Source organism: Peromyscus californicus, unplaced genomic scaffold (assembly GCF_007827085.1).
Source record: "Peromyscus californicus insignis strain IS unplaced genomic scaffold, ASM782708v3 Scaffold_9__1_contigs__length_137607984, whole genome shotgun sequence".
Classification (NCBI taxonomy): domain Eukaryota; kingdom Metazoa; phylum Chordata; class Mammalia; order Rodentia; family Cricetidae; genus Peromyscus; species Peromyscus californicus.
In genome coordinates, this window is record NW_026294617.1 from 49,352,238 (window position 1) to 49,424,326 (window position 72,089).

The following is a 72,089-nucleotide window of genomic DNA, read 5'->3' on the forward strand; positions in this document are numbered from 1 at the left end:
TTGAAGACCTAGTTCTTAGTTGGTGAAACTTATTAGGTATTGTGGCATTTTTGGAAGCATTAGGTAGTTGTGGTCATGTTGGAGGTGTCACTGGTCACCAGCTTTGAGACCCACTCCAAGCCCAGTCTCTTTCTCTTTCTTCCTCCTACTTAGAGATCAGGTGTGAGCTCTAACTTACTATTCTAGAGCCATGGATATCTGCCTGTCTGTCACCAAGCTCCATGCAATGATAATCATGGACTACCCCTCTGAAACTTTAAGCATGCTGATTAAATGTTTCCTTTTAATAAGCTACCTTAACCATCATGTCTCTTCACAGCAATGGAACAGAAACTAAGACACAGATCAAAAGTAAAAAATACACCTAATTGATTGAACAACTATATGCATAATGAGAATATAGGAAGTTATAATGAGTTATTTAAGAAAGGAAACAGAGCGTTGAACTATAGACAGACAGAAATAGTAATTCATATTGATTAGGGAGAATAATTAGGAAATACAAAGAAGCATTGTTGTATAAAATAACATCCCCTAAGGATCTTTAAAAATACCGTGCTAAAGTAAGGGTAGAGAAAACAACCAGTGTATGTGGGGCTGCAGTGGTATAGCTGCATTCTTCTGGGCGATGTTCACTAATTGATCCAGGAAAATTATAGAGAAACAAAACAAAAACAAACAAGAACTTAGAAATCATCTCTAAAATGAGACACTTAGCCAATGTTAACATAAAATAAAAGTAATCAATCAGATATACTATGCTAAGTAAAAGCATCATGCAAAAAATTCAAAATGGCACTAGATGTTCCTATTTCTAGAGAAGTCGATTTTATGGTAACCTTATATCTTTATCTATTACTCTGCATCCTGATTTTATAACATAATACCAGAGACTAAAAATATACAAACCAAAAAGGTTTTACTCTGTTAATGGATTTGGGGGGCTACAAGTACAATAACTAAGATCCATGCATTCTTAACTTAGGATAGGGCCATTGTCTGCCCCATGGATATAGTGGGTAGCCATTCCAGCTTTGATCTGGAAGTTCCAACCCCCATTGAGGCTTCGGTAACTGTCAAGCCTACAAGGCGGGGCTGAGAGAGGACCCCAAAGACCCGAGATCCAGATGTGCCAGCTCTCTTAGTTCCTGAATCCTGGATGCTGGAGGTAGACCCAGCAGAGTTCTCCAGAGAACACCGCTGGACTATGCTACACCTTTCCGAGACCCTGTTACCTATCCCTTCACTTGTGAGTTACCCCACAAAATAAACCTCCTCTAGAGGAAGTCTTTTCTTTTTGCATTTAGCCGTCTGATGTAATGAATCACACTTGAACAGAACAAAACAAAAGTGGTACCTCCCCCCTGCATGCATATAGTCCTGGACAGCATCCTGCCAATGTAGCCATGAATTGTCAGTACTGTGTTCAGCATTCCTCTAAACTTGGGGAGCAGATTTGAATCACTTTTCTTGTTTTTAACTTAAAAAGTGGATTTTGATTTGGAATTTTAACTTAAGGTATACTAAGATCTATACAATATCAACAATGTTCATTCATTTGGATTCATATTATAGTTTCTTCAGTGTGCTTGAATGAAGGAATGTTCATTTGTAGCATTGTATATTATTTCATTGTATTATAGTACAGGCTTTCATTAATCTGTATATGGGTTAATTTCAGGGTATTATTATTATTATAAACCATGTATTTGGGGGCTTGATATATCTGTGCTGCTCCCTTTGGAGGAGGGGGCAGTATCAGACTCTAGGAGGATGTTGAAACAACAAGCTCAGTTTATTCAGGAAGAGGCAAGCCTTATATACCCTCCACCCAATGTAGCATGAATCTTAAAAAGTCTTGTTAATAAAAACAAACCTGGTGCAGGTATTGGGGTGAATGTTGGAAGATCAGAGAAGCGGAACAAGCCACAGCTACTCACCTCACCAGTTCCTCAGCTGATCCTGTTTCCTCAGACTGGAAGCTTCTGTGTCCTCATCTGAATGGGTCTCAGCTGAATGGTGCTGCTCCAAAGCCTGAAAGCTTAACCAGCCAAATGCTTCTAGTTTCTGGTCCTCACGCCTTATATATCTTTCTGCTTTCTGTCATCACTCCCTGGGATTAAAAGCTCACTTTCTGGGATTAAAGGCATGAGTCACCATGTCTGACTGTTTCCAACATGGCCTTGAACTCACAGAAATCCAGAGGGATTTCTGCCTCTGAAATGCTAGGATTAAAGGTGTGTGCTACCACTGCCTATCCTTTATGTTTAATATTGTGGCTATTCTCTTCTCTGACCCAAGGCAAGTTTATTAGCGTGCACAATAGTTTGGGGAACACAATACCACCACATTTCCCCTTTTTTGTCTAAAATTTAAAAAAAGCTTATAACTAATAGAAGAAAAATTATATCCAGTAAGTATATACAATATACACAGTCAAGATTACATTAAGGATGTCTAGTCCATTAACATTTGACAAATTCAGACAAAAAACTTCATTAATATATAACAATGTCCAGTCCAGTAACATTTAATGAACTCAGACAAAAACAATTTCATTACTTATCCTATTTAAAGCAAGTAGTTCCTTTTAAAAAGTAGATTCCATAATCTCCCTTTTTATCTTATCATATCCAACCCAACCCTAGGAGAAGAGGGGAGGTCTGATGAATATGCATCTGCTGGTGTGACATGGCTGCCTTTTATTAGTCCAGGTCATCTCAGGTCATGTCTCAGCTGCTAAAGCCCTTAAGCAGACCCAGGTTGGCTCTCAGGAAGTATGTTATTACTGGTTTGGGCTAGCTGGGACTCAGGCCTGTTAGGGCTGAGTCAACCCACATTGTCCATTATTCTGTTTCTGATTTTATAACATAAAATACAAATCACAAAAGACTTACTTAACTCATTTTTCCAGAATCTAGAAGTCCAATACATAAAGTCATATAAATATTGAGTATTTTGTACTTTCCTCTGTGTGTGCAAGTCCTGATTAATACTCATCCAATTGCTTTTCTTATGGTGCAGTGGCTATGTTTTGGTTTCTTTTTATTTTAAATTTGGAGTATTTGAAGAGGAATATATGTATGTGTGTGTCATGAACACGTGAATGTATGTGTGGGTGTATGCATCTTTCACATGTGCACGAGTGCCTATTTGTGAATTTGCCTGAAGTTAACATCAGGTATTTTTCTTTATCATATTTGAACTTGTGTACTGAATCAGGGTCTTTGTTGAACTCAGAGTTGAATCTTTAGGACAGTCTGGTTGGCCTGCTTTCCTCAAGGGTTCTCTGTCTCTGCCCGAGTTATGCTGGAGTTATAGGAGGGTTGTCCTTCTCAGTTGACTTCCACGGAGGTCCTGGGGTTCTAAACTCCAAACTCTTGCTTGTATAATAAGCATTTCATGTGCTGAGATATCTCATCTGATCTTTCTTTGTCATGGAATCTTACATAACTCCAGTTTCCTTTCAATTTGTTGTGTATTGGACAACAGCCTAGAACTCCTCATCTGTTGCCTCTGTCACCTAAGCATTGGGTTTGCAGGCATGGACCACCATGCCTGGCACTTGCTATGCTTTAAAACATTTAAAAGTTTTACATAATAACTCTGAATGTTTTTATAAGACAGACAATTTACACTTCTATAAACTATACCCAAGAAGCTGATTTTCACGCCAACAATTTTTAGAAAGTGTTTCCATTTGAGAAGTCTCCTGAGAATAGCCAAGTGAGTCATCTGAGGATTATTTAGTGCTCTAGTAAATGTTTATGTGACCTGATTTGCATTCAGACTCACAGAGAAGGGATCTCACAGAACTGCTTCAATGCAAAATATCTACCCCCATTTCTGTCAAACATTATCACCCTGACCACATGAAATAAATATGCTTTCGATAAATAACTGTTTGTAATTTCATGTGATGCAATCCAAGGACTGTGTAGAACTTCAGTGACTCTTTTTCTTCCAACATTCATAAATGATTGCATCAATCATAACCAAACATTCAGCCATTATGAATTTCAATAGGAACACATTACTATTTTTTGTTTGTGTGAAGCTATGATGAATACACTTTCCCCAAATGGTGAGAAAATGTGCTTGATTCTATAATTTGCAACCCATTTTTATTGTATGCTTTTCTATTCCTGAATGTTATACAACCAAGTCTTGTTCAGTCAAGCTATCCTGTGTGAAAATTTGTAAACCAACAGCATATCCTTGCACAGGTGTCAGAAGCAAAGTTTTTATTTTATTGAAATACTGAGTTGTGAATGCACCCATCTAATTTTACCCACAATGTATCCCTTGTAGGTGTAAATCACCCTAGTTTCTTGCACTGACATGTCAGGTAAGAAAGTCTTTCTTGTGCATTTGTCACTGGGTCCTGATCTTAAAGGAATGAAGAGTAGAAAAGTTACTGATTCCGAATGCAAGTGGTGTCTTCATGAAATAGAAAATCATGCTGACTGATAGATATACAACAAGGTTGCATTTTTAATCATGAAATGAGATCCTGAAGTAAGACAGCAAACTTGACAGACACTAAATTGTGCCTATAAGTGTAATAAAATTCAGAATATGCTGAAAAATTTGCTCAGAGGATTAACCGTATGCATCACTTTTTAGTCCACCCTTCCATTTAGCACACCTCAGGCAAGATACACTGCTTATCAAACATTTCCCAGTTTTAAAGCTCCAAGAGCTCAGACTAGACCTTGAGGGATATAAACAACGGTGGTGAAATACCATTGGCAGTCAGACTGACGTCTGTTTAGGAGGAGTGGCTTGTGATGCTTCCTTACACTTTAAATAGTTCAGAAAATTAACTCCATTTTTCTTACTTTGAAAAATCACCTTTTGTGTGTTGTTTTGGGGGTTGTTTATTTTGAGACAGAACTACTTCGTTATATAACATAGACTGGCCTTGAATTCACTGCTGAGCCCAGGCTTGAATTCCCTTCAGAGAATGAGAAGAGTGGATACCTGATCAGAAGTCATATTATAAGAAAAGATAATGATTGAAATTTCTCCTCCCAAATTAAAGAAATAATTTATGTAATAGACTGTAATATCTGAGCAAACACAACTTAGTTGAACAAAAAGACATCTATAGAGAAAAGTTAAAACAAACTTGTAGAAACAGTAAGTATTCAAGTACACCAGGAGAAACAAAAATCCCTTCAAACATATCAGATATTCTGACAGACAGCTTTGTTGTGTGATATTTTCTTTGTGCTCTAACAAATGAAACTTGTCTGGAGACCAGAGGGTGGAGCTAGCCACTAGTTAACCATAGACGCCAGTCAGTGGTGGCACACACATTTCATCTCATGATTTGGGAGGAGGAAGAAGGAAGATCAGGAGTTCAAGGCCACCCTGGGCTACAGGATATAGAACCAATCTAAAAGAGAAACAGCTGGGTGCTGGGCAGTGGTGGTTCCTAACTTTAATCCCAGCACTAGGGAGATGGAAACAGGAATAAAGGTGGATGGAGACAGGTTCTTGGCCCCCATTTGGTCTGAGGATTTGTAGAGGTAAGAAGTTTCTAGTAACTGCTGCTCTGCTTCTCTGATTCAGCTTTCACCCTCCAGATCTGACTCCAAAGTTTTATTGTTAAGAATAATTAGGATCTTGCCTCACAGCTTGTTAACAGATATGAAAATCACATAACAGTGTTAGATTCTTCAAGAGCCTGAAAGGAAACATGTGCAACATGACTCTGAAAATAGTAATTCACACACACACACACACACACACACACACACACACACACACACACACAAAGGTGCTTTCAAAGAAAAGTGAAATGGATCTATTTGTTAGGGTAGACCTTAGAAGTAAGAAGGCTTACTTGTGCACATCTTCTAGAAAGCACTATGAAAAGAAACACAAAATAGCTTACTGTGACAGGAAAAGAAAATAGGAAGATATGAGAATGATTTCACAGCAAAAAACCTGGGAATGACATAATCGTTGGAAAATATGGAGGATTATTCATGATATAAAAGAGTATTCTTTAAGATTTTATGTAGTTCAAAAACTACACAGTAATAGCCGGGCGGTGGTGGCGCACGCCTTTAATCCCAGCACTCGGGAGGCAGAGCCAGGCGGATCTCTGTGAGTTCGAGGCCAGCCTGGGCTACCAAGTGAGTTCCAGGACAGGCGCAAAGCTACACAGAGAAACCCTGTCTCGAAAAACCAAAAAAAAAAAAAAAAAAAAAAAAAACTACACAGTAAAATTCTTGATATTAGCTTTCCATGCAGGGAGGAAACAAAAAGAGTAGCCATCACACACTTTTAAGATGAAAGATGGATTTGTTAATCCAGAATAATTATAAGAAAATAAAAGATATTATTTTAAAAAATCAACCTTAAAACAGTTGGAAAATGAACAATAATAGAATCAATATGTCATAAAAGTTTAAAATAATTGTAATCAGGGATAAACCAGGTAAAACAAGTAAAATGTGATATGTAATGATAGTATCCACCCCAAACCTGCAAATTAGCACAAAATTTAAGTAGATCACATGATGCAATATTTATAAATCATATGTTCTCAGATTCATTTATAAATGTCTTAATAAAAGTAATATCTAAGTGTAGAGGGATACAAATCTAAAATAATATTGACAGATATACATTCAAGAAACATACGATGATATTAAAAATTTTAGATCCCATAACACCATTAAAGAAAAACAAAGGAATTTTTTCTGTGATAAAACTTTTCCTGGGAAGAAACAACACACACATCTATTCACCCCAGATTGAAGGACCTCCTCAGACAAAAAGTATGGATAGCACCAAAGTCCAATTTTGTGAGCCGATTTGTTTTAGTGGGGTTACTTGCAGGAATATGGGTTGGGGTTACTTACAGGATAAGAAATGATTCAAGCACATCTGCATCATCACCAAAGTCCACCCAGGCATGGAGGATAGCTCACAAAAGCTGGAAACCTGGAGCACGCTGCCCAGGCTGCAGGCAGCTCAACAGGTTGCAGAGACTCCCTTATAAATTAAGTTAGTCAGTTGGACTAATCCTCTTCCAGGCCACTGGGCTAGTGTCTCCTTTTCCCTGTCAGCTTGTCAGATCTCAGAGTCTTCCTGGCAGCTTGTCTTGTCCCAGAGTGACTCTCAGGAACTTTGTTGTTTACTTTGGGAGGGTGGGAGGTGGGGATGAGCTGGAGTGGGGCTAGTGAAGCTGACCACTTCAGGGACAACCTGAAGCTATTTTGAGGAGCTTACCTTTCTGTTTATGGATTTTTCCCTTGCAGGATAGAATTATTCAGTCTCAGAGGTAACTGTTAACACACCAGAACTACATAGAAAATTGTTTAAAGACAGAAGATACAAATAGAAATATATATATATATATATATATATATATAGTACATTATATATTATATATATATATTAAATATGTATATATATATATATATATATAGTACTAACTTCAAAACTGAAAGTCTTATAGTAGAATCAGAATAATTCAGAATCATCAAATGAGTGTTTAAAACAAATCTTTTACAATTAGGCAGAGTGGCTCCTGCCTGTAATCCCAGAACTGAGGATTTTAAGACAAGATGGTTACAATGAATACAAAAACACTTTTTGCTTTACAATGATTTCCAGGACACCCTGGGCTGTTGAATGAGACTGCATCAAATATACAGCCTATTCACTGTATGTGCCATTGTGTGTGTGTGTGTGTGTGTGTGTGTGTGTGTGTGTGTGTGTGTGTGCGCGTGTGTCTGTCTGTCCCACTGCTTCTGAGGTAATTGAAAGAAAATACTGGCTGGGCCATGGTGGCGCATGCCTTTAATCCCAGCACCCGGGAGGCAGAGGCAGGCGGATCTCTGTGAGTTCGAGACCAACCTGGGCTAGCGAGTGAGTTCCAGGACAGGCTCCAAAGTTACACAGAGAAACCCTGTCTCGAGAAACCAAAAAAAAAAAAAAAAAACAAAAGAAAAGAAAAAAAAGAAAGAAAGAAAATACTGATAAGTTTGTACCCTGAAGGTCTCTCCCCCAAAGCAACAAACCGAATCAGACCCTGCGGTAGAGAAGTCTAGGGTACGGGGTAGGATATGCCAGCCAAGTCCTGTAACAAGTAGAGACTGATGGATGCTGGGAGAACCTGGAGGCTAGTGAAGGCTTTGATATGTTAAATTGGTACCTCAGTCATTTGTCTGAGAGTTTGAGACTTAACATCCTTGGCTCTGATTGTTAGTGGAATATAAGTTGATAACGACTTACAAAATAAAACCTATGTGTTGAGAAGTAGATTTATTTGTTATGGACATGGTGATGTCACAACAATCATATTACTAAATGGTCTTGGGTCTTAGGAGTTTATCAGGCATTGAAGAACATGCTGTGGAAGCATGAGAACCTAAGTTTGGTTCCCTAGCCTATATGTAGAATAACCTGGTAAAGCATCGTAGGCCTTTAATCCCATTTCCAGAGAGGTAGTAAGAGGGTCTCTTGATAGTTGGCCAGTCTAGCTATGTCAGAGAACTCTGGATTCAGTAAAGGACCCTATCACAAAATAAATGAATGTATCAGCAGACAAATCCATAGATGCAGTAAAGGAACTCTGTGGTAGACATCCTGTGTTGACCTCTGACCTCCATGCTTGCAAATAAATAGGAAAACACATACATAAACACATACACCCTCACAAAATAAATTTTTACTGCTAGTGCTTCTTATATGACCTTGATTAATCCACCTTTCCAAAGAATATAATTAAAAAACAAAAGCATTTACTATTCATCTTTTCAGGTCATCTCATTAAATTCCAAATATTTCACTTAAAAACCTGTCAAGCACAATATTTCTTTGATTCTTAGAAATTCTACTCATTTTCAGTTTTAGCCAGTAGAATGAAAGCAGCCCTAATTTGAAAGAAAAATACCAATTCATCTATAATATTTATTCCCTAAGGTCTATGTAGAAACTGCCTTCTGAATCTAACATCCAAGTGAAGGTTTAGACTACAATTCCCAGGAATGTTCATACATTTTCTTAAGTGTCACCTATAGATTTTTCTGTAAAATCAAACAAAGCCTTCCATTATAGTGAAATTTATAGCTAATAAAATAGGGTATTCCACTGCTGTGTAAATAAGGTACTAAATCTTACCACGTCTCTGTCTTGTATCACTGTAACATTTTATGACTCGCAACTCAAACTATATTTGAGAGCACTAAATAATATTGTAGCAACCAAGAAAGGGATGTGTTCCATTCTTTCCTTATTATAGACTTCCTCAAAAATGCTATTCTTTTTTGTTAGAGGTTTAATCTATTTTCATTTAGGATTCTAACAGAAAGTCAAATTGAATTGAAATTAATTGATAAAACTCTGTGCCTATTAAGTTCTTGGCATAATTGCTCACACTTTAGTTTGATCTTATTTAAGCCTGTATTTATTATTAACTTTAGATTATATGTTAATTAGGTTACCAGTAATGAAGGCTAGATGAGTTAAGATACTCTCTCACTGCAGGTTTTCTACCTAAGTCCCACTGTGTGAGACTCAATTTATTATTCTCTTTGATTAAAAGGAACATATCAAGCTACTGACCCATAGATTCTTTAAACTAAAGTCTTAGCTGCAAACAAGCCTCCTGATGTTTAAAATAAATATTTTATTAGATGTTATATTAACTGGCATAATTTATTAACTGGTGACAAATGTTTAGAAAGACTTTGCATACTTATGAATTCACCAGAATATCATCCTGCTGGGAGGGTGGAAACCCTGAAGACTTGTAATGAGCTACATATACACATCTCCATTCCCAAAGAGAAGCCATTACCCCATGGTGGTTGTAAGGCCATTTGTGTATATGTGAGGCTGTGAAGAAACAAATAATTTGCTTCAGTCAAAATGCATTTTCGAAATAACCTTTACTTGCACTGAAGTTTTTAAAAAGCATTAAGTCTGAAGTTTCAACATTAAGAATGAAATTTCTAGTCCAAATCGATTTGTTCTATTTGAGTTCAAAGTGTATTTTATCCAATTCCCCCTTTCCCTCAGTACTATGATACAATTTTCTCAATAATAGCATTCTAAGTAATTAAATCCTAGTGAGAGATGGGGGAGGGGAGGCAGAGAGGTGGAGAAAGGGGATACTATGTTTTCTGTCAAACGTATAGTTAGTGGGTTTTCGTTTCTATTTGAAAGCTCCTTATATTTAATGTGGGAAATTCAATTTACACGTTATTTTTTATCCCTATAAAATGTGTGTGTGTGTATATATATATATATATATATATATATATATATATATATGTATATATATATTCAAATGACATACTGGAATAGTGATGGATTTTGAATAAGTAGATGTGGTATTTAATATTCAATCTGAATTTGGTAACTTTAAGACAAAAAGCAAATTGGGCAGTGGTGGTTCACGCCTGTAATCCCAGCACTCAGGCAGAGGCAGAGGCAGAGGCAGAGACAGAGGCAGAGGCAGAGGCAGAGGCAGAGGCAGAGGCAGAGGCAGAGGCAGAGGCAGAGGCAGAGGCAGAGGCAGAGGCAGAGGCAGAGGCAGAGGCAAGCAGATCTCTGTGAGTTTGAAGCCACAGCATGGTCTGCAGAGCTAGTTCCAGAACAGACAGGAGTACACAGAGAAACCTTTTCTTTAAAAAAAAACCAAACCAAACCAAACCAAATCAAACAAAATAAAAACAAAAAGATAAAACCAGATCAGGTACCACACTGAGCTGGGAAAAAATATGCCTAAGAGATATCTTGCTTTGAAAACTGGGTACCAAGTTACTGGAAATGGAAGTTAACAACAAAGCAATGTAGCATTTGTAAGATGTTTCCTATTTCTTTCGTTACTACATATTTATCAAAATACTTGAGAAAATAATCCTTATTTCATAAGTGAGTTTACTTATTAAAGATCATTTTTCTTTATTTCTATAAATATGTTCTAAAATATCACTAGATTGAGGACACACTAAAAATAAATTCTGCAGAGTGATTGCAGCTGTACTGTGGTAGCTACATTTTAGATAGCTGACTTGACTATCATGTCCAGTTATTTTGACAAATTGTTTACTGTAGTAAATGACCATTATAGCTGAATAGCCTTTGTATAACTTGTTAGCAAGCCATAACTGATTATACAAGGACTAGTTAACAATCGATACTGAAATTATATGAGCCATATGTTTATTGAATTTAAAGACATTTGGCAAAGTGCACCATATTAATTGTAAGTTTGAGAACATAAGCTATACATTTGTTTGGAAATTTCCTAAGTAAAATACATTTAAATTTTGTAAATTCCAGGAACAATACTTTATGAAATAATTGAAATCCAACATAGAAAAATAATAGAATCTGGTTCATTTTTTATGTTTTAGTATTATTATCCTGTAGTTTGCACACATGAATAAATTAATTAGTTTCCTGATGGTCCCAAAGCTCCTTCTTGGCAGACTTCTAGCTAGATAATTGAAACATCAACCTTTGCTCTATAATTCATAGTTTTAACTATAATCCTATCACTTTCCTTCTGATAATAATGATTTTTAAATAGTACTTATCCAGCTCAATTGGAACTCAATGTATAATCTGTACAACATAGAAATAAAGGAAGTACAGCATTAAAAGAGTCAGATAGAATCTACTATACTGGGTTTCTTAATAGAAATTTTTCCTAACCAGAAGGTCAGTTTGGGCTTTGTGTCTCAGTTTAAAAATAATCTCAGTTTAAAAATAATGTGACAAGTTGAGTGGAACTGCCTATAACTGGAGTTACACACACACACACACACACACACACACACACACACACACACACACACACAAACACACACACACACATTTATAATACACACACATATCCGGATTGATACTGTTTTATAATTACTTCTTTCAGATGGAAGCATTGTTTCCTGGAGCAGCAGATAGGCTCTTAAGAAACAGTTGCCAGAGGAAATGAAAAGACCCAACAAGCTCAGAACTCTTGCAAGGCACCAGCAGCTCAGAAGGTTACAAGATGCACAAGATCTATCCTCAAGCTCCCACTGGCAGTAAACAATTGCTGGGGAGAACAACGTTCTTTCGTTCTTTCGTGGAGCAGGCTGCATACAGGGAGCTCCAGGGACAGAGGTTTGTGAGTCATCCCAGTCACAGAGAGAAGACTGACAAAAATGCACCTTGATAAAAGTCACTCAGTATCTCTCCTCTCTCTCATCAGTTGGATTCCCGGAGCTCAGCCTGGTGCCTGGCCATGAATCTCTGTATCTGCCTCCATCAGTCACTGGACAAAGGCTCTATGATGACAGCTAGGTTATTTGCTAGGCTGGTCACTAGAGTAGACCAGTTCCAGGCACCCTCTGGACCACTGCCAGCAGACCAAGGTGGGGTCAACCTTGTGGATTCCTGAGAACCTCCCCAGCACCCTGCCTCTTCCTATTCCCATGATGTCCTCATCTATCATGGTATCTTCCTCCCTGCCCTCTCACTCTGTCCCTGTTCCAGCTTGACCCTCCCATTTCCCTATGTTCTCATCCCCCACTCCTTGCCCTCTTCCACCCCTCTACACCCAGTCTGTTCATGTAGATCTCATCCACTTCTCCTTTGCAGGGTCATCCATGTGTCCCTCCTAGGGTTTCCCTGTTAGCTAGCCTCTCTGGAGTTGTGGGTTGCAGTTTGGCCATCCCTTCCCACACATTTAGTATTCACTTATGAGTGAGTACATAATATGTTTGTCCTTCTGAGTCCAAGTTACCTCACTCAAGATGATATTTTCTAGTTCCATCCATTTGCCTGCAAATTTCATGATATCATTGTTTTTTTACTGCTGAGAAGTACTCCATTGTGTATATGTGCCATATTTTCTTTATCTATTCTTCAGCTGAGGGACATCTAGGTTGTTTCTAGGTTCTTGCTATTAAAAACAGTGCTGCTATGAACATAGTTGAACATGTGTCCTTGTGGTAAGATTGAGCATCCCTTGGGTATATGCGGGACGTGCAGAGATGACTGGCCACACTAGTGGAAGCCCATGAACTGTGGTCTGGTGGCTGTGGAGCCCCCATGGGACTGAACTAGGCCCTCTGGATATGGAAAATGGTTGTTTGGCTCAAACTGTTTGGGGGGCACCCAGGCAGGGGGATCGGGATCTGTCCCTGGTCTATGGGCAGGCTTCTGGAACCCGGTGCCTGTGATGTGACACCTTGCACAGCCTTGGTACAGTGGGAAGGGGTTTGGACCTGCCTAGGCTCAGTGTGCTGGGCTCTGCTGACTCCCCATGGGAGACCTCGATTTGGGGGATATGGGGATGCAGGGTGGCTTGGGAAAGAGGGCTGGGGGTGGAAGGAGGGAGAAGGGGGATCTGTGGATAGTATGTGGAGTGAGTAGAAAATTTCTTAATAAAGAAAAATGAAAGAAAAAAAATAAAGTTAGTAACAATATAAAAAAAAGTCACTCAGACTCCTATAAATAACCTCTCCCCCAAGTTCCTGTGGAAGTCTTTACCTGATTATTCCTCACTAAAATACTAGTATTTTTTCTCACCACTTCCATCAATTTTGGCTGACACAATTGTCTTTGATATGTAGTTATTTTCATTTCTTCTTTTCGTTTCCAGAGCATTTAGAGTTAGTATTATTTTTTAATCTCAGCAAAACATTCTTAGAAATCATTAATCTTCCCCCAAGTTCTTCTGATTTCCTTTCAGGTACATTCCTGTTCTAAATCAAGTTTGAACATACCTCTTCAATCTTGGAAATCATTCCACACTTTCAGATGACATTGCCAACATGGAGTGAATTTTAGAAAGTCAGAACTCAAAATTTCTGGTATTTTATATTTTGATATAGGACCACTAATCCCGTGTTAAGTGTTATGTGACAGACAGAGATTCTTTATATCTCATCTGACATTGCTTTTTTTGTTGTTTCTGTTTTGATTATCAAATCACATTCAATAAAATGGCTTTTATATCATGTAATTTAGAGCAAATTCAAATATAAAGCTTTTTTCTTTTTAAATTTTATTTTACTTCATTCTCTAAATAGAATCTATCTAAAAGTGCCCTAAAATTAGAATGTATCAATAAACTGTTTTATAAAATATCACAATTTTATTCGTATCACTTATGTATAAGTTTCCTAAACTTCCCTAATGAATTAAGAAAAGTTTCAAACTTCTACCTTTACAATACAACAGTTTCTTTTGAATCAGGCAATGCATTTGTCACTATAGTAGCTATCCTTAACACTTTGAATAGCTTAGATTCATGAATTTTATCTAAGTACTTGTTTTCTCTACTATTGGAATGTTATATTCATCCCTGCACTCTCCCCTAACCATCACTGTGTGACTTTGCACTCTCCCCTAACCATCACAGTGTGACTTTGCACTCTCCCCTAACCATCACTGTGTGACTTTGCACTCTCCCCTAACCATCACAGTGTGACTTTGCACTCTCCCCTAACCATCACTGTGTGACTTTGCACTCTCCCCTAACCATCACTGTGTGACTTTGCACTCTCCTCTAACCATCACTGTGTGACTTTGCACTCTACGCTATCCAACATATCACTATGTGACTTTTCCTGAAGAAACCTGTACTGCATTGTTCATCTTAGAGCACTAACAGCAGAACAAACGATTATTTTCTACCCTAGTTTAACTTGGTGAATCAGTGAGTTTACTGTAGTTACATATAGGAGCATTTATGAGATATTATTTAAAGGAACAAGGATGACTTAAAATGTGAGATAAAAAGAGACAAGTAGTTAGACCAACACCCAGCAGGCACACAGATGAGGGGGGTACTGATAGATAATAAAGGTGGCAAATCTCCAAGATGAACCACATCTTTCTCAAACTTCTGATGAGAAAAAATCCTGGTATCTTTTATCTCCTGCAAGCAAGCGCCTTGCTGATAGATCTGCACAAGGAGTTCAAGGCTGAATGAGGACATGCCACACCACAGCTCTGGACTAATCAACCATCCTGTCTTCAAACTGACCAACTCCAGAGTAGGATGAAAACTCATCAGAGACTTCAAACTCTCCACCCCTCTAGAGGATAACGGAGTTTGGGCTTTCTGAGTCTGCTTCTCAGAGGGTCTTTTTCTTTGTGTGCCTGCTGCATGGGTATGTATCATTTCTCCCAATAAATGCCTTTCTTAACTACTGATTCTATCTGTGGTACATGAGATTTCTCTGCTGATAGTTGTGCTTAAGTTTTTTCTTATATTTTACTTCTTTAATTGACAGAGAAAAAAAAAACCTGATCAAGACTCCTAGACTGTACCATTTTAAGATTCCCCCTAGGCTATACAATTTCATGACCCCTTAGACTGTACAATTTCAAGAACCCTTAGAGTGTACAATTTCAAGACCCTTAGACTATACCATTTCAACATCCCTAGATTGTATCATTCAAGATCCCTAGACTGTATCAAAAGGAACCTGCATCGCCTTAAAGCCCATCATAATGAATCACAAAAGCTGATTTCTTGGAGCTTTCTGCCCAGCCTGCAGGCAGTCTCTCTGAAGAATCCCCCTCTCCTCCAAAAATTGTTTACACCTCTTTTATAATCTTGTGTATGGTGCTTTGGGGTCTTGTAACTTTCGGAGCTTCCTAATCCTAGTAAGAGTTATGTTTCCTGAGTCTATTATGTATTATTGACTTCTTGATTCTGTGTGGTTCTTGAACATTTAAAAAATATGTTTTTAATTGAGATATAATTACATCACATTCCCATGTTCCTTTCTTCTCTCAAATCCTCCTATGTTATCCATCCCCTCAAGTTGAAAGTCTCTTTTTATCTTTGGTAATTGTTTTTAAATATATATATATATATATGTTAAATATATATAAAATATATAACATATAAATATATATGTCTGTGTGTGTGTGTGTGTGTGTGTGTGTGTGTGTGTGTGTGTGTGTGTGTATTATCATTTGAGTAGACTTTCTCTGCATTGGGCAACCATTAAAAGATCATCCCTAGAGGAGGCAAAGTGATTCTTAATCCTTCCTGGAACTTTGAAACCCACTGAAACTTTCAAATAATCAAGCATTTACATCATATCCTAGAATTTTTAGGCATGAGATACAAACTCTAAGACTTTAAATGTGTCATGAAGAGTATGCTGCTAAAATTACTTAGAGAATTTTTCTGTCATTTGTGCACTTAGTATTTCTTTGCAATTATCACAATTACTACAATTCAAGCATCTTATTCTTATTATGTACAAATAAGTTTTCACTTTAATTTGTTTGCTCTAATATGAACTTCATTTTAATACAATGGCACCCATAGTTCATTGCATAAAGTTGGAGTTAGACATTGATTCTTAATGAATTTTTATTTTAATTTAAGAACCTTAGGATGAGATAATTTTGTTATACACCATGTGTTAGATTGTATTTTATCTTTCTTACTCTACAAGATGCAAAAAATCCTTTCTAGGATTTTAGGCTTTCTTTTTTTGCCCCTTCTATTTCGTGACCAGGAGAATATATGACAGACTACAGATGAATGAAATGCTAGTTAAATAATCAAGTATAGAAAATAGAAATATTTTAGTTTTTAAAAAAGTATACATTTCTTTTAGATTTTCCAATTTTGTGGAGTACAGGTTTTTGAAGTATGATCTAATGAATCTCTGGATTTACTTGTCTGTTGTGATGTCTCCCTTTTCATTTCTGATTTTGTTAATTTGGATGCTGTCTCTCTCTCTCTGCCTTTTGGTTAGTTTGGATAAGTGCTTGTCTAGCTTATTGATTTTCTCAAAGAACCAACTCTTTGTTTCATTGATTCTTTGTATTGTTCTCGTTGTTTCTATTTTACTGATTTCAGCCCTAAGTTTGATTATTTCCTGGTGTCTATTTCTCCTGAGTGAGTTTGCTTCTTTTTGTTCTAGGGCTTTAAGGTGTGCTGTTAATTTGCTCTTGTTGATTTCTCCAACTTCTTTAAGTGGACGCTTAATGCTATGAATTTTCCTCTTAGTAATGCTTTCATAGTGTCCTATAAGTTTAAGCATGTAGTACATTCATTTTCATTGAATTCTAAGAAGTCTTTAATTTCTTTATTTATTTCTTCCTTGACCCATTGGCAATTCAGCTGAACATTATTCAGTTTCTATAAAATTATAGGCTTTCTGTATTTTTTGTTGTTGTTGAAATCTAACTTTAAGTCATGGTGGTCCCATAAAATACAGGAGATTATTCCAATTTTTTTTGTATCTGTTGAGATTTACTTTGTGACCAAATATGTGGTCTATTTTAGAGAAGGTTCAATGGGGTGCTGGGAAGAAGGTATGTTCTTTTTTGTTAAGGTGGAATGCTCTGTAGGTATCTATTAAGTCCATTTGAGTCATAACATCTGTTTCCTTCTTTCTCTGTTAAGTTTCAGTCTAGCAGATCTGTCCATTGGTGAGAGCAGGTTGTTGAAGTCTCCCACTATTAAAGTGTGGGGTTTGATGTGTGATTTAAGCTTTAGTAATGTTTCTTTTACATATGTGGTTGCCCTTGTTTTGGGGGCATAAATGTTCAGAATTGAGGCTTCATCTTGACGGATCTTTCCTGTGATGTATATGTAATGTCCTTCCCAATCTCTTTTGATTCATTTTAATTTGAAGTCTATTTATTAGATATTAGGATAGCTACACCAGCTTGATTCTTAAGTCCATTTGATTGGAAAGGCTTTTCCAAGCCCTTTATTATGAGGTAGTAAGTGTCTTTGAAGTTGAGGTGTGTTTCTTGTATGCAGAAGAAGGATGGATCCTGATTTCATATATATTCTGTTAGCCTGTGTCTTTTTATAGGTGAATTGAGTCCATTGATATTAAGGAATATTAATGATCAGTGATTGTTAATTCATGTCATACTTTGGTGGTAGTTTGTGTGCATTTCCCTTCTTTGGGATTTACTACCTTGGGGTTATCTATTGCCTATGTTTTCGTGGGTGCATCTGATTTCCCTAGGTTGGAGTTTTCCTTCTAGTACTTTCTGTAGGGCTGAATTTGTGGATAGATATTGTTTAAAACTGGTTTTATCTTGGAAAGTCTTGTTCACTCTGTCTATGGTTATTGAATGTTTTGCTGGGTATATTAGTCTAGGCTGGCATCCATAATGTCTTTGTGTCTGCATTACATCTGTCCAGGACCTTCTTGCTTTCAGAATCTCCATTGAGAAGTCAGGTGCTATTCTGATGGGTCTGCCTTTATAAGTCACTTGGACATTTTCCTTTGCTGCTCTTAATATTCTTCCTTAATTCTGTACATTTAGTGGTATAATTATTATGTGGCAAGGGGACATTTGGGGGGGGTTAGTCAATTTGGTGTTCTCTAAGTTTCTTGTGTCTTCATAGGTATATAATCACTTATAAGTGGTTAGTAGCTGGAAAGTAAAGGACAACCAGACTACAACCCACAGCTCCAAAGAAGCTAGTTAACAAGGAGGACCCAACAAGGGACCCATAAATTGCCCTGGGAAGTGGAAATAGATGAGATCTCCATGAGTAAACTGGGGATGAGGAGTGGGCAATAGAAAGTAGGGGATGGGGGATGAGAACATAAGGGAATGGGATGGTTGAGCTGGACCAGGGACAGAGTGAGAGAGCAGTGAAAGAGATACCATGATAGAAGGAGATATCATTGGGATAGGGAAAAACTAGGTCCTAGGGAAGTTCCTAGGAATTCCCAAGAATGACCCCTGCTTAGACTACTAGCAATAGTGGAGAAGGTGCCTGAACTGGCTTACTCCAGTAATCAGAATGGTGAATATCCTAATTGTCATCATAGAGCCTTTCTCCAGTAACTGATGGAAGCAGATGCAAAGATCCACAGCTAAACACCAGGCAGAGCTCCAGGAGTCCAGTCAAAGAGAGAGAAGAAGGATTCTATGAGCAAGGGGCATCAAGATCATAGTGTGGAAACCTACAAAGACAACCAACCCAAACTAGTGTGAATACATGAAATTTAAATCAACAGCTGTGGAGTCTACATGAGACTGGACTAGGCCCTCTGCATAAGTCAGACAGTTGTGTAACATGATCTGCTTAAGGTGCCCTCCTGGCAGTAGGATCAGAATTCATCCCTGGTGCATGAGCAGGCTTTTTGGAATCCACTACCTATGATGGGACAATTTGCACAGCCTTTAGGCAGGGGGAGGGGCTTAGACCTGCCTCTACTAAATATACCTCCCGATGGGAGACTTTGCCTTCTTGTAGGAGGGAATGGGGGTGGGTTGGGAGTGAGAGGCTGGAGGGGCAGGAGAAGGGAAGAAGGGGATCTTTGATTGTTACGTAAAATTAATAAAAAATTTTCTTAATAAAATAAATATATTAAATTTATCACAGTATTAAATGTTTAATGCTCAACTTCTATATGAAGTGGAAGAATTTGGTTATTAGATAACAAATAAGAATGTACCTTTCATGATTCTCTTTTTTTGCACTCCTGATTTTGATGACATTAGATATTTAAAAAATCTTAGTTTAACACATAACTTACAAGTACAGAAAAAATATCTGTCAATCAATAATGCTTGATATGTGAAACAGGTATTTTTAGTTTGGATAAGTATTTAATTAAAAATAAGTAATTTATTTTTCATAAATGTTGAGCTATCCATTTCCATATTACGATTTTAGTATACATTTTGACATAATCTCATTTATTATTTACTGCATACTTAAAGATATAAAATCGTGATATGAAATTATATAATGGAACATCCAAATGATCTGATGGGGTATTAAATACCAGTAAATGAATATTTACAATGCATTTTACTTGGAAATTTACAGTTGTGAATTAGATACTTAATTTGTTAAATTAAATTGGATGCTACCTTCTGCTTATGTCCAAAGTCTCTCCAATGAATAAGCCAATGTGCAAAAAATCGATAGTAGCAATAAAGACAAAACCTTCTCTCTCTCAATGTCATTGGCCACTACTGGCCATCACTCATTTGTCAATAACCTCAATATACACTGTGAAGCACTGACTTTATTTTGATAGTAACAAATATAAAGCAATTCTAATAAAAATCTAGAACATTCATTATACTCAAAGATCTTTCAGAAAAAATCAGTATCTGTGTATAGGTTTTGAAATTAATTATTTGTGAAATAAAGCATCACAGAAAGAAAATTTAAGAATATCCCAAATGTGCAATATGTGGACTATTGGCTTGTATCACTTCTTGAACGTCTATGTTAATATACTTCTATTTTTAAAAAAAATATACATAACTGTGAATCTTATTAAGGTTGGAATACTATTCCTTGTATTTTTAATTTTAGGAAAATTGTTTTCAAAGTCTCAGAGATAACTATACACATAAGTTACATAACTTTATACTGCTTTTTAAAACCAGATGTTGCTAAATTAATTAAGGAGGTTGCTAAACTATCCAAATGTTATGAACTTTTAAAAGAACCATACTTGAGAGCACTCTGACATAAACATGAATTGGCATTTTCCTTTTGATTTGTTGATAATTTTATGCTTTCTCAATTTTCTACCTATTTAATGAGAGGATGTTGCAATACAGCACTAAACTGTTGTTTTGTTGAAATGTGATTATCCTTAACAATAGTTACATAACTTTTATTACAAGAATGGATGGCAGTGTATTGATGAATCTTTAAAGTAGAGTGGAAAAGTATCAGCCATATAAATCCATTTTAACCACTGATGGAAAACATTATATATTAGCAAATTCACAGAGAAAACTAAAAAAAACTTTTATTTAGAATGTTGCATATTTTGAAAAAATTTATCAATTATCATTCTTTGTAGGATTCACAAACTAATGGATTTTTATTCATCTTCAGGAAAAAATTATATATATATATATATATATATATATATATATATATATATATCATTGAACAGCAAGACTTGCCCTTATCTTCCCTAATAAAATCTTTTATCACCTGCTTCCCTCAGGTAAGATATATAATGCTGAACTTTTGAGAATATTTATAGCCACTTCACACTGCTCTCCAAAGTTAAGGCTTAGGGGTAGATTTGCAAAGTCAAATGCCTATGGCGGGAGACAAGAAATGTGCATGTTTGAAATATGCCACGGTGAAAAATAATCTTCACTTAGAGGAAGCAGTAGGACTTCTTATCTCTTCTTGAAATATGTAGCCCTCTGGATCATTTTTTTTCCTCTCCATTTGGAATATATCAGAGTAGGAGTTTGCTTTCCTCTTAACACTAAGATGAGGAAAGAGGTGAATGTGGCAGCCCTGCCTCTTGTCCTGAGCACTGTTATGACACGGGGAGCTGTGGAAAACAGCAACCGGCCTCTCAATTTCTTGACAAGACACAGCCACCTGGGTTTTGGAAACTGGGACAAACTGTCAGGACCAAGTTTTCTGACATGTCAAGCAAGAATGCCTACCTCAGCTAACTTTAAGAGAAAAAGACGAATTTCTACACTAGTAGCAATGACAATTTTGTTTCTAAGTCCCAGCATGAAGAATACTGTACAAGTTAGCACAATGGCTGTCAAGATCTAGTCTTCCCAAACAGAAATATTGTACTCTTTCCTCGAGATATTGGAATTTTATAAATAAAATCAGCCTCTTAAAAAGAAAAGTGATTTGGCATTTTAGACCTCCTGGAGATAAATAATCTGTTTAACGTGGGAAATAACTCCAGAGCTATTAATCACTTTTTCTCTTTGGTGACATTTTAAAACATAATGTGTATATGACTAATATAGTCTTAAAAAGTGAAATTGATAATCATTTTTGTCAGGTGTAGGGAACTTATCACAAAAAAAGTCTCAGGACTGAAACAGATATAATACTATACAGACATAAAGAAAGATTCTGGGTATTGAGTTTTCATTTTATGTTTCATAAATGTAAGCTAATTCTAAAGGAAATTCTGTTTAACACAGTTTCTAGGAAAAAAAAAAGACGAACCAAACAAGAAAAAACTCCCAGTAGCATTTTTAGAAAATAAAAATTATTTTCACAATTCTATAGTTGTTGAAAATTATTCCAATCTAGCCAGACTTCACTCTTCATTTCATATCAAAGCAGGTTAGCTGATCCAGGTGTTGAAATTGCGTTTTTTTAAACAAAAGCATCCATGAGACATTTCATTTATGACTCAGAGATAGTTTCCAGCGCCTCTCCCTCTCCAGTTCCCACTGTAGGAGTCTCACAAGAATACCAACTACACAACCATAACATATAAGAAGATGATGTAGGTCAGACACACATAGGCTTCCTGGTTGTTGCTGCAGTCACTGTGAGGCCCCATGAACCCTAATTAGTTGTTCTTGTGGTGTCCTTGACCCCTCTGGCTCCTACAATCCTTCCTCCCCCTCTTCCAAAGGGTTCCCGGAGCTCATCTAATGTTTGATTTTGGCTATGTTCTCGCATCTGCTCTTATCAGTTTCTGGATGAAGCCTCTCTGATGACAATTACCCTAGGCTCTGCTCTACAAGAACAGAAGAATATCATTAGAAATCCTCTCTCTCTCTCTCTCTCTCTCTCTCTCTCTCTCTCACCTTTCTTTGTAGATGTAACCAACGGTCTTATAAAATAAGAAACACAGAGCCAATTCAGAGAAGAAAGCCAAGAGGTCAGAGCTAAGAGCCTCACCCTTCCTGATTCAGGGATCCTCTCCAGCCAAGAGAGCTCTCCGAAAAGGACCTACTTCCTGTGTGTCTGTCTTTAAAGTCTTCCTGTTCTGCCTTCTCATTGGTTGTAAACCCAAACATGTGACTGCCTCGTCACTGCCTGAATGTACCGCCCTCCAGGTCCTTAAAGGCGTGCGCCACCGCCGCCACGCACTTGCTATGACTCTAATAGCTCTGACCCCCAGACAACTTTATTTATTAACATACAATTAAAATCACATTTCAGTATAAGTAAAATACCACCACATTTCCCCTTTTCTATTTTAATAAAAAGAAAAAAAAAGAAAAAGGTTATAACTAACAAAAGAAAAACTATATACAAAAGTACAATGACTATATACAATATATACAAGTAATAAATGTCTAAACAATGTCTAGTCCATTTGTATTTGACAAATTCAGAGAAAATAATTTCATTATCTATCCTATTTTGTTAAGTCCAAAATGTATCTAATTCACTTTCTATCCTAATTAATCTTCAACTATAACTAACTAACCTTCAACTATAACTACCTAATCTTCAACTCCCTCAGAGACCCAAGAAGGAAATAATATTAGCTAACAAAAATAAAAACAGAAAGTGCATGCAAGCAACTTCCAAAAAATTTGTGAGTTGACAGAAACAGCCAGCTGCCTGGACAGTCACCCGAGGTTTCTCCACAGTGTTGGGGCATCATCTTCAGCCTATAGGCTTAGCATATCTGACAGACTCATTTGTGAAGTAGGATGTACACAAGGTCAACAGTTCAACCTCACATTGGGTGAGAGCAGTCCATGTACCAGAAACACCTGAATTCCACTAGTGTCATGTCATGATTCAGGATTTTAAATTCTGGAAATTGTTGTTGATTTTTTAATTCAGCTGTCCATTCTTCTTGGCTGTGTATATATGGCTTCATCTTAGCATCCTGTTCTTCGCCACATCCCTCTGTCAAATGCCAGTTTACTATTGCGAGGCGTGAGCTTAGTTACTCTTCAAGAATAACTGTTTCAGCTGCTGTTCCATTGCACATCAGAAGCCATCGGCCCACTGCCTATTCAGCTGCCTTCGAAGAAAAGGGCACTGTACCTTTTCCGAATTGCGAAGGCCACTTCAGGGATGGTGCCATATTGTCCTGGCCTCAGAAGATGCCTTTTGATAAAGCCATAACCACACTTGTTTTGGCAAGAATCAGTAGTCCTTTGTTTCATGTCCTGTCTGTCCATTTTGTCAGCAGTTGATTCAAGGATACTTGGTTGTCCAGTGGCTAACTTTTGCCACAATGAAAGTTAACTCCATACACAGTTTCTTCAATGCCCATATTTTCCCTGAAGTAGATGGTACTGCCAGGAGCCGACATGTCTCATAATCATAACAAAAAAGAAAAATTTTCTAAGTTATTAAAACATTTTAAATGCCATATTCTGTAGATCTCTGAAGGGTTTGAAGATGACCTGTCTAAAATATATCTGCTCAATTTTTAAAACATATCTAATATGACTACAAGTTCTATTGTAATGTCTAACTACTAACTTTCATTTCTTTATATCCTAATAATTGGTAATAATAACATTCAAGGATCAGAAAATTGCATTGTTAAATGAACGGTATAAGTACAATTAGAAATATACATATAGCATTTTCTAACAATATCAATTTCAATATATATAATTTGTATACAATATAAAACAATCCAATCCAATGTAAAGTATTTAAAACTAGTAATTGTCCTTTTCTTCTTCTTTCTTTCTCTTTTTTTTTAAACAAGAACCTTAAATCTAATCTCTTTTGCTTAGCCTTTTTCCTAACCCTTGACAACAACTTGTAACCAACTCCCTTAAACAATGAAATTTATCCCAGACCCAAAACCCATTAAAAAGACCAAAAAACCACCCGCCCCACACCACCTCTTTGGGAATGTGGGCGTCGTATTCTTAAAATTGCGTCCTGCTGGGTATGGGCGAAGTTATCTTTATCCTGAAAGAAAAATTTTAGGTTAATTGTCAAATTCTAGGAAAGGTAACCATATCCTTCATTATGCAGTCTGTGTATAATGTCAAAGTTCAGGGTTTATCTCAAGTCTTTATTCAAGTAGTCTTTGAGACTGGATCATCTCAGCTAGTCATCTCAAAATTGCTATGAGCACCTTGTAGTTCAAAGCTGATCTGTAGATGATGTTTGTCAGCTTAATGATGTTATTATTGTCCACGTGGAATTGTTGTTGTTGTGGGGCCCCAACTTCTTCCTGGAGACTTCAGTTGATGTTAGGCCTGGCCGTGATTTCCTGCAGAAAACTGATAAGAGACTCGAACACAACGACATATATATGCAGCTAATTGAAGCCTTTTTTCTAGAATTAATTAATACTCTATATGACCATTCATATCTTAACAAAGGTTAAAATGTATATATATCTATATATCTCTATATATTAATCTTGTAAATTTTGATATAAAATTTATACTTTAAGAAAAGTTTTAAAGAATCAGAATAGAATCAAAGAGTTGAGATTAGTAATAGAATAGTCCCTTAGTTAATTTGGCTTTTCTCCTGTCCCATAGCAGAAGATGGCTCTTTTATTCTGGCATGATACAGGGGGTTTGCATTTTCCTTTTAACAACATGCTTGAGTTTAAAGAAGGAGAGAGCCATTCTCCAACTCTAAAGTCAGCTTTAAATTTTAATTGAACTGGGACTATTAGAAGACCAATAGTGTTAAATTTTTAGAGAAAAGCAGAAACAAACATTTAGGAAGACATAAAATTTTTTAGATAATATATACCCATATACCGTTTCACTCTGTTTCCTGGGATAGATGATTTGTCCCTTTTTTTCAGTTGTCTCATTTGTCCAGTGTTCTTCAGATTCCTTAACCTTCATTCTCCTAAAAGACAAAAACAAAAACCTTTCCCCAAGACTAATTTTGGGGATGTTCCTTTTTGGCAAGTTATTATCTGATTAAATGAAAAGACATGTGTTACTGGTATAAGTTAGTTTAAATTGGATGTTCATGCTGGTTGAAGAACTATCACCTCCTCTAATTAAGAGGTTTCTCTGTTCAAATCGAACCTTTATCAAATTTGATGGTACCCACAACTTATCTTCTCCTGTAGAAACAAAAGCAAAACCTCGTCCAACGTAACACATACCCTGGTTTCCATTCTGAGGTCAGCACATCCTTAAAGTATATAGGCTGATTTAATTCTGTAGTTTTTTCTATTATCCAATGTCTCTCTGCAGCTGTTGTTCCTTTCTCATTGGCATTAAGAAAATTCAAAGTTAATAGAGCATTATGCAGTCTGTTTCTGGTGGGTTTTGTTACCCCTTTTTGTTTATTTAGCATATCCTTTAGAGTTCTGTTTGATCTTTCTACAATTGCTTGACCTGTAGGATTATGTGGTATGCCTGTAATATGTTTTATATTGTAATAAGCAAAAACTGTTTCATTTTAACAGAGACATATGATGGAGCATTATCAGTTTTGATTTGTGCAGGTATACCCATGATGGCCATAACTTCGAGCAAATGAGTGATTACAGAATCAGCTTTTTCAGAACTCAAAGCAGTTGCCCACTGAAATCCTGAATAAGTATCGATAGTGTGGTGTACATATTTCAGTTTTCCAAATTCTGCAAAGTGAAACACGTCCATCTGCCAGATTTCATTCCTTTGAGTACCTTTTGGGTTACATCCAGCTGGTAATGGCGTTTGATTGTAGAAGGAACAAGTAGGACATTTCTTTACTATTTCTTTGGCTTGTTGCCAGGTTATGGAAAAATCCTTTTTTAAACCTTTACTATTGACATGATGTTTTTTATGAAATTCTGAGGCCTCCAGCACATTTCCTATCAATAATTTATCAATCTCATCATTGCCTTGTGCTAGAGGGCCTGGCAGTATGGGATCAAATGTGAGTTATATATAAAGGATGACTCCTTTTCCTGATTGTATCTTGTAATTGAATAAATAGTGAAGTTAATTCTGAAGCATCAGGGATAAATTCTGCAGTTTCAATATGTAATACTACTCTTTCAGCATACTGAGAGTCGGTTACTATGTTGAGAGGTTCTGAAAAATCCATTAATACCAACAGAATAGCATACAATTCTGATTTTTGAACTGAATTATAAGGACTTTGAACCACTTTACTTAAATTTTCTGATTTGTAACCTGCCTTTCCTTGTTTGTTGGCATCTGTATAAAATGTACAAACTCCAGATATGGGTTTTTCCCCTACAATTCGAGGCAAGATCCAATCAGCTCTCTTTATAAGATCAATTCTATCACTTTTGGGATATTTGCTGTTAATTTCTCCCAAAAAATTACTGCAAGCTCTTTGCCAAGGTTCACTTTCTGTCCATAATTTTTCAATATCCTCCTTAGTTAAAGGTACGACAATTTCTGCTGGGTCTATTCCTGCTAATTGACGAAGTCTCAATTTTCCTTTCCAAATCAAGTCAGAGATTTTTTCCACATAAGTTTTTAATTTTTTATTTGGTTTATTTGGTAAAAATATCCATTCTAATATAATATCTTCCCTCTGCATTAATATTCCTGTAGGAGAATGTCTAGAAGGTAAAATAACCAAAATGCAATCCAGCTTTGGATCAATACGATCCACGTGCCCTTCATGTACTTTCTTTTCTACCAAGGCCAATTCTTTCTCATCTTCAGGTGATAATTCTCTTGGACTATTTAAGTCCTTGTCACCTTCTAAGGTTTTGAACAAATTATGCAATTCATCACTTTTTACCCCAACAATAGTTCTTAGATGAGAAATATCTCCAAATAATCTTTGAAAGTCATTAAGAGTCTATAGTCTATCTCTCCTAATTTACACCTTTTGGGGTCTAATTTTTTGTAGCTCTATTTTATATCCTAAATAATTAATAGAATCTCCTCTTTGTATCTTTTCAGGAGCAATTTGTAATCCCCAGCAAGGCAAAATTTTCTTTACTTCCTCAAACATTCTTTCTAAAGTATCTGCATTTGAGTCAGCTAGTAAAATATCATCCATATAATGATAAATTATAGATTTAGGAAATTTTTTACATATCACTTCCAATGGCTGTTGTACAAAATATTGGCACAGAGTTGGGCTATTCAGCATTCCTTGTGGGAGGACTCTCCATTGAAATCTTTTAACTGGTTGAGAATTATTGTAAGTAGGCACTGTGAAAGCAAATCTTTCTGTCTTTTTCTTGTAAGGGTATTGAAAAGAAACAGTCTTTTAAATCAATAACTATGAGAGGCCATCCTTTTGGTAACAGAGTAGGCAAAGGAATTCCAGATTGTAGAGAGCCCATTGGCTGAATTACTTTGTTAATTGCTCTAAGGTCTGTTACCATTCTCCATTTACCAGATTTCTTCTTAATAACAAATACAGGAGAATTCCAAGGGCTGGTTGATTCTTCAATATGATGAGCATTTAACTGTTCTTCTACCAGCTCTTCTAAAACCTGGAGTTTCTCTGTTGTTAAAGGCCATTGCTGGACCCGTACAGGCTTGTCTGTTAACCATTTTAAAGGTAGAGCTGTTGATGTCTTTGGAAGATCATCAGTTGTTGTGCCCTGTTCTTGTATAATATGGATGGCTGGTGACCACTCAGAATAATGCCTTCTAATATTTCTCTCAGAAACATGTGCTAGTTTATGATTTGTTTCTGAGATTGGAGGGATGTTAATCTGAGTATTCCATTGTTGTAACAAGTCTCGAACCCACAGGTTCATAGCTATGTTAGCCACATATGGTTTTAATTTTGCTCTCTGTCCTTCTGGACCTATACATTCGAGCCATCTTGCACTCTGTTTCACCTGAGATAATGTCCCAATTCCTAACAGTTGAATGTTTACCTCCTGAAGAGGCCAAGTTGGATGCCAAAATTCTGGTGCAATTATGGTAATGTCCGCACCTGTGTCTACCAGACCAGACAACAAAACACCATTTATTTTTATCGATAATTTTGGTCTTTGTTCATTAATAGAAGTTTGCCAAAAAATTTTCTTTATGTTTTCTCCTGAATTTTCTATTCTCTCTGTTTCATCATCCTGACCAGCATGACTTATTCCAATAGGCATTTGGTTATTTAATTGCTCTGAGTTGGGGTTTCCTCTACGACTGCAGGAAAGGTTTGAACTGGATTTGCTATTGGGGCCTGCATGAGCCCCTTCTGGGAGTTTCCCGAAGACTGAGGCAAAGGATTACCCTGTCTGTCCCTTGTTGATCTACACTCGTTGGTCCAGTGTTTTCCCTTACCACACCTTCTGCATACTCCAGAAGGAAGGGGCAGTCTGTTGCCATTGTTCCTTGAAGAAACATTGTTTCTAGGAATGACCTGTTTACAGTCCCTTTTCAAATGTCCTTGCTTTCCACATCCAAAACATCTAACATTCCTCAGACCTCTTGAAATTGCTTCTCCTACCCACGTATCATCATGCTCATGAGCTTCAACATTAACCGTGTCTCTAATCCAATCTTCCAAAGGTCCAGATCTTGCCTTTAACGGCCTGATTATTGTTTTGCATGCTGCATTCGCATTCTCAAAGGCCAAAGATTCAATTATTATCTTACTAGCTTCTGAATCCGGGACCATTCTCTTTACTGCTGAAGCCAGTCTTTGTAAAAAATCTGTGAAAGATTCTTTTGGGCCTTGTACAACCTTTGTAAATGACTCAGTTTTTTTTCCTGGTTCCTCAACTCTGTCCCATGCATTCAAGGCTGCTGTTCGACATAAAATTAGGGTTTGGACATCATATAAACATTGTGCTTGTGCTGAAGCATATTGACCTTCTCCAATAAGCTGATCCTGGCAGACTTGTATTCCTTTATCCCTCCACTGTTTTTCTATGTTTTTAGCTTCATCCTTGAACAAAGTTAGCCACTGAAGCCTTTGACTGGGTTCAAGAACAGCTTGTGCCAGCTCCCACCAATCCTGTGGTACAATCCTATTATATGTTTACCAAGAGTTTAACATTTGCTTTACATATGGGGAATGCATGCCATAAGATACTATTGCCTCCTTAAACCTTCGTAAATCTAACATTTCAATTGGAGCCCAAATATTTTGTGTAGTCATTTGATCAGGCAACTGCTGTACGGTTACTGGACAAACTAAGGGTGACTGTGTGAAAACAGGCTTTCTTTCTGTAACCCTATGATCCAATCTTGATGCAACTTCACTGTTAGTTTCTTCTGTCTGAGTTTTTACAGGTTTATCAAGGTTTTCTAAAGCTGTCATCCTGGCACTTAAATTGACTATCTTTTTAAATAGTAAAATGAGAATAAGCATAGTAATAAAATGCATAATTCGGTCAACATTAATCTTCTCATATAGCTGTTCCATTGTCAGACTGTCTAAAATTGCAAACAAAGCCCAATTTTCTTCCAATGAACACAGAAAACCCATTTTTTTTAAATGTGGAAAAAATTTCTCTTTTAAATAGTTTCCTTTAAAATATTCGATATGTTAAGTGACTTACCAAGTCCTCGTAGAACAGTACCAATCCGAGGGAATTTCAAAACAGCCACCTAGTGTCCGAGGTGTGAATCCAGAGAGAGAGAGAGAGAGAGAGAGAGAGAGAGAGAGAGAGAGAGAGAGAGAGAGAGCACCAAGAACCGTAGCCGCAAGTTCTGCCTAAGAACTTGAGTCCAGCCACATGTTCCCGCTTGAGCCTAGTCAAGCCTTGGCTCTGGCTACCTTAAGCTCCAACCACGTGCGTTGGCTTTACAGGCAGGGGCCCTGTTCGGCAGGGCAGGCCTGAATTGTCTGTAGCACCGGCTTTAAGCAAGTAGCTCAAAGTTAGTCCGGCCTGAGGCCAAGCCGACCTGGGCCTGGCCGGGCTAGGGAGCCGGCCGCCCTGGCGGGAGACCGGACCTGCTGCCAAGCCAAGTTACGCAGGTTTTAATGGATTCTTGTCACGTTGGGCGCCAAATGTAGATGTAACCAACGGTCTTATAAAATAAGAAACACAGAGCCAATTCAGAGAAGAAAGCCAAGAGGTCAGAGCTAAGAGCCTCACCCTTCCTGATTCAGGGATCCTCTCCAGCCAAGAGAGCTCTCCGAAAAGGACCTACTTCCTGTGTGTCTGTCTTTAAAGTCTTCCTGTTCTGCCTTCTCATTGGTTATAAACCCAAACATGTGACTGCCTCGTCACTGCCTGAATATACCGCCCTCCAGGTCCTTAAAGGCGTGCGCCACCGCTGCCATGCACTTGCTATGACTCTAATAGCTCTGACCCCCAGACAACTTTATTTATTAACAAACAATTAAAATCACATTTCAGTATAAGTAAAATACCACCACATTTCTTCCTTCTTTCTTTTTTTTTTTTTTTCCAGTCATGTTTGGTTCTATCCTAGGTCTCTGGGCTATCTAGCTTTTGTCCTCCAAGAAGGGTCAGGCATCAGGCATGGGCTCCCTCTTGTGGCTTGGGTCTCAAGTTGGACCTGTCACTGGTTGACCGCTTCTACAAGCTGTCCACCATGTTCACCCCAGTAAACCTTGCAGGCAGGAATGATTGTAGGTGGAAGGTTTTGTGGCTAGGTTGGTGTCTCAGTCCCACCACTGGTAGCCTTGCCTAGGTGGTTAAGACTGTATATCCCCCACTACTAGGTGTCTTCACTAGGGTCACCCTCCTAGATTCCAGGGAGTTTCCACTACACTGGGTTTCTACCTAGTCCACCCAAATCCCCACAACCACTCATCTCTCCTAGTACTCTCCTCATCCATACCCTCCCCATCCCTCCTGTTCCCATACCTACCAGTCCCAAGTTCCTCTACTGAAATCTAATCTATTTCCCCCTCCCAGGGAGATACATGTGTCCCCGACTTGAGCTTTCCTTGTTATCTAGCCTGTCTGGGTATGTGGTTTGTAGCATGATTGTCCTTTACTTTACAGCTAGGGAGATGACCGTACATGATGTTCATATTCTGCCAACTCATTTAGAGGTGATTGAAGGGCCTATCCTTGACCAGTTATTAACGTTGATTGTCAATGAGCTGATGATAACTTCTCTGGCCGTGTTATCTCCAGTCTTGCAGGTCTCTCAAGTACTATTAATTGTGCTAAGCTCTCTTTGTTTTCACAGATATCCAGATAAATCTGCATTCTTTTTTTATTATCTTTTGTTTATGGATAGTACCAGGTATTCTTTTCTAGACTGGTTACAGACTGTTAGAAGCCATCTTTACTTACCATTTAGTTTAATGTAATTAGCTTCACTGTAAGCAAGAGTTTGTTAAAATAGCATCTAGAAAATATTTCCCAGAGGAACTCTGACTCTACCCAACAACATTGCAAACACCAGCCCCCAGTTAGTAACCTTTGTCTGTCTCATAGCTGATCCATTTGGCTAATCTATATCAGGCTACAAGCCTCTCTGCTTCTCATTCCTAGTATTCCTACTCTCACTGTTGTAATTTTTTTTGTTTTGTTTTTTTTTCGAGACAGGGTTTCTCTGTGTAGCTTTGCGCCTTTCCTGGAACTCGCTTTGGAGACCAGGCTGGCCTCGAACTCACAGAGATCCGCCTGGCTCTGCCTCCCGAGTGCTGGGATTAAAGGCGTGCGCCACCACCGCCCGGCTCACTGTTGTAATTTTAACATTTATTTTTCTTTTATTTTCAATTTTATTTTATTTCTTTTATTTTTGAGATTATAATTTAATTATATCATTTCCTCCTTTCCTTTCCTCCCTCCAAGCTCCCTGATACACACACAAACACACATACCTCTCCTTGCTCTCTTTCAAATTAATGGCATTTAGTTTTTTAATTAATTGTTGTTACTTACATACTTACATTTGTATATATTAACATTTATATTCTTAGGAAAAGAAAAACAACCTTCTCAGTCTGTATAATGTTACCTGTATGTATGTTTCCAGTGCTGACCATTTGGTATTGTATAACCCATTGGCATGCTCTTCCCTGGTGGAGACTCTCCTGCTCTCAGCATTACTTAGTTGCCTGTAGTTTTTTGCAGTGTTGAGGTCTCCTGATCTTTCCTCCTCCACTTCAGCATGCCTTTTTTGTTCTTTTGTTCAGGTAATGTTTACGCAGTTTTCCCTGAGGACTAGCTTTTATGGCAACCAAAGATACCTTGCAAGCTTACAAAGGAGGAAAGTAATCAACTACGATGCCTATGGAACACTATAATGACCAGCATGACAAAATAACCCTGACGATACAGTAGTGGCATACATAGGTTGGCAGTAACCTACAGATCCCTAATGGGGCTTAAGATGCACTCAGCAAGAAGGAAATCTGGTCTATTACTGAAATCATAGTCAAGTGCCCAGGGATAGTGAAGTCACTGATCTTTGAAGAAAAACTACCATATTACTAAACCAGCATAACCCTTCACTACATTCTAATTATTTGTCCTAATATCCACAGAGAAGTATATGATACTCATCCTTATTCAAGGAAGCTTCTCTTTACAACTAAATGAGACCATTGTAGACTACAACCAATCAAAACATAGAGTTGTAGAGTCTAGTCCCAATCGGTACACCTAATATTCTTTTAATCCTAAATCCTTTCTTACTCTAATAAATTCGGGAGGGACATTTCTATTGAACTAAAGGGTCTTTTCTCTTCCTGTTTGTAAATAGACAGCTTTTGTCTCAATAGCACGAACAGAGTTCATTACTGTTATTTAGTGAGGATTTTACCTCTTAGTCTTACCACTTAGATGTTTTTCTTAGTCATAAGCTGTATTGACACAAAGTATTATAGCTTAAGGCTAGAAGCTTTTAAAATACTTTTCCTAAGATATATTTCCTAAAATATAAAATGTTAATATTTGGAAAATATTTCTGTATTTTTTCTCTTTTCCTATCTCTTATCTTCTACTAAAAAAAAGTGATGTGTCAAGCTTTCATCAGTCTAAGAAAACATAGATTGAACAATTTTCTAATAGATTATATTTTTTATGCTCACTTTAAAATCCACATTTTTAAATGTTTGCACATACATACACATACAAATATACATATATGTATAATTCTTTATTAATTTCTTGGAAATATCACATCATGCATCCTAATCCTGTCTACCTCCCAGTACCTTCATAGTCTCCCTTTACCCCTGCAGCATCCCTTCCAAAAGAAACCCCTCAATCAAATAAAAATGATTTCCAACCTCTTCATTCCTCCAGTGACATTAGGTGCTGCTGTGCATCACACAGTATAACCCTTTGTCCAGTCAGTCCCACCCACAAAATGTTCCTTGCAATGAGTCATTTGTCTTGTTCAAGGCCTCAGGCATACTATCATCACTGCTGTTGCCCTGAATCATGGGGATCCTATGGGGATCATTCTGTAGGACAAGTCCCTTCATACACTCCAGCAGGTCATAGATGGGGTAGATGTTAGGGTGGGCCACCCCAAGGTCCAGGATGTGGGTCTGGGTGACAGCTGAACTGGTTAGTTTGGGCCACTGGGACCAAACCCCCTCTGGCAGGGGCAGAGCCAGCTCTCCCACACCCATGCTAAGGGGTAAGACTATTTCTCCCTAGTGTTGCCAATACTGCCAAGTAATATTTGTGGAGTATTAAGGCAACTCCATGTGGTTAAAAGGGAGGTTTACATTGTGAGGTAACTTACAAGTAAAGGGATAGGTTACAGGGTTCGGGGAAAGGTGTAGTGCAGTCCAGCGGTGTTCTCTGAAGAACTCTGTTCAATCTACCTCGAGCATCCAGGATCAGGAACCATAAGTGCCAGCACATCCAGATCTCAGGTCTTAAGGTCTCCTCTCTCAGCCCTACCTCGCAGGCATGACAGTTCCTGGAAGCCTCAATGGGGGTAGTACTTCCAGGGCAAAGCTGGAACAGCTACCCACTACATCTCCCCCTTTCATCTAAGTAAGAAAGTTCTAATCTAATACAAAATTATGCACAATAGGAATGATTATCAAATATTGTGCAGGAGGAATAAGGGATAATGACCTAGCCAAATGGCACATTACAGAGATCATTCCAAAAGGTACTCTCTCCTGAAGAACGTGAATCTAATACTTAATAATATATTCTAGCTAAGATAGAAGATTGTAACAGTAACTGTTAAGTTTTCAATCCCATCAAAGACCTGCAGAATATGGCATTTAAAATGTTTTTAAAATTTGACTTTCTAGACAGTGAGACATGTCTGCTCCTGGTAGCACTGATTTACTTCAAAGAGGAGGATGGGCATTGAAGACACTCTATATGGAGTTTATCTTCTTGGCAAAAATAGCCATTTGCACAAGAAACTATTCTTGCCTGGACTGCTTGATCAACTGGACATGTAGAACCCATAGAAAGGTGACCACTGAACTTTGCTTGGTAAAAATGGTCCTTCACGTTCCTGCTTCACAAAAGAAACTGTCAAACATTCTACAAGACACAGAGAGATGTAACTGAGAGACTCTAGGCCTGTGGGCTGAAGACAGATATCCCAACTTTACAGAGGAACTTTGGATGACGGTCCAGGCTGCCAGCTGTCTCTGTCTACTCTCCCAAGGCTCCTGAAAGTTGCTTGCATCCTTCTCCTGTTTCTGAGGTAATATTATATCCTTCAGCAAGTCTAGGGCTCATCGTTATTTGGAGAAGGTTGTAGTCAACAGCTGATGCTTGGGTGAATCTGTCAGCCAAGTGGAAATCTGTTGAGACAGACATAGACTTGAGAAAGAAGGGAAAATTTAGCTTTTAGATCTACAGTCTTAGTAACTGAGAAAGGGGAGGAGTCTCAAGACCAGAAGAGAAAAATACCAGCCTCAAAAATAGACAGGTAAGGAAAATTAAGCTGCACATATCTGGAGTCCTTTTGACCTGTGAAAAGTGGATCCAAGTTTTATGACTCTCTTGATTCACTGAAGCTTATATGAATTCTTACTTTATAAAAAGACATACAAGTTTTAGATACATTAATATTATCAATCTGTATTGAAATCCATATTGTAGAAAAGACAGGTAATGGCTATTTGTAAAACAACAGGAGTAGACTCATACCTTTGAGTCCTAGCAAAACCTACAGATTTGGGTTAAAAGCATGTACATTTTTTCTTCTGTCCAGAGAGCCAGGTATAGATTGGACAAAGATGTCCTTGGCCTGATGAGAAGCATTTTTAAGTCCATATTTAGAAGACAACTAAAAGAAATCTAAAATCTTGAGCTTGTGACTTAAATAATAAGTAGTCATTGCTCTATTTGCTTATCAGAACTCAGTGTTAAATTCTGAACTTTTGAAACCTCAATATAACAATATCATAGACAGAGAAAGAAATATGAAGCATTTTCTGTATCATAATTCATTTATTTATATTTTTGTTACTTGTATTTATATTTTAAGTCATTTTCTGAGACACTCAGAACTTGCTTAAGTTTTCATATCCTAAGCTTTCATATTCTCATAATTTTATATATCTCAGTCATAATCTTTCATATCCTCAGACCTTACATAAACTTTATATCTTACCCATAAATCACTTACTCAAACCTTCATGATTTACTTAAACTTTCATATCTCAGAATACTTTCTTTAGATCATCAAAACTTGCATAGACATATTTTTCATATCTAATCGTTATCAGAGACACAAACAGTTATTATTGAGAAAAGGCATCTTAAATCATATCTCCTTTGCCAGGGACCAGCTCAACCTGTTAAACAGTCCTTGAAGGGAGGAGTGAGGATTAAGAAACCATAGATAGAAAATACATAAAGAAGAACAACATGTATAATAGACATAAACAAAAAAGACAGAGACACAGGATAGCTTCAGGAGGGCTCTGAGTCAATAACACAGTGGGCTCAAGTTTATTTCTTTTATACATCAAGTTTATTTATTGTATACACCAGCAAAGGTAGAAACAAAAGATCTCCCACCTTCAAGGTCAAGGTACAAAATACAAACAAGTGTAGACCCTTCCTTAATTTTGAAAACTATGGAGCTTCTGTTGGCCCCATACCCTTAATGGAAAGTTACACCTGAAATCTATTTATCTCTCAATATGAAGCCTGTGAGTAAGGCAAACATGTCTGCCTTTTCCTACTAAGAGACCTAGTAGCTTTAGGGAAGTGAAACCTGTGGCCTGATGTTTGCTTAAAAAGAGAATGGAGAAACTGAGTCTCTGTGGCTCTTAAAGCTATATTCAATCAACAACCTCAGAGATCTGTAAAGGATAAATTATACCTATTATACCTGAGTAAATAGAAGGGCAGACAAAACAGCTTCCAAATTTATTAAAAATGACAGAAACTAGTCCACACTCAGGCAGCCATCCCAGACTCCTGTGATCTCCACAGCACTGGAGGCAGAGGTATCAGAAAAGCATCAGTACTCAGCCTCCAGGCCCATAAGGTGAGAGTTTTTTTTTCCTGTGGAGGAGGTTATTGGGATACATGCTGCTTTAATGGAGATATAGAGCCACTGCTTCCAACAGTTGGTGGTACACATGGCTCCCAGAGTGAGAGCTGGCAGTAAATGTACCACTGCCATGTTGGAAAACTGAGGTGGGCAGAGCCAGAAGCCAAAGCTTCCATTTCAACCCTAGTAATGATGCAGTTTGAAGCAACAGATTCACAATAAGGCAGATTCAGATGGAAGAAGACTTTAAATGGTTTACAGTGTGTGTAAAAAAAGTACATAGGCTTAGAAGAGTGAAAAAATGAATATAAACAGTTATTTAAAGAAGTAGTTTTAAAAAAATAGTCTTTAAAGAGACAGTAAAGGTAAGTATAAAAATAAGCCATGTAAAGATAGATATTACACAGAGAATCTGGATTGTGTTGACTTTTATATTTTTAATTGCAGAAAGACATTTGATTGTAAAGGCTGCTCAGTTAAACCAATATGTATATTTTAAATGTATTTTAACTTCAAAATTTGGATCTAAGGATATGTTGCTTTGGAAAGGATGGATTATGGATGTTTGTCTTTGTTTAGGTTGTTGGTTACAAATTATTATTGGTCATAGTCAATCTCTTTCTAAAAGAAGAAAGGTGTATATGATATAGAAATACAGGATAAATGTTTTACAGTGCTATAGATTTTAGTTTATTACAAAATTAAAGTTAATTTTGTTATACTGCATATGTATTTCTACTCTTGTTTAAGGTATTATGTTTATATAACTAATTTAAATAACAATGTATAGTTGAGAAATACAGATTAATAATTAGTCTTTTATGATAGTCAAACTTATAATCATGTTAAGTTTTCTAGGTATACATAGATATAATTCCATTAGGTAGGTAATCTTCAAATATTTCAAAGGCCTACAGAATATGGCATTTTAAATATTTTAAAAACTTAGACTTTCCTAGACAATGAGACATGTCTGCTCCTGGCAGTACCAATTACTTCAAGGAAGATCATGGGCACCAAAGACACTCCATATGGAGTTTATCTACTTCATGGCAAAAGTTAGACATTTGGGCAAGAAACTGTTCTCTCCTGGACTGCTTTACAAAATGTTGTATAAACTGGACATGCAGGACCCATAGGGAGGTGACCACTGAACTTTACAAGGCGAGATGATCCTTCAGGTTCCTGCTTCACAGAGGAGACTGCCAGACATTCTAGCAGGACACAGGAAAAAAATGACTGAGAGACTAGGCCTATAGGTTAAAGATGGATACCCCAGCATTACAGAAGAACTTTGGGTAACTGTCCAGGCAAGTAGCTGTCTCTGTCATTTCCAGAATTTTGGAAGTTGCTTACAATGCATTTCCTGTTTACTTAGGTAATATTATATCCTTCTGAGATTTTTGATGTAGTTGAAGACTAGATAGTTATAATTTTTCCTTAGTTATGATAAAAGATAAGTGAGATATGAAACCTTAGACTCACAAATATAGGATAAATAGAATATTTTCTTTGAATTTGCCAAATATAAGTAGACTAGACATTGTAACTGTAATTCTTGCTTAATAACTGTTTTGTTATATATAATTTCACTGTTAAAATTAAAACTTTCCTTTTTAATTAAACAGAAAAGGGGAAATGCTGTGAAATAATGCTTTTGTATACTGATTTAATAAAACACTCATTGGCCAGTAGCCAGGCAGGAAGTATAGTTGGGATAAGTAGACAAGAAGAATTCTGGGAAGAGGAAGGTTGAGTCAGGAGACACCACCCTGCCATCCAGGGAACAGCCTGTAATGGCAAACAGATAAAGCCATGGAAAACATAGTGATATATAGATTAATAGAAATGTGCAGAGTTTAAATGTAAGAGCTAGCCAATAATAAGCCTGAGCTAATGCCCGAGCAGTTATAATTAATGTAAGTCTCTGTGTGTTTACTTTGGTCTGAGCAGCTCTGGACCAGGCAGAACACAAGAAAACTTCCAACTACACTATCTCTCTCTTTGAACATGATGAATTTGATGACTGATGCTGAAGAAACAGTCTAGGCCTGCCCTTTGAGAAGAGACTATTCACTTTCAGTGTTCATCTTCTCTAAGACCAAAGTTGATTGGTTTGTATCAGATTGAAGGTAGTTACATCAATTCATTCCTATCAAATTAGTATGTAATATTTTCTCTGGAGATATCCTTGTTGACACCAGTAATTTTTAACTCACTTTGCAGTTATGTAATCCAATCAGATTGGCTTAAAATTAACTCTTTCAAGAACTAATGAAAGAAGAAAATATTAGGAACAATCAAAGTTTCTAAAATCCAGTGTAAAAAGGACCCAGTGCATTCAATATCAGCCATGACTTGAGTGTTGGAGAGTTATCTCAGTAGGTAAAATGTCTGCCTTACAATTCAGAGAACCCAGACCTCATCATTGCTCAGAACTCATATTAAAAAACAGTCGTGGGTACTGATGCACATGTATAGTCCTAGCATTGGTGAAGATGGTGAAACAGGCAGACCTCTGTGGCTCCTTGGCCAACAATGGTGTTTTACTTGATGAGCTGCAGGCTAACGAGAATTTGTCTCAGATATCAAGGTGGAGGGCATCAAAAACCAACACCAAAGCTTGTCTTCTGGGATCTACATGCTCATGTACTCATGTGTATACCACTACCACTTATGATACACCCTTGGAATTGAGTACCCAGCACACACACACACGTACACACACACACACACACACACACACAGAAACATAGCAACATATGATCTAAGAGCAACATTCAATTTAGCAACAATACTGTTTTGGAGTTCTGACAGATGCCACTTCAGCATAAGTGTGCTTGGTGCTCGGAGTACTCACTGCTTCCTGGATACAAAAAAGAGAGTCTTTCTATTTACTTTCCATGTTGCAACTTAGCATTCATTCTTATCCTGTGTTCTTTCCTACTTGTTGTTGGACAGAGGAATATTTATAGTAAGTGAAACAGTAACAACTTCAATTGTCATATTAAAATTTTTATCTAAGAAACTCACAAAATATATGGACTATTTTTTCTCATTAATGTTATCAGTTTTGAGTCCTAATAGTCCTCTAAAATATACTAAAAGCTCTGAAATTCTTTCCATGTCTTTGATCCTCACATCTAACATTTAGCACACGTTATTACTAAATAAGCAAAATCACATTTTAGGCATCTCTGGGCCTTGCTTCAGATCTAGTATATTCCATTCTTGTAGAATAGAAAGATAAAGTATTCTGTGGCACTAATTTAAATCCTCCAATCTTTCCACTTCATGCTAAAATACAACTTATTAAAAAAAAAGATCTGTTACTATATAAAATGCACTTTGAAACTTTATATAAATCATAATATTTTAAAATTATTAATTTTATTGTATTTCTTATTTATAATTGCATATTATTTACAATTTTAAAGCTCCCATGGGAGTTGGAGGGATTGATCAGCTTTAGGGTTCACAACATTAGCTGCTCTTTCAGAGGGGGACCAGGGTTGGATAGCCAGCTCCCACAAAGTAACTCAGTCCTTTGTTATCTCCAGTCCCAAGGGATCTAGTACCTTCTCCTGGTCTCTTTGAGCAGGAGGCACACTAGTGGTAAAGAAACAGCTGGAAAGGTTAAACATCCACAAACATAAAAAAATAAAAAAGAAGTAAAAATAAATTTTAAAAACAGCTCTAATAAAATTTATATGTATAAACATATGTAAGCATATATGCTTATAGATATATGTAAACAATATATAGATGTGTATTGTTTTTAATTAATAATTTTAGTCAAACAGAAGGCATTCACAATTAGATGTTATCAAAATTCATATTATATTCACTCACATTAGGTTAATTTTTACAGCATATGAACAAAGTTAATTTAGATGTAGCTGTGACACTACTTTGCATTTGTATTATAAACTTCAAAAATTTTAAACATAAGTTTCTAAGAGTCAAGTCTGCTTCATTCTGCTATTTATGAAAACTCTCTGCAAATGCCAAATAAAATGTGATTAGCTGCCATGAGCAGGTTAATTTCAATCGCTTATTGGAATCCTCCTCAAATGTAACTAAGCATTAAAATGACTCCAGAGTAGAAATGCAATCAAATAATTATGCCTCTGAAAATAATAGAATATGAAATATGCTCAAATTCCAGATGGCTGTTTCAAATAGTAGGATACTAAGCCAAAAGGAGACATTTTATTGACTTTTAAAAACAGATAACATAAATCTCCCACTTCTACTGTAATTTGATTTGGGAACATTTGTTATTACATAATCATTCCTCCTGGGTTTCTGAAAAATTTGATTTTCTCTTGAGTGTTGTAACCTATAGCAATATGTTTCCAAAAGGCTGTAATAATTGTATGGAGTTCACTGTCTAGTTTGTATAGTTTATTAATCTCCTGGTGTCTGGTGTGTATTATTAAAAAGGAAAATATAATCCTAAATACTTTAAAAATTATACTGCTATCTTTTGGTTAGCGGTTTTAAATTTGCAAAACATAAGATATATCATTAAGAAATATGTAATTTATTGATAAGTCTGACATTTAAAAAGGAAAGAACTAAAATTCACTTTGCTGCTTTGAAGTGATTTGTTTCTATGAAATATTAACTTATAAGCACAGCTTAGTAGCTCTTTCTGGTAAAAAAATCAATCTAACTGTACAGGGTCCATTTAATGAGGGGAATATTTAGTATATAAGTTTGGGTGGAATGACAGAGCTTTTAAACATCTATAAAATAAGCAAATTATATAATACCTATAATAACTGATATTCAATTACATTGTCCTAATAATGTAATATTTAATGTTAATATGTTCTTGGAAGAATAAACACCACTAACAAAAACAACTCTTGGAGACCTTTGTCTAACTGCTTGTAATTCTTGAAATGAGTAAATTTATTTTGTTAAAATATGATAATCTATTGTTAATAAACTGACTTGAATTTAAAGAATTTCATAACAATATTTTGTAGTATGTTTGGATTCAGAATCATGTGATGGAATTTTAAACCAGTAACATTTGTGTGTAAAGCAAAAGAAGTCACAAGAGGAAAGGTTATTAAAAGGCAATGTAAAGTGAAAAAACTACAGAAAATAGCATTTTGGTTCATAATCCATCACCCATTAAAATTACAAAGTGTGTTTCCTTCTGTCTCTACCTTGGTAGTCTTGTCATACAACTACAGATTTGATCACAAAGCCAAATAATTTACAGCTTGGCAGCTCCCTGTGACTAGACCAGCTAACACTAAGAGGCTTTAAGACTCTTCAAAAAGCAACTCTTAAAAGATCTCAAATATCCTCAAGATTCAGGAATAGACAAGGGGTTGGTTATAACTGAGAAAAAATATTAACCCTCAAACTGCCTGTAGTAAATCACTCAGAATGTGATGTGAGAGATGTGAGAGACCCATCACAGTGCAGTGCTTGCTCTGAGTTCACACTTGAGATCAATATGGCAGAAAATACCACTGATGCAAGGGTTTTGAGAGCATTTGCTTAAGGTAATTTGCACAAAATTGAAAACAACTTTTGCTACAAATGCAAATGATCCATGATCCACTGAGCCGACCAAAGTCTGTTAGTTGACTATGATATGTTAAAAAAAATGTGCTTCAAACTATCCATCATGTCTATTTGATTTGCTTCTTTGTGTTCTCTTTGTTATCATCCGATCATCATTAAATGTTTTGATTGTGTCAAACTTTTAAAGAACAGGAATTCAGAATTCTGAATTACTAAACATGTCAATACTTACATAGTAGCCTAGATTACAGAATAGAATAGTCAACATTCCAAAATGCATGAGAAAGTCCAGAGACTTCCTCAGTCTTTTTAATATATAATATATTTATGTATTATGCTTACTGTTATCACCTTTACTTATTCCTTCTACAAAATACTCCAAATTTAGTATGTTCAAACAAATCCCAACTTTCATATTTTGTTCAATTGTGTTGTTTGAAGTCATGTCTATCACCCATATATGCTGAGTGCATGTACAATTTACTCACAAGAGGTGCACAAGTGACTTATATGGCACTTGTTACTTGTTGAGATTTGAATTGAGTTTGTAGATTGGTATTCCTGTATATGACCTTGTTATGAGTGTGTAAGCTATTTTACATTGTGTTCTGAACTATTACATTCCTAATAAACCAGATAACTTTGATGACAATGAAGTGTATATGATTTCCAAGGAACACTAAAGTACAAAATGTTAATTATATTTAGAAAAAAAATTTGGGTGCAAAAATCATGTGGGTTAAAAACTGGAGGGACTTAAAAGGTTCCTTTTTATTCATAGTTTCTGGTTTTCATTCCATGATTATGTAGGGTTTTTTTGCCATAGTGAGACAGAATATCACGGTGGAGAAAATGTGGCTGAAACTACTCATTGTCTGATGTACAGGAAGCAGAAGAATAAAAAGGAATGGTTAGATATGTACAGTCTTCAAAGCTTTGACCTCCTTGACCTGTTTCTTCCAAACAGCTGTTACCTCTTAGTCTTTACCACTTCCCAATATTCTCATCAAATTATAAGTCTAGAACTGTATAATCTACCTGGTTATGGTTCTTATTTTCCAACAAAATCTACAAGCTAATAACTATGCTTATAACATACAAGTTTTTTGAGTGACACTCAGCCAACCTCATAATAAAAGCTAGGTAGATTCAGTATACCTGATAAATAGGAATATAGGAAGGGGTAAGTGTACAGAGGAATGTTCTTAAGACAGGGAGGGCTGCAGAAACAGGATGCATGAAGAGGGGAGAGACGTAATGGGAGAAAAAGTTACCGCGGGGAAGAGATAGGGTGGTAGGGCAGAAGTGCGAGTACGGGAGAGTTAACTAGCACAAGTGAGAGGTGAATATAATCAGAACACAGTGTATACATATTTGGAATTCTTAATATGCAGCAAATCATTATACTAAATAAAAATGCTCAAGAACAAGTGATCCCAACTTCAGTTGAAGATGTATTGGCAGATGATATCAAATGGGATGGGAGAATAAATTTTCTTCAGAGCTGTGGCTCCTGGTAGGTTTTCCCATGTTCCAGCAATGGCCATACATCATTTTCAGAAAACCAGCACTAACTGGACTCAGCGAATTAACAAAAATGACATAAAGTTAGAGGGTAACTTCTCAGAGGGAGGCCCGTGAGGATTTGTTAGAGGACAAGGGAGTGTATATTAACAAAATATATCATATACACCTATAAAATTATCCATTTGTTAAAATCTATAGACTAAATTAAATAATCTCAGAAACATCACACTTGATATAAGAATCTGAAAGCTTTTCTTCTGTAATTGCAGACATGACATGAATAACTGTTTTCATCATCTCCACTCAACATAGTATTGAATGCCTTAGTTAGAACCACTAGGCCAAAAGGATAAAAAAAAAACAAATAAAAAGGAATTAAAAATCCAAATTTAAAATAAGAACAAAATTGTCACTGTTTGTATTTGAGAAAGCCCTGTATATTAAAATTGTTAAAGGTTATATATACAAGTAAGTACATGCTTAGAATGCTTATAACTTATAAATTTATTAAAATATCAGGTTAAAATATCAAGAAATAATAATCAGTTAGATTATGATAGCCTAATACTGAACAACCCAAAAGAAAAAACTATTTTTTTCTTACTATAGCATAGGCAAACATGGTAGTTAGTAATTAATTTAATCTAAAAGCTAAAAGAGGTAAAATAAAACTGGTTCATATTTTTGGTAGAAATCACTGGAGATAAACAGAATTATAACTTACATTAATAGATGGGAAATCCAGTATCAATTAAGAGACAGTAGCAGTCTAACAACAGACTGCTGGCAATGGTCGAGAGACAGCCTGATCTGACCTACTCTGGTGATGGGATGGCCAAACACCCTAATTGTTGTGCTAGAAACCTCATCCAACTACTGAGGGATCTGGATGCAGAGATCCATGACTAGGCCCCGGGTGGATCTCTGGGAGTCCAATTAGCGAGAATGAGGAGGGTTTATAATATGAGCGAGAATTGTTGAGACCAAGGTTGGATAAAGCACAGGGACAAATAGCCAAATGAATGAAAACACACATGAACTATGAACCAATGGCTGAGGGGTCCCCACTGGATCAGGCCCTCCGAATGGGTGAGACAGTTGATTGGCTTGATCTGTTTGGGAGGCATCCAGGCAATGGGACCAGATCTTGTGCTCATTGCATGAGTTGGCTGTTTGAAACCTGGGGCCTATGCAGGATTGTTTGGCTCGGCCTGGGAGGAGGGGACTAGACCTACCTGGACTGAGTCTACCAGGTTGACCTCAGTCTGTGGGGAAGGCTTTGCCCTGGAGGAGATGGGAATGAAGGGGGCTTGGGGGGAAGGTGAGGGGGACAGGAGGGGGGGGAGAACAAGGGAATCCGTGGCTGATATGTAGAACTGAATTGTATTGCAAAATAAATTAAAATAAATTAAAAAAAAAGAGAGAGTAGCAAAGCAATCTTTAGATTTTATATAATCCTTACACAAATACCAATGATGTCATTTAAGATAAAAATGCAAAAAATATAATGATGCATTTGGGAGGCAAAGCCAGGTGGATCTCTATGAGTTTGAGGCCAGCCTGATCTACAGAGCAAGATCCAGGACAGGCACCAAAACTACATGGAGAAACCCTGTTTTGAAAAAAAATGATGAAAATAATCAATTTCTGTTTTAAAATGCATTATGATGCTATAAGAATTTTTTGTGGCATTGATATAAAGAATAACATGATAGAACAAAGAATCCAAACATAGAATCATACCTTTGGGGTCAGACTTTCAACACAAAGCTAAGGTCATCTGATGAGGAAACACATACCCACCTGTACCTACTGATCCACAATCAGATGCCTGTACATGTAAGTACACATAAATAAATATACATTTATACATTCACAGCATAATATACACTTATAGACAACATATATATATATATATATATATATATATATATATACACACACACACATACATACTTTTCAACTGTCAGTTCTGGGAAAACAAGACATGCATATGCAAATGCATATATACACATAAACATATATACACTCACTCACATATACACATATAAACTATAACAAATATTCACACACATACATACTTTTTAACTGTCAGTTCTGGGGAAACTAGACATTTATATGCAAATACATGAAGCTAGTCCTTACCTAATACATATGAAAATGGAAGGAAGTGGATCCATGACATAAAATACTATACAGAAAATCTGAAACTCTTTGAAACATCATGTGTTGAGGGTTGATATTTCATAAAGTTTTTGCCTGTGCATCAAAACAAACTCCCAAGAACAAAATACACCCCAGGAATAACCAGAATGGAAAACATTTGCAAATCTCTCCCATGAAAAGCAATTAATGCTACATTATGAAGAAAAGAAAGCTTAACAAATTAACTTCTGATTATAAAACTGATTATGATAATGTTTATGATGATAATGGTGGTGGTGGTGGTGGTGATCAATCATAGTAAGATTCAGGTCATTTTATAAATCCAGCTGATGAAATGTAAAAAATTTGACTGCACAGAAAATTCTTCTGGACTGGAGAGATATTTCAGCAGTTAATTAAAACACTTATAATACAAACATAAAGAGGTGCATTCTGATCCCAGAACCTGAGTGGGTGTTGTAGCCATCTGTAATTCCTGCTTCAAAAGGCAATGGCAGAGGATCCCAGGGCAAAATGACTAAGAAGAACAGCCATAATGAGAACTCTGGGTTTGAGTGCGAGACTTTGCATCAATAAAGAAGTTACTAGAGCAATTAAGGATGACTCCTGATATCAGCTTTGGATCTCTACATGCATGTACACACACTCACTTATGGCCCCCCCACATACACTGACATATATTCCCACACACATGTATAACATATCATGAATATCACACACACACACACACACACACACACACACACACATTCTTAGAGAATGATTTCATTTCCATTCAAATTTTAGCTTTTTTATTTTTTTTAAGATTCATTTTCCCCCTCAAACAATATTGGTTCACATACATACATGTGGGCAAAACACCACACAAAAATAAATAATAAATCTAATAAATATAAAAAATAATGCTATGATATGAGATGTCACAGTTTTCTTTGGTAACATATTTCTGATACAGACCCTGGGACTTTGCACTTTCCGATATATCCATTAAGGTGTGTTGACTCTGAATTGTCGTCCACCACTGTAGGTTTTTCTCCACTAGTGGTCTATGTTTCATCCACCATGAAAGAGGATGCCTGTGCCTGCATGGCAAAGTGTGGCTCCTCTCACTTCTCATCCACTGAGCCCAGGTTTACCACCTTAAGTCTCTTTGCTCATAGTGCTCTTGAAATACACATGGCTGTCCTCGCTACTTTAGTAGGGTTTCAACTCCCAAGTCACTAAACCACAAAGAATGCCCTGAAATGTGAGTAAAAAGTAACAACCCTCTTCACACCATATAGTTTGTTCAAAAGATTTTAAATCTAGTTTATCTTCTCTACATAAATCCAAATTGGCCCTCAACACACCCCTTCGTGAAAATATTTCCATATGATATAATTAAAACTCACTTGAAACATTATGAAAACCATGCATGTGAGCCAACACTATTTAATAGTAAAACTTTTGTGGAGTATGTCACATTATGTATGAGCTAGGGAGCCTCCATATTGTGTCAGTTCATCGTTTAAAATATAACTCCTGGCATACTTGAAGACACTGGGTTTTATATGCTCACGGTATTATACTGCCTTGCTGTCTTCATTTAATAGCAACCCTATTTCAGTGATAAGTTATTGCTTTATTATTGCTTTAATAGTCTACTGTTGATCATATAAATGATGTAAAAATTGACAGGATGTCATTATTAGTTTGCTGGGTGTTCCAGACATGATATTCAGTCACACCAAGTGACTCCATTGTCATTGATAGTGCTATTACTACCATCTGTGGTGGGCATATGATGCCCATCAATTGCATGGGGAAATTGTTCAGAGATTTGTGTCCAGCAATGGAAAGACAATATGTAAAGGTTAATGCAGCTAACCATGAGGAAAATTTTGTTATGGTTGAACTGTTCATAAAGTGACAACAACTTTTATAACCAGCTTTATCTAAATGATGTGATACTCACAAAACCAATACCAACACCAAGGTTTTGAGTGACATTGATTCATATATTATGCCCATATATAAAAATACAGGAATATACATATGTCTTAGTTACTTTTCTATTTCGACAACAAATCACTGTGATTAAGGCAACTTTTAAAAGAAAGCAATTAATTTTTAACTCACAGTTCCAGAGGACTAGAGTCTTTTATTATTTTTAAAGATTTATTTATTTATTATATATACAGTGTTCTGCCTGCATGTATCCCTGCAGGCCCAAAGAGGGAACCAGATCTCATTACAGATGGTTTTCAGCCACCATGTGGTTGCTGGGAATTGAACTCAGGATCTTTGGAAGAACAGCCAGTGCTCTTAACCTCTGAGTCATCTCTCCAGCCCAAGTCTTTGTTCTTATGGTGGGGAGCATGGTGGCAATGAAGCAGGCAGGGATAGCTCTGGGGCAGTAGCTGAGAGCTCACATCTGGTTAAATAAGAAGGAGGCATGAGATCTGTTTAAGGAAGACATGAGCTTTTGAAACCTCAAAGCCTGACCCTGGTGATATACCTCTTCCAACATGGCCACACCTCCTAATTTTCCACAAATTGTTTTCTTGAGGATCAAGCATTCCAACATATAAGTCTAGGGGGATAATTCTCATTTAAACCATCAGAACATATGTGAATATAAACACATATCCATGTCTACTATATATATATATAAACTTATTTATTTATTTATTTATTTATTCATTTATTTATTCATTTATTGGATTTTTGAGAAAGGGTTTCTCTGTGTAGCTTTGCGCCTTTCCTGGAGCTCGCTCTGTAGACCAGGCTGACCTCAAATTCACAAAGATCCGCCTGCCTCTGCCTCCCAAGTGCTGGGATTAAAAGCATGTGCCACCACTGCCTGACCCAAAATTTTTATTTTTAAAATCTAACCAAACATGTTATAATAATGGTTAAAAAATAAAATTTGTCCAATTAAATAAATTAAAATTGCATCCAAATACATTTACTCATCTGTAACAATATAGTTGTTCTCTATTTTTGTGTAAAATTACTTTTACATTTATTGATACATTTTTACAGATTTTATCCTAGACAAAAATTTAAATATTAGCATATTATTCACAGAAATAAAATAAATCACAGAAATGAAAATAAAAGTTTCAATAACGATTTTATATTTTGATTCAAAGATTCCACCAATTTAGTTTAAATATATATCCTACTTAAAAAATTCTATAGCCAGGTGGTGGTGGCACATACCTTTAATTCCATCACTCAGGAGGCAGAGGCAGGTAGATCTCAGTGAGTTAAGAGGCCAGCCTGGTTTACAAAGTGAGTTCCCAGACAACCAGGACTGTTACACAGAGAAATTTTGTCTCAAAAACCCAAACCAAATGCCGGTGGTGGTGGTGGTGGTGGCCATGTCTTTAATCCCAGCATGCAGGAGGCAGAGGAGTGAACTTACCAATGAGAATGAGGATAAGTTTTCCTTCTTTCACATGCTATATCTAGGCTAACAAATCAACATGAAAAAGTGAAGGGATGTTTCAGGCAAGTCATGAGCTACTTTGGTTAGATGAGATGGTTATTCTTGGTTATCATCCAAACAAAATCTGGAATTAACTAATACCTAAACAGCTCAGTTCATCTGTGAGTGATTTTCATAATTAAATTATTTGAAGTCCCAGGCCAGCCTGGTCTACAAAGTGAGATCCAGGACAGGCACCAAAACTACACAGAGAAACCCTGTCTTGAAAAACCAAAACCAAAACCAAACCAAACAAAAACAAAATAAACCCCAAAACAAACATAGAAACCAAAACAAAAAACATTTTGTAATGTATGCATATATAAGAACTGCTCAGTGTGGCATAAATATAATTCCTTTATAGCATTATGTATTCATTAAATGAGTTTAAATACAAATATCCAAAGGGACCAATTTCCAAAATATAAGGTATTCTACATAACAGCTTAAGTGAAGTTAAATTTATGCACAACCAGCAGTAGGAATAAGACTGACAGAATGGGGCAGTAGCGATATGATTTATACACACACACACACACACACACACACGCATTTATAAGAGTGGCTTACAGACTGTGGTCCAGCTAGTCCAACAATGTCTGTATACCAATGAAAGTCCAAGAATGCAGTAGTTGTTCCACACATGAGGCTGATGTCTCAGCTGGTCTTCAGCTTACACTAGGATACTGAAGAAACAGGTCTAACACCAGTGAAGGAGTGAACTTACCAATGAGAATGAGGATAAGTTTTCCTTCTTTCACATGCTATATCTAGGCTGCCACCAGAATGTGTGGCCCCGATTTAAGGAGGCTCTCCCCACCTCAAAAGATCTGGGGTAAAGTTGAGGCTTCCTACTTCAAATAATTTAATTATGAAAATCACTCACAGATGAACTGAGCTGTTTAGGTATTAGTTAATTCCAGATTTTGTTTGGATGATAACCAAGAATAACCATCTCATCTAACCAAAGTAGCTCATGACTTGCCTGAAACATCCCTTCACTTTTTCATGTTGATTTGTTATATTTTCATTTACTAATCAATTAGGGAATAGTTTATTTTTATTCTTTACTAACCAAACAATGTATCATCTTTTGGGAATAATTCATTGCTTGCTAACCAAACAACATATCATCTTATTTAAAACTATGAACAGAAAGCATAAGTCAATGTATCTATAGTTCCATTTTAACCTCCATTTTCTTATGATTCTTCTTCAATATATTAAAATTTGAACTGCCAGTTTATTAATTATTTGAATTAATAATATGCCAGTTATATTTCTTAGAGATTATATTATTGAATTAAGTTAACATGTATTGGGTTTCCAATTATATAACTAAAGCATTGCTGATATTATATGACCTTGGTCACCTAATTTAATCTTGTCACAGTGTTAACTTCTTGCTTAACAATTTCTGTATAGGAGTCATCATTTTAAGTATTAAGTGAGCTCACCTTCAGAACTTGAAAGAAAATTCAAGATTTGTAAATTTCGTGTGTTTATTTCCTCTGAGAAGACATGTTATTTACTCTCTATGTAATTAAACTCTTCTTGTAACTTAGTAACAACAGCAAACAGGCAAAACTAGAATGAGTTATCAATAACTTCAAAATGAATGTGTATGCTGCAACGCCAAGTGTTTTCTATTCAAGAATCTGGGTGTGGGTCATGCTAAAGTATGTCCTCTGTATGTACCAGTTTATTCCTTACATTAGAAACTAAACCGCATTCAGTAAAAACGAGGTGTCTACTCTCAGCCTTCCTCTAGACAGAGTGCCACAAAGGGACACAGCATTCTCTGAAATCTGGCTCCTATGAAGGGAAGACTGATACTCTTTTTTATGTTGACTAAATAAGCGAATGTATTTATGACTGACTTCCATCACTGAAGATTTAAGGTCTCCCATTTAACAGCTATAGGTCAGGTACTTATCTAAGTATTGTCAGATTGAAAAGCAGAGCTGAATACTCATTATAAGTAAGGCACTGAGAGCTGATCATGCACAATCAACCAGAGCTTCCTGATAGCATGGTACTTATATAATTCTTACATTAAATTATTAATACACACCTATTCTATTTTCATAAAACCCATCATTATGGTATTTATGTTAACATTAGATTTATAATTTTTATCTTTAAGCTTCAAGGATTCTTATAAACATCTTTAACATTTTTTTTCGAATGGTAAAGCAGTGTATGCAGCTTGGCAAACATGCAATTTCTTTTTATTTATATTGAACCATCTGTTTCTGGACAGTTTGATGCTTATCTCCCAATGTTAAAACATCTATGGAAAGGAAAATTTCACAAGCTGCTCTTGAAAGCATTGCCAATTAGTTTTAACTTCATAAAATGAATGACAACCTGATGAATATCATCACAGAACATATCATTACTTGAAAATTTGGCAGTTATAAAGGCATTCACAAAAGCAGTAATTAAGATTAGCAGAAAAAGGCAAACTACTTCAACATGGTGTCTCCACGAAAACTGTAGTCTTATGCGGTGATGATGGATTTTAGAGATAATCCAGCTACTCAGGATAAAAATTTGGTTCTTTCATTTTCTGACTAGAATCTTCTGCAATCCATGGAAATTTAGTGCTGTGTTAGCGTTTAGGAAGGAGTGAGGTTCTCTTTGTTACTATTAACTGTTTCTTTTTTATTCTCTGCAGATTTAGTGAAGCCATGGAACATGTTCATGCTTTCCTGTTAAATTTCAAATAGTGAACTATAGGATAGAAAAATGTGTTCCAATAAGTATCAAAAAGGAATAACTTCAAATGAAGTCATAGCTCCTATACCATAGATACTATTATTGCTGATAATACAAGAGAGATAAGACTAGTGAAATGAAGAATGAATATCTCTCAACAAAACAGAAAAATACTCCGGTTCTGTCATCTTGAAAACTGTACTGGTTAAAATTTACACTAATAAGACATTTAAATTGCTGTTTAAATTTTGCTGCCACATCCAGACAGTGTGCATTTAATTAGATTGTAAAAAATATTTTCTGCACTAATTAAATACAATGTCCCTATATAGACTGTTCAATTCCAAGTAATGCTGAACTTTGCAGAGTTTCTTTTTGGACATTATTAGTCATTTTTCCATCAAATATATGATGTAAAACAGTCATTTCTTTTGGGCAAATGATAGTAAAATATATAAAATATTGTTTAGATGACCAAAATGAAGCTGAATAATGTCCAAACCATTAAAGGAATATAAATAAAGTAAAACTTATGGAAAAATTCAATTTATAAAGTCATAGAAAAAAACAACTACAGTATTAAAATAGACAAAATGCACAGCCATTTAAAAATAAGTTCTTTTCAAGTTGATTACTGATGTACTTGGAAAGAATATTTTTATGGAAAGTCAAGTACAATGGTGGATTAACAGCTGCCACTATGTAATAAAGAAGTGGATAAAAATCTGTATAATGAAATAGACTTTATTCTTATAAGAGAAAAGCTGAAGACAAAGTCAATAAGCTGAAGTGAGATGGTCAATATCTGGTACTGGCCCTATGCATTATAATCCTTCTGGACAAGGATTAGTGATAGTTGACATTCAAGCAGTGTTTGCCCCTGAACCCCAGTACTACAACCAGTTGTGGCCTGGAGATAGATGGATATGGTGAATATGTTATGAAGAACAGGCTGTACCATGGGTAAGGGGTGCCCAGAGCAGCAACTGGCTATGAAGATTGGGACAGAGAAGCTCAGACTCTGAAACAGATATCTGTGTGTGTGTGTGTGTGTGTGTGTGTGTGTGTGTGTGTGTGTGCACCTGTGCATGGGTGTGCAAATAAATATGCTCAAAATACATTTTATGTACTTGAAATAGAAATCTGTTATTGATATCCACATTAAAAATGTATTATCAATATATAATAGTTGTTCATAAATGATTTTTATCTTTTTTTATCTTCTATAATAGAAAACACTTCCACAGCTTGAACTTCAACTCATTTTTAGAACAGATAATATCAAATTATAATTAATGTATATATGTAATCTGTATCATTAATCCAATTATAGTTTTTTAAAATAATAAGTGAGATTCAGTGTATATACATAATTTGTAATGATACTGTATCATTTAAGTCTTTAAATTTAGCATTTACAAAAAACATGCAACCTTGTTATCTCAACATCAAGACATTAGTATGAACCACAGCAATAAAACATGCATAACCCCCGGACTTCCCTTTTGGAACACTGGTGAGTGCCCTTCCTTGCCCCGGACCCCATCCCTGGGCACCAGCCACTCCAGGGAAGACCTGCCCAACTTGGCCCCAGGTTCTGGCCACCGGGCAGGTTCCCTGCTAGCCCCACCGGGAAGGATCCCCTTCTCCAAGACCCTGGCAGACCCTGCAGTCTCCACGCCCTGCCCCCACGCCCATCCGCCTGAGCCCCAAGCCTCTTCCTGAGACTTAGAGGCCAGACCCCAGCTTCCATCTTGCCCCGGACTTTCCTTTTGGAGCACTGGTGAGTGCCCTTCCTTGCCCTGGACCCCATCCCTGAGCACCAGCCACTCCAGGGAAGACCTGCCCAACTTGGCCACAGGTTCTGGCCACTGGGCAGGTTCCCTGCTAGGCCCACCTGGAAGGATCCCCTTCTCCAAGACCCCTGGCAGACCCTGCAGTCTCCACGCCGTGCCCCCACGCCCATCTGCCCGAGCCCCAAGCCTCTTCCTGAGACATAGAGCCTGGCCCCCAGCTCCCATCTTGCCCCGGACTTCCCTTTTGGAGCATAGGTGAGTGCCCTAGCTTGCCCCGGACCCCATCCCTGGGCACCACTCCAGGGAACATCTGTCCAACTTGGCCCCAGGTTCTGGCCACTGGGCAGGTTCCCTTTTAGCCCCACCGGGAAGGATCCCCTTCTCCAAGACCCCTGGCAGACACTGCAATATCCACGCCCTGCCCCACGCCCATCCTCCTGAGCCCCAAGCCTCTTCCTGAGACTTAGAGGCTGGCCCCCAGCTCCCATCCTGCCCCGGACTTCCCTTCTGGAGAAAGAGAGAGAGAGGGGTGGGGGGGACGGAGAGAGAGAGGGTGAGAGAGAGGGAGAGAGAGGGAGAGAGGAGCTCCCATTCTGCCCCGGACTTCCAATTTGGATAAGAGAGCTCCCATCTGGACAAAAGAGAGAGACTTCCTGAATCTGTCAGCTCTGTCTGAACCAAGTGTGCGGATAAAGCCAAGAAAGAACCACAAGGAGATGGGCAGATGTCAAGGCAGAAACATATACAACAAAATGAATAGCAATACAGCATCACCAGGACCTAGCCCTCCTCCAACACCTAGACCTGAACATCAGAAATTGGAAGAAGCAGAAGAAAACAACCTTATGAATGACATCATGAAGAAGCTAGAGGCTTGTGTAGAGGAAAAGACAAAAAAATGTGAAGAACGCTGTAAACAACTAGAGGAAAGGGCAAACAAATTAGAAGAAATCAATAAAGTCCTGGAAGAAAACAATAAAGTACTGAGAGAAAATCAAGAAAAATCAATGAAACAAATGAAGGAAACAGTCCAAGACCTGAAAAGGGAAATAGAAAAAATGAAGAAGACACAAACAGAGGGAATGCTGGAAATAGAAAATCTGAGAAAACGATTGGGAACTTCAGATGCAAGTATAATCAACAGAATGCAAGAGATGGAAGAGAGGATCTCTAGCGTTGAAGATACAGTAGAAGAAATAGATTCATCAGTCAAAGAAAACACTTAAGCCAACAAAGTCATGAATCAAAATGTCCAAGAAATTTGGGACACCATGAAAAGACCAAACCAACAAATAATAGGGGTCGAAGAAGGATAAGAATACCAACTCAGGGGCACAGAAAATATATTCAACAAGATCATAGAAGAAAACATTCCCAACTTAAAGAAGGAAATGCCGGCCAGGCGGTGGTGGCGCACGCCTTTAATCCCAGCACTCGGGAGGCAGAGGCAGGCGGATCTCTGTGAGTTCGAGGCCAGCCTGGGCTACCAAGTGAGTTCCAGGAGAGGCGCAAAGCTACACAGAGAAACCCTGTCTCGAAAAACCAAAAAAAAAAAAAAAAAAAAAAAAAAAAAAAAAAAAAAAAAGGAAATGCCTATGAAGATACAAGAAGCTTATAGAACACCAAACAGACTAGACCCCCAAAAAAAGTCCCCTCGCCACATAATAGTTAAACAACTAAAAGTACAGAATAAAGAAAGAATATTAAGAGCAGCAAAGGAAAAAGGCCAAGTGACATATAAAGGCAAACCCATCAGAATAACACCCGATTTCTCAACGGAGACTTTGAAAGCCAGAAGGACCTGGTCAGATGTAATTCAGACACTAAGAGACCATGGATGTCAGCCTAGACTAATATACCCAGCAAAACTTTCAATCACCATAGATGGAGTGAACAAGACATTCCATGACAAAGCCAGATTTAAACAATACTTATCCACAAACCCAGCCCTACAGAAAGCACTAGAAGGAAAATTCCAACCTAAGGATGTCAGATACACCCTCGAAAACACAGGCAACAGATAAAGCCACAGCAGTAAACCCCAACGTATAGAAGTACCCACACATCACCACCAAAAAATAACAGGAATGAACAATCACTGGTCATTAATTTCCCTCAATATCAATGGACTTAATTCACCTATTAAAAGACATAGGCCGACAGAATGGATACGAAAGCAGGACCCATCTTTCTGCTGCATACAAGAAACACATCTCAAATTCAAAGATAGACACTACCTAAAAATAAAAGGCTGAGAAAAGACTTTCCAATCAAACGGTCTTAAGAAACAAGCGGGTGTAGCCATCCTGATATCCAGCAAAATAGACTTCAAACTAAAATCAATCAAAAGAGATCAAGAAGGGCATTACATACTCATCACAGGAAAGATCCACCAAGATGAAGTCTCAGTTCTGAATATTTATGCCCCAAACACAAGGGCACCCACATATGTAAAAGAAACATTACTAAAGCTTAAATCACATATAAAACCCCACACAATAATAGTGGGAGACCTCAACACCCCACTTTCACCACTGGACAGATCTCCCAAATTGAAACTTAACAGAGAAATAAAGGACTTAACTGATGTCATGACTCAAATGGACTTAATCGATATCTACAGAACATTCCATCCTAACAAAAAAGAATATACCTTCTTCTCAGCACCCCATGGAACCTTCTCTAAAATCGACCACATACTTGGCCACAAAACAAATCTAAACATATATAAAACAATTGGAATAACCTCCTGTGTTCTATCAGACCACCATGGTCTAAAGTTGGATTTCAACAACAACAAAAACTACAGAAAACCTACAATCTCATGGAAACTGAATAATACCCAACTGAATCACCAATGGGTTAAGGAAGAAATAAAGAAAGAAATTAAAGACTTCCTAGAGATCAATGAAAATGAAGACACCACATATCCAAATTTATGGGACACTATGAAAGCAGTACTAAGAGGGAAGTTCATAGCACTAAATGCCCACATAAATAAGTTGGAGAAATCTCACACTAGTGACTTAACAGCACACCTGAAAGCTCTAGAACAAGAAGAAGCACAGTCTCCCAGGAAAATTAGACGCCAGGAAATTATCAAAGTGAGAGCTGAAATCAATAAAATAGAAACAAAGAGAACAATACAAAAAATTAATGAAACAAAGAGTTGGTTCTTTGAGAAAATCAACAAGATAGACAAGCCCTTATCCAAACTAACCAAAAGACAGAGAGAGAGCATCCAAATCAACAAAATCAGAATTGAAAAGGGGGACATAACAACAGACATTGAGGAAATCCAGAGAATCATCAGGTCTTACCTCAAAAACCTCTATTCGACAAAATTGGAAAACCTAAAAAAAATGGATAACTTTCTGGATAGGTACCACATACCTAAGTTAAATCAAGACCAGATAAACTATTTAAATAGTCCAATAACCCCCAACGAAATAGAAACAGTCATTAAAAGTCTCCCAACCAAAAAAATCCCAGGACCAGATGGTTTCAGCACAGAATTCTACCAGATCTTCAAAGAAGAGTTAATACCAATACTCTCTAAATTGTTCCACACAATAGACACAGAGGGAACATTACCAAACTCCTTCTACGAGGCTACATTTACCCTAATTCCTAAACCAAACAAGGATACAACAAAGAAAGAGAACTCCAGACCGATCTCCCTCATGAACATTGATGCAAAAATACTCAATAAAATACTGGCAAACAGACTCCAAGAACACATCAAAACAATTATCCACCAGGATCAAGTAGGATTCATTCCAGGGATGCAAGGGTGGTTCAACATACGAAAGTCCGTCAATGTAATACACCATATAAACAAACTCAAAGAAAAAAACCATATGATCATCTCACTGGATGCAGAAAAGGCATTTGACAAAATCCAACACCCCTTCAGGATAAAGGTCTTGGAGCGATCAGGAATACAGGGAACATACCTGAACATAATAAAGGCAATTTACAGCAAGCCAACAGCCAACATCAAATTAAATGGAGAGAAACTCAAAGCAATTCCACTAAAATCAGGAACGAGGCAAGGCTGTCCACTCTCCCCATACTTATTCAATATAGTACTTGAAGTTCTAGCCAGAGCAATAAGACAACATAAGGAGATTAAGGGGATACAAATTGGAAAGGAAGAAGTCAAGCTTTCCCTATTTGCAGATGACATGATAGTATACTTGAGCGACCCCAAAGATTCCACCAAGGAACTGATAAAGCTTATAAACACCTTCAGCAACATAGCAGGATACAAGATCAACTCAAAAAAATCAGTAGCCCTCCTATATACAATGGACAAAGAAGTGGAGAAGGAAATCAGAGATACATCACCCTTTACTATAGCCACAAATGACATAAAATACCTTGGGGTAGCACTAACCAAGCAAGTGAAGGACCTATATGACAAGAACTTTAAGTCCCTGAAAAAAGAAATTGAAGAAGATGTCAGAAAATGGAAAGATCTCCCATGCTCATGGATAGGCAGGACTAACATAGTAAAAATGGCAATCTTACCAAAAACAATCTACAGGTTCAATGCAATCCCCATCAAAATACCAACACAATTCTTCACAGACCTGGAAAGAATAATACTCAACTTCATATGGAAAAACAAAAAACCCAGGATAGCCAAAGGAATCCTGTACAATAACACAACTTCTGGAGGCATCACGATCCCTGACTTCAAGCTCTACTATAGAGCTACAGTAATAAAAACAGCTTGGTACTGGCATAAAAACTGACATGTGGACCAATGGAATCGAATTGAAGACCCTGACATTAATCCGCACACCTATGAACATAAAATTTTTGACAAAGAAGCCAAAATGCACAATGGAAAAAAGAAAGCATCTTCAACAAATGGTGCTGGCAAAACTGGATATCAACATGTAGAAGGCTGCAAATAGATCCATATCTATCACCGTGCACAAAACTTAAGTCCAAGTGGATCAAGGACCTCAACATAAATCTAGCTACTCTGAACCTGCTAGAAGAGAAAGTAGGAAGTAGTCTTGAACGCATTGGCATAGGAGACCACTTCCTAAATAGAACACCAGTAGCACAGACTCAGAGAGAAACAATCAATCAATGGGACCTTTTGAAACTGAGAAGCTTTTGTAGAGCAAAGGATACGGTCAACAAGGCAAAACGACAGCCTACAGAATGGGAAAAGATCTTCACCAACCCCACATCTGACAGAGGACTGATATCCAGAATATATAAGGAACTCAAGAAATTAGACATCAAAATGCCCAACAGTCCAATTAAGAAATGGGCTATAGAACTAAACAGATAATTCTCAACAGAGGAAACTCAAATGGCCGAAAGACATTTAAGGAATTGCTCAACATCCCTAATCATCAGGGAAATGCAAATCAAAACAACTCTGAGATACCACCTTACGCCTGTCAGAATGGCTAAGATCAAAAACACTGAAGACACCTTATGCTGGAGAGGATGTGGAGCTAGGGGAACTCTCCTCCACTGCTGGTGGGAATGCAAGCTTGTACAACCACTTTGGAAATCAATATGGCACTTTCTTAGAAAATTGGGAATCCATCTCCCCCAAGATCCAGCTATACCACTCTTGGGCATATACCCAAGAAATGCTCAACCACACCATAAGAGCACTTGTTCAGCTATGTTCATATCAGCATTGTTTGTAATAGCCAGACCATGGAAACAACCTAGATGCCCTTCAACTGAAGAATGGATAAACAAAATGTGGTACATATACACAATGGAATACTACTCAGCAGAGAAAAACAATGACATCATGAGGTTTGTAGACAAATGGATGGATCTAGAAAAAATCATCCTGAGTGAGGTAACCCAGACTCAGAAAGACAAACATGGTATGTACTCACTCATAGCAGGATACTAGACATGAAACAAGGATGACTTGTCTGCTACTCACATCACCAGGGAGGCTACCTGGAAAACAGGACCCCAAGAAAGACACAGGGATCGCCCAATGACAGAGAAATGGAATGAGATCTACGTGAACAGCCTGGACATGAGTGGGGGTAGTGAAAGGCGAGGGTCAAGGGAAAGAGAGCTTGGGGGAGCGGGAGATCCCAGCTGGATCAACAACAGAGAGGGAGAACAAGGAATAGGAGACCATGGGAAATGAAGACCACATGAGAATAGGAAGAATCAAAGTGCTAGAGAGGTCCACAGAAATCCACAAAGATACCCACACAACAGACTGCTGGCAATGGTTGAGAGACAGCCCGAACTGACCTACACTGGTGATGGGATGGCTAAACACCCTAATTGTTATGCTAGAAACCTCATCCAACTACTGAGGGATCTGGATGCAGAGATCCATGACTAGGCCCTGGGTTTATCTCTGGGAGTCCAATTAGCGAGAATGAGGAGGGTTTATAATATGAGCGAGAATTGTTGAGACCAAGGTTGGATAAAGCACAGGGACAAATAGTCAAATGAATGGAAACACATGAACTATGAACCAATGACTGAGGGGTCCCCACTGGATCAGGCCCTCTGAATGGGTGAGACAGTTGATTGGCTTGATCTGTTTGGGAGGCATCCAGGCAGTGGGACCGGGTCCTGTGCTCATTGCATGAGTTGGCTGTTTGAAACCTGGGGCCTATGCAGGATTGTTTGGCTCGGCCTGGGAGGAGGGGACTAGACCTACCTGGACTGAGTCTACCAGGTTGACCTCAGTCTGTGGGGAAGGCTTTGCCCTGGAGGAGATGGGAATGGGGGGGGGGGCTTGGGGGGAAGGTGAGGGGGACAGGAGGGGGGAGAACAAGGGAATCCGTGGCTGATATGTAGAACTGAATTGTATCCCAAAATAAAAAAAAATAAAAAAAAAAACTTCAACAGATCTGAAAAAAAAAAAACATGCATAAAATATTTTGTCAAGTTGTTCTGTAACCAGAATTAACGGACCACAAAATTCATTGATCAAAGAACAATGTACTGAATGCCAAGTATGTTCTAGGTGTTATGTTAAAAGTGAGAAAGTAACCTTTAACTGTAGGTGAAATTAACTTTGTATGGAAGGGAGATTAAAGAGACTGGAAATAAATAGATAAGTCTCCAAATTTTAAATGTTTGTCTAACTAGATATTTAAACAGCATTGAAGGAGATAGAACATAATTGCTATAGGGAATGGCTTATGACTTTAGAGGTATATTGGTACTGTCATTTTTTCCTTCTTCTTTTTTTTTTTTTTTTTGGTGACAGGCCCTGGGAGGAGTTGGAGATAAAAGTGAACATGCACAAGATATGTTATATATGTATGAAATTTTCAGAAAAGAAATAGAAATTAAACCAAATTTTAAAATTAAAAGGTAAAATGAAACAGAAGACATTATGGCACGTATTGTTTCTTCTTAGCTGGTATTTATGTGATTTACTCAAGCCCTTGAATACTTTTTTCATTAGTGAATGTAGGTGGGTGGGATAGTAGCTTTAGTAACTGAAACAATTTCAGTTAATATCCCCCTCCTACACAGAGGGTATTGTACATGAACTCTTGTAGTGGGTAGCCATTCCAGCTTTGACCTGGAAGTTCCAACTCCCATTGAGGCTTCGGTAATGGTCACACCTACAAGGTGGGGCTGAGAGAGGACATAGAAGACCCGAGTTCCGGATTCAGGAGCTCTCTTGGTTCCTGGACCCTGGATGCTGGAAGTAGACTGAGCAGAGTTCTCCAGAGAACACCACCGGTCTGCGCTATGTCTTTCCCAAACCCTGCAACCTACCTATCCCTTCATTTGTAAGTTACACCACTAAATAAACCTCCCTTTTAACTACATGGAGTGGCCTTAATAATTTCACCAATAAACTCTACTCTGCAGCAATTTCCTATCCTAAGAGTTCTCGACAAGTTATAACTATGTCTCAGGCTTCCAGTGCAAAATATTGAGATGGGCACAGGAAATGAGGATACACACACACTCACAGTTTCCTCTTAAATATTTCTTAAATCACCTAGAATAAAGGTTCTCAATAAGGGTGGCTTTCACCCACAGAGGATGTTTAGTATTATGTGAAGACATTTTCTTATCACAACTCAAACAGGGGCCAGGGAAATTGCTAAATATGGTGTGGTGCACAAGATTAAGTCTTGTAACAAAAAGTTGTCTGATGCAAATAGTCAATAGCTATGAGACTGAGAAACAGATTTTTATGCACTTTGTTTCCTTTGTGACAAATAATCCCAAAATTAAAATTATAAAATTACAATTGTCCAATGGAATGGAGAAAGACAACCTAATTTCAGTTCCTTGTCCTTTAATTAATGCTATTACTTAGAAAATTGTGCTATACTTAGATGCTGACATTTAAAGTGATAAATAAATAATTTCATTCAACATCAATTTGATATAACTATTAATTCTGTAACATCTCTCTATAGTGCTTTGTCTGCCTTTATGGTACCTATTACTACACATGCGAATGTGCAGGCTTAGTTCATCTATGTAACAAAAATAACAAATACCCTATCTACTGTGCAATCTTTATGATTCATTACACAGTGCTGATAATCTCAGCACTGTTCTGAGTACCAAAGTTTATTTCTTAACCAAATATAGTGGTTTGACTCTTTCACTGATTCATTTTCACTAAATAGAGAGCAATGGGTTATGAACAAATATTTCACTGTAATGTGCTGTCCATGGGTTTCTAAGACTTGGTTTGTTGTGATGAATAAAGTACTTTCATCAGCAATCAAATTCAAAGTGAGTCTTTCACCAGGACGAGCAAAAACTGTCAAAATCTCAAAGTAATTGTTCCCTACTGCCTCCTCAATGCAGTAAATATTTGTACACTGTGAAATTTCAAACAGAATAGAATAAGGAAAAATTTCAACCAAGAATTTTCATGACTGTCTACAGCTGAAGGGAAGCACATGGGAAAGGCCAGGGCACCACAGCTATATCATGTCTTTGAGTCTTAACTTCCAAAATTGGAGATAGCAACAGATTGTATGTAGACTTGAATTCTTCTCTTCTTTTTCTGCTTGATCAAAGAGAGCAAAGTTCATCCTGTATTATTACTGTTTTGCATAAATAAGCATATGGGAATGAAAATAATAATTAAAATCTTTATATTAACATTTAATATCAATTTAAATAGAACAGAAATAAAATAAGAAATCAAATCAAAGAGAAAGAATACCATGAAATTTGGTAACTGTTACATCTGCTTCTATTTTTTATCAATATAGTTAGAAATGCTTTTATTGTTTATAGAGGTTCATGCTCTTCAATCACTGTCCTTCATACTCTCTCTCTTTGCTGAATGGAGAGTTTAATCAGAGGTAACACTTTCCTCTTAATACCTGCAAATAATTTAATATGACTTTGAAACACTCAAAGTCAGCAGTTATATTTGAATAATTAGTAGGTTTGATGAACATAATTTTAGAATATCTGCTATAAAATTTGGACATTGAGATTATTATTCAAGTAAACCTATGACAAATGTTCTTACAAACTACTATTCAATAGGTTCAAGAAAAATGAATTTAGAAAGCATGCATATTTATCCTTGTATGAGCCTTTGATATTCAGGTCAGAGTCAATTTTATCATGGTAAGAGAATAGTCTTGAGTTCAAAGAAATTATTTCCTTAAATATTAGTACATTTAAGAGACATGGTTTTTGTTTTTACTGAAACTGGCTGCAATGTTCATGTAATTTATTTTAAGAATTTTTAAGTATTGAATACCTTTAAGTACTAATTTAAGCAAAAGTAGGAGTTTAGTTTGCAATCTGAAGAATTATATTTGTATCATGGTTGGGTAGTCTTTAACAATAATTATACTGATTTAATATATAGGGCCATGGTTTACACAAATGAATAAATTATTACACTCACTATGAAGTCCAATGAAGAAAATCTTTTAATAATGAAATTCCAATATGATTCTATCTTTAAATAACCTATCACACTTGTACTTTATGTGTATATGTGTGTTTTATCAGATTTCCCATTAACAGAGACTGACAAGAATTTAAAAAGGAAGTAAATTTTTTAAAAATCACTAAGTAAATAAAATAGTAATAAAATCATCACTGATCTTTTTTACTTTTTATTTTTCTTTGTTTTATTTTTAAAAGATAGTGACTGAACTCATGTCCCTGCACATATTATTCATAGACTTGACCATTGAGCTAAACCTTCAGGTTCATAGCCTACTTAGTTTACCAAAATCTTGAAACTAAACAAATTCAAGATCATATGCTTTGATGATTTTTAAAGTTGCTTCCTTCATATATCTGTCTATATTTGTATCCAACCTCATTTCTAATTATCCTCTCCATTAATTCACATGTCCTCTCAGATGCAGTCCCTTATTTATATTTCTGTAATATATCTGTTTACTGTTATGTTCCTCTTTTCATTATTCTGCATTTATTGAGGCTTCATTAGTGACATGCTTTGAGAACTAACAGGAAATAAACACCAGGAGACATTCTTGGGGTAGGTTTATCTGAAGAGTGGAATTATCTAATGAAGGTCGAGCATATCTTAATTTTGTTCTGTGATTCTCTCTGGGGAATTAAAAATTGATTTAAAAAAAGATCACCATGCTCTCTATAATATACATGATGTCAGAGTTTTCATAATTTCATAAAATCACTAAATTTCAATAAGTAGATAGACAACTTTAGAAGTGATCAAATCAGTCGTTCTGTGGCTACACATGCTTAATGCTCATATGTGATAATTCCCTCCACTACTGGCCACAGATGCACAGATATGTACACAGCACCAACTGGAGTTTCGGTTTGTTTGTTTAATGTGTGTGTGTGTGTGTGTGTGTGTGTGTGTGTGTGTGTGTGTGTGAGAGAGAGAGAGAGAGAGAGAGAGAGAGAGAGAGACAGAGAGACAGAGAGACAGAGAGACAGAGAGACAGAGACAGAGAGAGAGACAGAGAGAGAGAGAGAGAGAGAGAGAGAGAGAGAGAGAGAGAGAGAGAAGGGGTGTAAATGGAAGTGAGATAACAGCTTTCAGTGGTTGCTTTCTTCTTTGTGGATCCAGGCTATTGAACTCAAGGCATGAGACTCAGTGGCAAACTCCTTTACCCATGAGCCATCTCTTTGGCCTCTAGGTGAAGGTTTTAATTTTTCATACAAAAAAACATGCACCATACTGATAAATGTTAATGTCATTAAAATATTTTATTAGTACATATTAATTTTACAAAATAATGAGCGTTGACATTTTTTATCCACAATAAGTTCTTTTCATGAATTTCATGAATGCAATCATTCATTTTCCTAAATGCACAGCCACTTTAATTTCAGGCATACATGAAAAGAATGTTATTGATAGGGCAGCGACTTTGTAAAGTGTTACTTGTCAAATCCAGGGTATTTTTCCAAGCTCTTAACTCTCCTTTTCAAGTCTGGATGCTACGCACTTCTAGTTTTACTCAGTTGTTCCACTGAATGTTATGGAAGTTAAGCTGCACATTAGCGGAGAACTTGACTGCTAACCAGTTAAGAATAGGAGTGCCTGTCCGGAGAACAAATCCTCCTTTCTGTTGTTGACATTTAATTCAACAGTGGTGAGGAAGATGGCATTCCCACTGTTCTCTGGTTTTGCTATTTTATACTTGATTGCTTACTCGATGATAAACAATTCATAGATGAAACTTAACACATTTCTTCCACTTTTGGGATGATTTATTTCCATAAAATGCTACAGCAGTGTTTCTCAAAATGTGCATATGAGTAGCAAAAATCTTATTAAATGAATGTTTTGATTTACTAGTGCTGGGATGGAGAAATGAGGAGTTAAGTTTCCCCAAGTTTGAGTATATATCAGGTAATGCTGGTAATCAAGGTATAAGTAGCAGGTATTTGAGAGACTTTTTTTTTCTTTCTTTGTAATGGAAAATGACTTTATAGTGATGTCATATTGGTGTGATACATGCTTCAACTTTAAACACAATAAACTAAATTTCAAAGAACAAATTGAAAAGCACTGATAGAATTTGTAACAAATCATGTTTTGTTGTTTGTTTCATACCCTGTAAAGGTATAGAGGATTTCATCCATTTCAAGATTTTTTACAACACACGAATGATACAAATGTCTCACAAAGGTATTCGCACTTCTCCTAAATTCTCTGAGTTAAAACACCCACTTTAACAGCTCACATCCATCTTCTCCCAAACCATATGTGTTCTGCTTCTGGTTCCCCTACAGGGACAGGACAAAGACTTGTCAAGGGAGTATTTGCTTTGGTGCAGTTAACAATTTAACCAAGGTTTGCTTTATAATAGGCTGCCTGGGGATAATTCTTTGGGTTTTTTTGTTATGTTTTGTTTTTAATCTTACCTAACCAATTAGGACATTTCAAGTAGCAATTAAAAACAACATATGCTGCTCTAACAATGCAAATAACTATTTTAATAATTGCAATATAAAAGGTAATTATATTTGCACAAGTATAGTTAACAGCACCTAAAAAAGTGATTGTCAGTAGCTACATTTGAGTGGCACATGGGAGAAATTATTAATACTAAAAGAGAATTGTTTAAAAGTATACAACTGATAATAGTTACCATATCATTATTCACAACATAGTGTGAGATAGCACATACTGTTAAGACTCTGATGAGAAAGACAAAGCTGAGAAATAACTTATAATTAAAAGAATACTGAAGGCTCAGAACAGGATTTTGTAAATAATTTTTATAGTCCACTATGAAATGGAAATGTAAGATCCTTCATTCAAAGATTAACACATTTTGATGCACAGAACATTAAAATATGTAATCCATCTAGAAATATAATCAGTCTGAGTATCTTGGTTACATGCCTGGGAACATATCCCAAACATTAAAAACTTAGGATTCTCATTGCTTTATTGAGGCATCTTTATTAATATAATAAAACACCAGAAGTAGTAGAATGATACCTGGATCAATTCTAATTTCTACTTTTGACATTTTTATGGCATTGAGCAGTTGAAATGGATTAATTAAATGAAATACTTAAAATTATTCTAGATTTCATCAGTCATGCAGGATTTTCAACATGTCTTGTTTGTTGCAAACCCTACAATTCAATGCAGTTCATTTTGTAAACAAAACACAGTGCAAGTAATTAAGATACACTCATTTAAATGTAATTATCTGGAATATGTGTGTGAGGTATGTTTGTTTTCCAATACAGGGCCAATTTTTATTTTGTTTAGAAGCTGGTGTCATTTCTAAGGCTGTTCCTGAAGTTTTACACTCACACATCTCTCCTATCTCATCCTCCTCAGTTGTTTCTATCTATTCATCTCTCTTATGGATTCCAATTCCTTTTTTATTTTTCACTTCTTTTCATAGGAACTGAAAAACAACTTGATAACTTTTGAAACTATTTTCTGCTTTGTTTGGTATATTGTGCACATGCATGATACATATTTAGTGAACTACAGAAGCAACATTATTTTATCACAGCAATATTGCAACATCTTTAGTAAAATCATCAGAGTAACTACAAGTAAATTAAGTCAACTGAGAATTCTACTGACTATGGATAATAGCATCTTCAGTTAAATCCTAAAGAAATAGAACATTTCAATTTATAATATTCTAAAAATCCTTCTCTTGGGGAGATACAAACAATGTCTATAATCCTTTCATCCTAAGGTCATGAAGACAAGCCAAAATATAATACCACCAAAGTTTACCCTGGAGAACTAAGGAGTTTGTTAGTCTTATTCACAGTGCATGGGTAAAAGGTTATGCACAGGAGCATGACTACTCCTAAATATCTCTATTCCACATATATGATGACTTGTAAGAGCTATTTAGATGGAGCCTCTTTTAAGTAGCCCATCTCCAAACAATATTCTCCAGCACGTCCTGAGAAGAGGAGTCTGTGTGCCATTAGGGTATAATTTCACACAATAGACTGGAAGATGTACTGGAATGTCTGGTCGGAGTTCAGTGAACCATTCCACTTCCTTCTCTGAGATAACGTCAGTGGTCTCTGGTCCCCATTGTGATGACCTCTTATAAGCAGCCATAACTGGTTTGATATATAAGGTAGCAGTTTGTCTTGGTAGAGAGCACTATACAACCAATAATTAACCACAGATCATAAGACTATTTCATTGATATATGGCCACTTTTAGTTATTCACTGAGTGAACTTCATAGTTAGTATCATATTTCAGTTAATTGGCATTGTTATGTCATAGTTCTTCTTGTAATTACTAGATGGTGTATAGTGTTATATAAGAACAAGCTTTAACTTCAAAGGGGATAAGGGATAGTTTATTCTAAAGTCAGATTCCAGTGACCATAACTTAGAAACACAGATTTACATTTCTCCAAATTCCACATTTCAACATGGAGTTGGTTTCTGTTACTTTTTATAACAAAAAAAAATGAAGAAAAGTCATGTCAAGGCATCTTTTAAGTATATTGAAGGGAATAATGAATAGGCAGTTGAAGCAGAGGAAAAAGTTCTGCCACAGTCCACAGATGGTATTTGACAGCATTCTTAGCACTTTTATGGCTGGAGAATAGAATTTGCTTAAGTTTAACCATTTCAGAGGCTTTTGTTTTTATCAAGACATTATATTCAGTTTATCTGCTAGTCACAGGGTGTTAAGTCCAATACAAATGTGGGCAATGAATGGTTCTTTGAGGGCCAATGATAGGCCAAAATAAATTGGCTATGAACCTGCATCCTTTTAAACCCACTCCAGTCAGTGACATTTTAATTAATCAATCTACTTGAGTACTTTACTTTCAGGAATTCTCATTTACAGTCACCCTTTCCTGTTTGAGCATCACAGTTTGTTCCTGAGGGACACATAAGTAAGCATCCATTAAATATTATGACATCCAAAGTAGGTAGGCAGGGCTATCTTGTCATCTTACATAGATGAGGCTAGGTAGTAAGTAGAGCAGCAGTCCTGGAGAAAGGAATAGCTATTAATGACATTTACGGAAGAAACTCCTTGGTCCTATAAGGTTGTTACTTTATAATAACCTGGATCTGATGTTTTAAAATTTTATCCTCTGTGTCAAAAACAACAATCACTTGTGACTTATAATATGACTGTTATACTTAAAATTAAAGCAGTGAATAACACTGTTTAACTTATTGGAGCAAAGGTAATAAAAAGAAACACACATTACACAATCAAGATTGACTATGTCTTTCCTTATATTTAGTTACTTGTGCTCTATGGACCATTTTATTTATATTGGTATGGTACCAGATGTAGTCTGAAACAGTGAATAGAAAGACATGTTAAAGAAAAATTTAGATAACTGTATAGAAATTTTAAAGTATTTCTTTTTAATTTTCATTCGTGATAGTTTTAATGAAGAAGGAAAGAATCATTAATATAATTCCAGTTTATTCTAGTGCTATCATTCCATGCCTTGATGTGCCCCCCCCATGTTCACTTGAAGCTTTTGTACTTGGTATATACAGAAGTGGAAATGGAGAACATGATCTCACTGCCCTTAGGGCTATCATGTATTTCTTTGGTTTCCCGATTTTACAGGAGATGCAGGTGTAGTGCTGAAAGTTGTGATCACTTCCTCCTGAGATGGAGATGATGATAACACTAAATTATTGGAAATAAAGGCAACGTTACTACTAAAGAAAATAATATTTTCCACATATTATGTAAAAATAAACATGCACATGATAACCTTCATGACTTACAGTATATTTTAAAATATGAAGGAAAGGAAAAAGTAATAGATATTTTTAATAAAAAGACAGTAACATTTGAGAGGAAAACTGTACTTCAGAGGATGGTCTTATGTGAGTTAATTTGTTGCTTCTATTATCTGAGTGACATTCTTTTCTATGAGGCCAGATGTTTATCACTTTCAGCTTGCTTTTAGAACAGAATACATTATACAACAGAAGAAGGGATTTGCTTCCATCTGCATATATAGCTTATTGAGGGAAGTTAGGCAATTTTTACATTGGGACGGGCATGTAAAGGCCAGAACATTTCTTTCTCTTAGCACATTTCAGTTAAAAAAAAATGGAAGTTGACTGTTTCTGTGAATTCTCTACATAATTTTCCTTACTAGTGTCATTACTTTTCTTTTTATTTATTCTTCTCTCATGCAATACAACCCAGTCATGACCACAGTTCCTCTTCCCTTCCGCCTCACCCCTCTCCCCACACTCCACCTCCTCTGTTTCCCTTCAGGAAAGAACAGGCCTCCCAGGAATGTCAACCACACACTGTCTAATACGATGCAAACCCACATTACATTTGCTCATGTCATCTGAAGCTCCTTTGGTCACAACACTTCCTTAGACTTGTTTCCTTTATAAAGAAGTTGAGAGTTCTGAGAATCGTGGGTCAATTGTTTTGTAGATATCATCTTGTGCTGAGATTTGGGAACTGTATCTTTTGATTGGTGTGTATCTGGGATGAGGTAGGTGAATTATACTTTTCTTCAAGTCGTTAAGGAACCCACACCACCAACAGGACTTAATTTGGGGGTTTATACATGTGGCTGGAGCAATGCCTGTTTGTTTCTGCTTATTTGCTATGACGTTGTTCCAACCGTGAATTGTCATATTTTGAAACATCTCTGGGAGAAAGTTAGTATTCACTTCTAAGAAGTGGAAAGTCAAGCTCTTTCTTTATGAAATAAAACTTAAATACGTTATTTAGAAATCTACCAGGATGTTTTTCTCTTAATTGTTCATTTGATGCCTCATTTATATCATTGAGGACTACAATGATTTTATGCTCTGAGTGTAATATGAATACCTTTGCTGATAATCACCTTTTTTTTCTGTTGGATATTATTTTGAGTTATCTGTTCTTTGACAAATTCCAAAACAGCACAATATTTTTTTCTTGTTTCAAAGCTAATTCTTAATTTATGGCACTTAATGACCTATATTCCAGCTCATCTCATGTGCTTTTTCCACACTCCTAGAATTAGCCTTATCTACAAGGAGCTAGGACATATTTTTTCCTTTATTTGAGAACAATATTAGAAATATCATTGTGGGTGTTTACTGTCCTACTTGGAAATTTCATCTTTTGGGGTGTCAGTGCTAATAAAGCATAGAAAATATGAATATAAAGCACACAGACACACAGAGCACACACCTCTCTGTAGAAAATTACTAGAATATTGAAATAAACATGAGCGTCTATTGATGCAGCCAATTCTAACATAGTGGATCACAGCCAAGCTTCTTGCCACAGTGTAGCTGTAACTTTTCCAGATAAGCATCTCCCTTCCCAACATCTCCTTATTTAATTGCTCAAGTCTATTATCAGCTTAATGCAGGTGAGAACTATTAGCACATGTCCCAGAAGGCAAAAAAAAAAATAGTGGTTAGCAATGTATCAACCTTGAGTAGAGACTATGTGTAAGGTATTCGCGAAGGTTTCCGAATCAGCATTTGTAGTTCCAATTCTTCTCACTGGGATTGTTTCAAAGCTTATATATATCATTGAGGACTACAATATATATATATATATATATATATATGTATATATATATATATATAATTTAACTGATTTTTGAGGTAATAATTTAATTATATTATTTCTATTTTCCCTTTCCTTTCTCCAAACTTTCCCATACACTTTTCTCACATGGCTTCAAACCCATGCCCTCTTTATTCAGTTATTGTTTGCATATGTGTGCGCATGTGTGTGTGTGTGTGTGTGTGTGTGTGTGTGTGTGTGTGTGTGTATAACCTGTTTGCTCTGTATAATAATGTACTCTCTTTTTTATTTTATTTTATAATTTAATTTAATTTTACATATCAGCCACTGATTTCCTTGTTCTCCCGCCCCGCTCCCCTTCCCCCCAGCCCACCCCCCATTCCCATCTCCTCCAGGGCAAAGAC